The 72,089-nt window shown below is 42.9% G+C and overlaps 4 protein-coding genes across 5 annotated transcripts; all 4 read left to right on the forward strand.

Moving 5' to 3' along the window:
* Window positions 1-10,133: 10,133 nt before the first annotated feature.
* Window positions 10,134-16,321, forward strand: LOC136518003 (RAN GTPase-activating protein 2-like). Of its 2 annotated transcripts, none has more exons than XM_066511657.1 (2): window positions 10,134-10,395; window positions 14,562-16,321. In XM_066511657.1, exon 2 carries the CDS (start codon window positions 15,430-15,432, stop codon window positions 16,225-16,227), a length of 798 nt encoding a protein of 265 aa, XP_066367754.1. In that variant the 5' UTR covers window positions 10,134-10,395; window positions 14,562-15,429; the 3' UTR covers window positions 16,228-16,321. The 2 variants fall into 2 exon arrangements, with proteins under 2 accessions (XP_066367754.1, XP_066367755.1); XM_066511658.1 differs by having other exon boundaries at window positions 14,618-16,321.
* On the forward strand, window positions 14,869-15,393 carry LOC136515829 (RAN GTPase-activating protein 2-like). The gene has a single exon (XM_066509314.1). The coding sequence runs from the start codon at window positions 14,869-14,871 to the stop codon at window positions 15,391-15,393; it is 525 nt and encodes a 174-aa protein (XP_066365411.1).
* A 3,371-nt stretch (window positions 16,322-19,692) lies between the features above and the next one.
* On the forward strand, window positions 19,693-25,474 carry LOC136516620 (uncharacterized). Its single transcript, XM_066510067.1, has 8 exons — window positions 19,693-19,894; window positions 20,271-20,484; window positions 21,235-21,956; window positions 23,047-23,220; window positions 23,324-23,440; window positions 23,982-24,161; window positions 24,477-24,523; window positions 24,899-25,474. Exons 1-8 carry the CDS (start codon window positions 19,844-19,846, stop codon window positions 25,230-25,232), a joined length of 1,839 nt encoding a protein of 612 aa, XP_066366164.1. The 5' UTR covers window positions 19,693-19,843; the 3' UTR covers window positions 25,233-25,474.
* A 2,288-nt stretch (window positions 25,475-27,762) lies between these two features.
* On the forward strand, window positions 27,763-30,411 carry LOC136517117 (cysteine proteinase inhibitor 3-like). Its single transcript, XM_066510634.1, has 4 exons — window positions 27,763-28,071; window positions 28,579-28,810; window positions 28,905-29,008; window positions 30,063-30,411. Exons 1-3 carry the CDS (start codon window positions 27,874-27,876, stop codon window positions 29,006-29,008), a joined length of 534 nt encoding a protein of 177 aa, XP_066366731.1. The 5' UTR covers window positions 27,763-27,873; the 3' UTR covers window positions 30,063-30,411.
* The last annotated feature ends 41,678 nt before the right edge of the window (window positions 30,412-72,089 follow it).

The raw sequence follows: 72,089 nt of genomic DNA on the forward strand, positions 1-72,089 counted from the left end.
GTACAATCTTGTGACGATGAAAGTGATGAAGAACATGATGATGAAAATGAACATGAAAATGAAAATGATAGTGATAGTGATAGTGATAATGATGAACCTACTAAAGATGAATTATTTGACATGCTAGAAGATGCTAAAGAACATTTTGACATCAAAAGAAGGGAATGCAAAAGCTTGTGTAAGGAACTAATAGCCCTTAAGCAAGCCTTTGATGAGCTCAATGCATCTCATGAGAGGCTAGAGGAAGCCAATGAGAAGCTTGGCAAAGCTCACAAAAAGCTTAAAAAGGCTCATTCCTCTTTGCTTGATGAGCAAAATAAAAAGAAGCATGTTGAAACTTGCAATGTAGGTTTAACTTGTGATATAATTGATGAATCACTATCTATGCCTATCATTGTTGCTCCTACTAACCCTTCTTGTAGCACTTCCACTTCTACCTCATCTAGTAGTGATGGTCTCACTTGTGACACCTCACTAGTGGTTGAGAATGAGAACCTCAAGAAGGAGGTCAACAAGCTCACTCACACCTTAGCTAAAGCTTATGGTGGTGAGGACCGCTTGCTTATGTGCTTGGGTATGCCATACTACTAAGGGTACAAATGGTGTAAAGGCTAAGTTCATTGGTAAACCATGGATGGGCTCAAAGAAGAAAGCCATTTGGGCACCAAAGAGCTTAGTGACTAACCTTCAAGGACCCAAGCAAATTTGGGTACCTAAAAAGAATTGATATTCTTTTGTAGGTCAATTATAAAGCCAGAGGAATGTATTGAGTTCTTGATAGTGGGTGCACTCAACACATGACCGATGATGCAAGAATGTTCAACTCAATCAACACCAATGGCAATGATGGTTATGATAGTATCACATTTGGTAACAATGGCAAAGGCAAGGTCAAAGGACTTGGTAAGATTGCAATATCCAATTACTTGAGCATATCTAATGTGTTGCTAGTAGAGAGCTTGAACTTCAATTTGCTATCCGTGGCTCAATTGTGTGATCTTGGATTCAAATGTATATTTGGGGTAGATGATGTAGAGATCATAAGTGTAGATGGCTCTAATTTGATCTTCAAAGGCTTTAGATATGAGAATCTATACTTGGTTGATTTCAATGATAGTGAAGCTAGATTATCTATATGCTTGTTCACTAAGTCTAGCATGGGTTGGTTATGGCATAGAAGGCTTGGTCATGTTGAAATGAAACAATTGAATAGATTGGTTAAGCATGACTTGGTTAGAGGCTTTAAAGATGTTGTGTTTGAAAAGGATAAGCTTTGTAGCTCTTGTCAAGCCAGCAAACAAGTTGAAAACACCCATCCTAAGAAAAGCATGATGAGCACTAGCAAAGCATTTGAGTTATTGCACATGGATTTGTTTGGGCCAGCACAATACACTAGTATCGGTGGAAACAAATATAGCTTTGTGATAGTGGATGACTATACTAGATACACATGGGTATTCTTTCTAGTAGACAAAAGTGATGTGTTTGCAACATTCAAATCATTTGTCAAGGACATTCACAATGAGTTTGAAACAACCATCAAGAGAGTTAAAAGTGACAATGGTAATGAGTTCAAGAACACTAGAATTGATGAGTTGTGTGATGAATTTGGAATTAGACATCAATTCTCGGCCAAGTACACTCTACAATCAAATGGCCTTGTTGAGAGGAAAAATAGAACACTCATTGATATGACAAGGTCTATGCTTAGTGAGTATAATGTGAGTCAATCTTTTTGGGTCGAAGCTATCAACACAGCTTGCTATTGTAGCAACCGCCTCTATTGTCACCGATTGAAAGAGAAGACACCATATGAGCTCTTGAATGGTAGAAAGTCCAACATCACATATTTTTGAGTCTTTGGTTGCAAATGCTATATCTTGAAGAAAGGCACAAGATTGGGCAAGTTTGACAAGAAATGTGATGAAGGATTCCTACTTGGATATTCCACTACAAGCAAAGCATATAGAGTTTGGAATTGGATAGTGGTACTCTTGAGGAAGTTTATAATGTTGAATTTAATGAAACCAAGGGTTCACAAGTAGAGAATGAGAACTTAGAAGATGTTAGAGGCATTCAACTTTCAAATGCCATAAAGAACATGGATGTTGGTGAATTGAGGCCTAGGCAAGTGAATGATGATGAAGATAATCAAGTGCAAGTTCTCTCTAACTCAAATGTGCAAGATGATATAAATCAAGGTAGTGCAAGTGGATCTCATGATAATGAATAAGATCAAATGGCTAGTACATCATCTCAATCCAATGATCAAGCAAGTGCAAGCAATCAAGTTCCAATACTCCAACCAACCAATATTGCAAGGGATCATCCATTGGATATTATCATTGGTGATATTTCTAGAGGTGTACAAACTAGATCAAGATTGGCTTTATTTTGTGAGCACTTCTCATTTATGTCATCCATTGAACCAAAAAAGATAGATGAAGCATTGAAGGGTGTTGATTGGGTGAATGCTATGCATGAAGAATTGAATAACTTCACAAGAAATCAAGTATGGGAATTAGTGAAAAGACCAAAAGGACACAATGTAATTGGAACCAAATGGGTCTTTAGAAATAAGCAAGATCAATATGGGATAGTAGTAAGGAACAAAGCAAGATTGGTAGCACAAGGCTATACACAAGTTGAAAGTCTTGACTTTGGAGAAACATATGCCCCGATTGCTAGATTGGAAGTAATAAGAATCTTGCTAGCCTATGCTTATGCCCACAACATCAAGCTCTATCAAATGAATGTCAAGAGTGCATTTCTCAATGGTTACATCAATGAAGAAGTATATGTTGAGCAACCTCCCGATTTTGAAGATGATAAGAAGCCCGACCATGTGTACAAGTTGAAGAAGGCATTGTACGGATTGAAGCAAGCACTTAGAGCATGGTATGAAAGATTGAGGGACTTCCTACTCTCTAAAGGGTTCACAATGGGCAAGGTTGACACCACTCTTTTCATCAAGAAGATTGGAAATGATCTATTTGTCTTGCAAATCTATGTTGATGATATCATATTTGGATCAACTAATCAAGATTTTTGTGATGAGTTTAGAAAGATGATGGCTAATGAGTTTGAGATGTCCATGATTAGAGAGTTGAGTTACTTCCTTGGTCTTCAAATCAAGCAATTGAAGAATGGTACATTTGTGAGTCAAGGCAAGTATATCAAGGACATGATCAAGAAGTTTGGAATGATTGATAGTAAAGCCATTAGCACACCAATGGGAACCAAAGGCAACTTGGATAGTGATGCAAGTGGAAACATGGTGGATCAAAAGTTGTATCAGTCTATGATTGGAAGCCTACTCTATGTGACCATATTAAGGCCGGATGTCATGTTTAGTGTATGCATGTGTGCAAGATTTCAAGCCTCACCAAGAGAAAGTCATTTGAAGGCTACAAAGAGAATATTGAGGTACTTGAAGCATACACCAAATGTTGGTTTGTGGTATCTCAAAGGAGCAAAGTTTGAGCTAGTTGGTTACTCTAACTCAGATTATGCGGGATGCAAGGTTAAAAGGAAGAGCACCTTGGGCACATATCAATTGTTGGGAAGATCACTTGTTTCATGGTCATCAAAGAAGCAAAATAGTATTGCATTATCAACCGCCGAAGCCGAATATATATCTGTCGGTAGTTGTTGTGCACAAGTACTTTGGATAAAGGCCACTTTGAGTGACTTTGGAATCAAGTTCAAGAAAGTGTCATTGCTATGTGACAATGAGAGTGCAATCAAGTTGACCAACAATCCAGTTCAACATGCAAGAACAAAGCACATTGATGTCCGCCACCATTTCATAAGAGATCACCAACAAAAAGGGAACATTTGTATTGAGAGTGTAGGCACTGAAGATCAACTTACCAACATATTCACCAAGCCATTGGATGAGAAAAGGTTTTGCAAGCTAAGGAATGAGTTGAACATATTGGATTTCTTAAATATGTGTTGATGCAACCCCCCACTTATATGACATGCCTCTCCTTCGAGCAATCTATGGTAAAAGCTGAGTGGCATGACATACATCCTTGCTAAGGACATGTTTAGTGCATCTAGTCACATTTTCAATTTCATTAGGACCTTCCAAGTGGTTCAATTTTATTAGGCTCATTCATGAAAACCAAATGAATTTGATGATTGTATGGTACCACTATTGCTTCTATGCTTGACTTGATCTAGTGGTAGCATATGACATGTTTATGGGCTTGTAAACCTAGTGTTTGATCTAGAAAATGAGCTCTAAGTGTTTAACTCAACATGGTAAAAGATACCTTATTTGGAGGTACGAAGAAGCTTGTCCTTGGATCAAACCGAGTTAAATATCTTTGGAGAATGATCTAGATTGAACCAAATTTGGGAAAATGATTCTCACCCTATTGATTGACATTGATAATCTCTACCTATCTATAATTTAAGCCTTTGTGGTCATTGATGACAAAGGGGGAGAGAAACAAAGATATAAGTGATAGGGGGAGAAATAACAAAGATGTTAGTACATGTGGAGAAAGACAAAAGATATATTAGTGTACTAAGATGGTGAAAAGACAACAAAAAGGGAGAATTTGACATAGGGGGAGAGATATGACAAAGGAAAGGAATCAATTAAAATCTTGAGCACACAAGTAGGGTGAGTAAGCTCATGAACTTGTATGGTGCATTTGAATGTGCATTTCATATGTTTGCTTGCATAGCATAAGTTTTAAATTCGATATCCGTGCTTGTGTGATGTATGCTAGTTGTAGGTTTGAATGATAAAATCAAAAACTAGCATGCATAGGATATCTAATGATTTCATTTCCAAGTATTTCTAAGTGGTATCTTTTCAAAGTATGTTTTCAAGTAGTATAAAGCTAACCATGGTGCTAAGGATGGTATAATGGTATACTCCAATTGGTATCACGCTTTAAAGGTCCATCTTTTATACCTTAGCATCATTCGGTAGACATTGTCTCCTATATTTTCTATCTAAGCATATATGCAAGCTACAATTCCAAACTCTTAGCACATATGTAGGGGGAGCAATTGCTACCATTTAGGGTTCATGAAACTTGTCCATATTCTTTTACACATGGTAAATATGCTTGGGCAAGCAACATGGATTCAATTGAATTTCAATTCATATCTTTGTGAAAGGGTTGTCATTAATTACCAAAAAGGGGGAGATTGAAAGCTCTAGTTTGGTTTTGGTGAATTGATGAAACCCTAAGTGTTAACCTAATTTATTAAGTGATCATGAGATAGGTAGCACACTCCAAGTCATGAAGCAAATGAAGATCATAGCATGATGAAGGTGATGCCATGGTGATGATCAAGTGCTTGGACTTGGAAAGAAGAAAGAGAAAAACAAAAAGCTCAAGGCAAAGGTATAAACCATAGGAGCTATTTTGTTTTGGTGATCAAGACACTTAGAGAGTGTGATCACATTTAGGTTTGATAGCCGTACTATGAAGAGGGGTAAAACTCGTATCGGAATGCATTTATCAAAGTGCCACTAGATGCTCTAACTCATTGCATATGCATTTAGGATCTAGTGGAATGCTAACACCCTTGAAAATGTTTGTGAAAATATGCTAACACATGTGCATAAGGTGATATACTTGGTGGTTGGCATATTTGAGTAAGGGTGAAGAAGTTAGAGGTGAAAAAGAGTTAGTCTCATTGGTTACAAGGTGACCGGACGCTGGTCCCAGAGGAACCGGCGCGTCCGGTTAGTTGTAACAGCGGAGATGCTGGCGTCTATCAAACGACCAGATGCCAGGTCGTTTAGCGACCAAACATTGGAGGCAGGGTCCGGTCCTATTGTCGGGCAGCGCATAGAGGCTAGGGTCTCTGACCGGACGATGGCAGGGTCCGGTCGTGCATGACCGGACATGTCCGGTGGGCAAAATGCATTTCTGGAACCTTACTGGAAATGACTAGACGCTGATGGCTCAGCGTCTGGTTAGTTATAGCGCAGCGTCTGGTTAACTTTGTGAGCTTAGCCAAAGTCCTCCCACTCATCTCCATCATTGATTTATTATCTTTGTGAGATTGGGAGTGAATTCAAGTACATTGCTTGAGTGATTGCATCTATAGGCACTTGGTGTTCGTGTTTCACTATGGATTTCGCTTGTTACTCTTGATGGTTGCCGCCACCTAGATGACTTAGAGCAGCGATGATCGTTGACCGGAGGGTGGTGATTGTCTCCGGCTCCGATCGTGGTGATTGTGAGGGGTTCTTGACCTTTCCTCGGCGGAGAGCCAAAAGGTACTCTAGAGGATTGCTCATGGCTTATGTGATCCTTATCTTGTGTTGGTTGTGTGGCACCCTATTAAGGGTTTGGCGTGTGAAGCCAATTAGCGCGTGAACCTCCAAGTGAGTGAATCGCCACAACGAGGACTAGCTTGCCGGCAAGCAAGTGAACCTTGGTAAAAATCATTGTGTTTAACATTGATTCCGAGGTGATTGGTCTTCATTGTTATTCATTCCTTATGATTGATTGGTTCCTTCATCTACACGGCGGTATAACCTTCTTGATCACTCTCTTTATATTATCACAAACTAGTTGTCAAGCTCTTTAGTGTAGCTAGTTGTGAGAGCTTGCTTGCTTGGTTGGTATGGCTCTTTAGTTAGTCTTTGAGAGCACACTAACATATGGTAGTGTCATAGCTATTGTGTGAATAGATACTATCTAAATTAGAATTGTGGTAGATGGCTTGTGTTTTGAGTAGGACTAGCGCAACACTTGCTTCGCCTCATAATTGTCTAACCATTTTGTTAAGTGTTGTTGTAGAAATTTTTATTAGGCTATTTACCCCCTCTCTAGCCATTAGGACCTTTCAGTATATGAGAATGTGCTTGCACGGATTTGCTCCTAGGAGGTGATAGATTCAATGTGCCTCGATTCATGTGGCATGAACTGAGGATTGCCATGGAAGATGGGAGAAAGGGGTTGCTGCCCTATGCTCCTTATCTCATGTTTATGATTGAGAGGGCCATCGGTCACCGATTTGATAAAGATGGTCTTCACACCATCTACAAGATTGAGAAGACCCAATTCTTAGGAGCTAGTAAGGCAATGAGACGCTCACCTTCAGTTGAGGATGTACCCGAGTCCTCCTGCTCTAGGACTAGCAAGGACAAGAAGATGAAGAAGTTTGGAAAATGGCTCAAGGCCATTTTTACTACTTGCACATATGCAGCAAGGATCGCTTATGAGGACCAGTTGGAGAACCAAGAGGCCAACCGGGAGGCTAGATAGCGTGCAGGGCTACCACCTCTTCCTCTAGCTTGGTCACCGCCAAGGTTCGATGACCTCCCAAGCCTGTCTAACACCGATATAGAGGAAGATGAGGAGGAGGAGCAGCAGGACGATGATGAGAACTTGGACGTGTGGGGTGACACGATGATTGTGGAGGTTCAGCGCCGCACCGCTAGACGCTCCACACACTCTACCCATTTCACTTCCACTACTCACCGCTAAGGACGAGCGAGGATCGACTCCGACGACGATGATGGAAATGGTGGTAAGGCTACTCATGGGGGTGATGGCATCGATAGGGAGAACATTGAGCATGATGAGGAGTGAGTCGGTTGATTTCTCTTCTTTTCTTCTCTTTTTGGTGCTTTATGCCAAAGGAGGAGAAAATTAGAGGGGTCAATTTCTTTTCGACGCCATGGTGGTCACTGCAGCTAGGAGCCTCATGCCATATTCGATGAGAGTTAGTTTGTTAGGTGTGAATTTGAGAGCCGCTCAAAACTCTATTTGTGTAATATTGTTACCTATGTACTTTATATGTATTGGATATGGACATGTATCATTTTTGTGCTATAGCTTGTCATATATTTATGCTAGATTGCTCTTTTATATACATATAAACTGTTGTGTGGTGCTTGATCTGATCTATGTTGTTGCAATAAGTGCGGTGATGCCACACCTCTGGCCCGACAATGCCGCACTACGGTAGTGCCACATGCTAGGAGCGGCAAGTGTTGCACCTAGCTGTCACAGCAAACTCACTTTCATGCATAAACTGTCATTTGCATCACAATTATATACTTGACACAATGTGCAGCACCCCATATGAGCATGGATGTAGGGGGAGCCCCATCACTTTCACTAAAAATATGAATCTTGACCTCTTATGCCATATTGAGAATTTAATTCTCTATTCACACATTTAGGGGAGACACTACACCCATGGCTCGAAAAATCTCAGTTACATTTCATATCTTTTGTAAGCTCTAATTGGGTTGTCATCAATCAACAAAAAGGGAAGATTGAAAGAACAATCAAGCCCTAATTATGGGTTTTAGTGATAATGACCATGCAATTAGAGGACTAATGAGATTTATCGAGATGACAAGCAGAAAATTTAGAGTTGAGGATGTTATACGAAATGGAGGAGCCCCCAATTACAAATGTTACGACTTCAAACTCAAAGGAGGTTTAAATTCTTTTATATTTCAAATTTGAGTATAGAAATGCCGTACTATAAAGGGGGACATAATAAACTTATTAAAGTGTGCAACTAAGTGCTCAATCTTATACACATACATCCTCAGTTGCTCATCCAAGACAACCTAACTTTCACTGTTTTCATCCTTGTTGTCTTGCCTGGTGAGTGTCGCACCTAAAGAGAGGCATTGCTGCAGTGCGGCACCGCCGCATTTGAGCCACGGCACTACCGTGACTTAACTGACCGTTGGGGGTTGGGGGTATTTATATCTCTCACACTTCCCTCCAACGGCTCTTCTCCTTTCTCTGGCTATTCAGACCGACCAGAATAGAAACTGCTCACACTCTCTCTCCTCCATTGGTGACCTTGAACTCCTAAGCATTCCTTTGTGATTTTCCATCAATCCTTAAGAAAAAAGGCTCCAAAACTCGATTAGAAAGCAGATCCATTGATCCCCAAAGCCTAAGAGCACTTGGTTCGCGTTTTAGCCTGTTGATTGTGTTTGTTACTCTTGGAGCTTGCTCTTAGCTGGCTAGAGCATCGCCCGTGGAGCTTGCCAACTTGTGTGGCAGCCCCACGAGGTTTGTAACTATCTATTGAAACTAGTAAACTCACCCATCATCTCAAGAGTTAACTCTCTTGACTTGAGATCGAGAAAGGGTTGCAAAGCCTTAAGCCTTAGTGGCTAATTTCAACAACGTGGACTTAGGCAAGCCTTGGTGATGAGCTGAACCACAGGATAAATACTTATGTCATCCTTATGCTTGATTTACTTCACTTGCATTTCATATTGTTGTTGAGGTGATTTCTAGGGTCTGAGGTCGATCTACTTGTATACACTTGTGCTACTACTTCTAGCTGTCGATCTATGAACTACATACCTACAGGAAGCTTAGTAATTTCTTCGATCTAAGTTTACATTCATAGATTTTGAACTGTGCCACGAAGTTATTTGCAGGTGCGACAATGCCGCTGTTCTGGCCCAGCAGTGCCGCGGGTTGAATTTGACGTTTGCTTGAGTTCTATTTTAGCAGACCTATTCACCTTCCTCTAGGCTAACCAGAGATCCTACAACTCTATTCATCTACTTAGTAACTAGTAGTGATATTTCTAAAAATATAACAAAAAAATATTATAATGAGGCCTCGTTTGGCATGACTTTTCTAGTAGCTTCAGGAAATTGTTTTTTAGGCCAAATAGGATAAAATAAAATATCTCCTCAAGTGAATCACTTCAAAACCTGCTATCATAAAGGTTAAATGTTGGATGCAATTGAAAATATTAGTTTCTCCTAGTTTGATCTCTCTCGGCTCTCAAATCTATTCTGAAAAATTATTTTTATCAAACGTTTTTTTAAAACAGTTCTAGCTCTACCACTGGAATCGCTAGTAGAGCCGAAACAAATGAAAAAGATGATCCATCACATAGCGGTCCTTAGTCAGCACTTCGATTTTCCTGTAGTATTTTACAACAATACTTTTTGGATGATATTTTGTAATTTTCACGATTATTCGGTGCCATAGAACTAGCTTTATTACTGTACCGAGTCTAGCAATAACTACGTATATCTAAGTGCAAATAGCAAAAACTATTTATTGAAAGAAAATTAAACCGGGTAACAGAGGTACTCCAAATAAAACGGAAAAAAAACTGACATCTGTCAACTCGACTCTTTCTTTTGAAAACAAATCTGTCAACTCGACTACCCCCGGACGCAAACCCAGGAATCGCCGCCGCCCCACGCCGCCACCCGACCCCTGTAGTCCGCCGCCCTCCCCCAACCGCACTCCTGAGTCCTCGGCAACCCCGCTGCTTGCACTGACTGTACTGCCATACAGGACCTAAGCGTGTGCGCTCCCTCTCTCGTGACGACGGCTGGGAGCCTGCTGCCGCCGCCCAGGTGCCTAGGTCTCCACCGGTCCCTTCGCCGGCTACAATCTCCGCCAGGTACGCCCAGCCCTTCTCTTCCGTTCCTCCTGTGCGAAGCTGAGCACCCAAACCCTAACTTAAGCTATTTGTATTCGGATATGATCTACTCCGTAATTACAAGTGTATACATGTATTATTTTCTATTAATTTCGAATTTTTTTTTCCAAAAGTTATCGGGTGTACACCCATGTCCTTTAATGCGTTCACCCTTGCTTGCTTGTTTGGTTCAGCTGAACAGTGACGTCGCGAGTTTATATGCTAGTGTAGAGCAATGTATATTGAACTAGCCAGAACCCCCGCGCTTCGCGCGGGTAGATACAATGAGAGTGATAGGAGTGTATGAACTCATTGTGTTCGGATGCAGTCACATAGAAACAAAAAAGTTTGGTATATGACCATTCATGGTTCTGTAAACGTGTAGGACGATGAACTGTATGTGTGTATATTTGCAGGAAGGTATGTCTTTTACATATAGGGGCAGCATCGCAATAGCAGCCACCCACAGCAATCTCCCTCGTCCACGGCTCCACGCTCCCAATCCATGCAACCACCACACCAGCGCCCCCCGCAGCCGCCGCCCTATGCATCACTCACTCTGCCGGCACCACCCTCACCTGCACATCGCCCGCATCTGCACTTAGTTGACCATAAGGCGCATGAATCTGTCTTGTGTTTTGGACCCAGGGCAATTACTTCTTATGTGGATACCCTGAAAGCACCTATGAAAACACATGGCAAAAACGATTTGAGTTAAAAAAAAATAGCCCTGTACAGACAAAATAGCTATGGATCATGTCATGAGCAATTGTGGTGGGAAAATTCTTTACCTGATAAGACGTAAGGTGTGACATGAAGACTCATTTCATCATCGCCCAAAGCAGTACCAATGTTTTGCAAAACTGCACATTTGGCAAGGCAAGGCTGTCATGGAAATGTGTTCCACCAGAATGAGCATGATCATGAAAGATGATTAGTTTAGGAAGAAGAAAGCATCCAGCACATGGTAACCATCTATACATGAACCTCGTAGGCATGGCATATTTTCCATAATTGGAACAATATAAATGAGCGTATCATAAAAGGAAATCAGAGAGTATAGGAATTTATTGCTTCTTTAGTTTTGCCTTTGCGACAATGTTACTAATCGATATCCTCGCTGACCAAAGGAGGAAATCAGCACATGGCAGTGTAAGATCCACAGTTCAGTGTTACATTTGGAATTATTTTGACTGTAATAACAAGACAGATGATATTCTGTGATAAAACACTACCCTCCATGTTTGAGTAAATGATATTTAATGAGAATGTGGCAGTATGGGGAATACCTGAATGTACAACATTAGGATCGTGTCAAAAAGCAGTTGGAAAACAATCAGGCTATGAAAGTTTCAATGATATACACCTGGCAACTGAAGAACTGCATGAGAAAAATTGGGAAACTAAATTAGCAAATATGGTCTGATGCTTAGTAAGGAGTATTAAGCTTTCCAATTTCCACTTCATCTTTTCAGTGGAAGGAATAAACTGTAAGGTAAAAGCATCCCAGTGGGGATAACTTATAGAAGTAAGGGTAAACTACACAGGATCTTGTATAAGGCAATACAAAATATCCTGTAGCATAATACTGTATCTAGTAATAAAAGAAATCGACCAGAGGAATGCAATCATATAATTATAGGATGGTAACACTATATGTTGTATGATTCAACACCAACAATACCTTGGCTCTTTCGGAGATCAGTTAACTCCTTGTTTAGCTCTTGGACGCTATGAGCATGGGACAACTTTACTGATCACAAAATCGAAACAACAGGCAGAGAGTTCCAGAACCTCTCGCTTGACGTTTTTTTTTTCAACCAGGCAATCGATATTAATAGGTAGAGCTGCATGTAAGACATCACATAATTTGGTAAATTCCTGAAACCTCAATGTAATTTAGGAGTTGTAAGGTTATATGTTCTCGAAAAGGGTAAAGAAACAACAGATCATGTAATATTCTATATGAAATATCGAAATATAATCCTCTTGTACAGAATTATGAAGTACGGAGCTGAGCTGTTACTATGCTATGGTTATGGTTGTTGGATATTTTTTTATTCCAATATGACTGGAGAAAAGAAAAATCGGTGTCCATATATCTAGGAGGAAATGATTGCAGATGTTGACACTGTACATGGCAAGAGCAGAGTAACCTAGCAAAGCAAAACATGGAGAGCAGTCTTAATTATTTGTAAACTAAGATTCATTAATTCCCTTGCACAAACCATATATGAGGAAACCTAGCGGGCAGCATCCATGAAGATGGATGGTTCTAAGGTTAAAACAGTCCTGCAATTCTTACATGAAGATAGCAGACACTATAGAGTAAACTTGAAACAGGAAGACGTGCATTAGAGAATAAACAATAAGAGGTGATTGATGATAAAGAAAACTGAGGGTAGTGAGAATACCTGGCCAATTTGGGTACATCGATTGTGTGTCTCCTAAAAAATTTCAGGCAGTGGGTTTACATCTAGGGTGGTATTTTCAAAACCAATAAATGTCTATTTGCAGCATACTGATGTAATTATGAGGATGTGGAAAGAGTGAAGCATAGGCATTCTTAGACAAAGGAGTGCATGACCAAAAATGAAAACCAAATTAACAAACCTGGTCTCCTCTTTACCATCAGGAATTCAAAAATTCCTGCATTGAGGAAAATATCAACATGGTTTCAGTAAACAGAACAACATAGTATTTGTATTTGTACTGTATGATACTGCCGTGCGAGGGAGAAGGCGGAGGCAAGGGCGTTGCTGCTGTGGGGGTGCGTGAGGGAGATGGCCGCAGGCAGGGCGGCGCTGCTGGGAGGCTGTGCCGTGCTCGTGGTTGTGCCGAGGTGCGGAAAGGTGGCGCCGGTGCGGCGGAGCCCACAGGGCGACGCGAGCTGAATCGAAGCCCACGCAGCGAGGAAGCAAGAAATGGAGACGACGGTGAGGAAGAAGGTCGAGAGCTCTGGTCGTCTGGGGCATGGATGGGGATTTTTTTGTCCATTGCTGTTGACGGGGGATGGGATAACGATTGGGCCTGCGGGGGTAAGCAGGAAGGGGCGGACGCTTGGACGAAGGTGGCAGGCATCTGGGTGAGGATGACGGGTGGGATACTGTTGATCTACAGCGGAGATGTGCTCACGTTTAAAGAGGTTTATAGATATCTAGATTAGCAAATTAAGAACTTATTTGTTAGTGTAGTTTATTGATGTTTCAGGAAATGTATGCCAAATATCTAGATTAGCAAATTAAGCGCCATAAATCCGTGATGCATAATAGCACAAGAGGTTCTTTTTTCTATTTGAACTTGCCAAATCCTATGCATGCTAGTCAGAGTAAATGATTTAGTTGGTTTCCTACATACAGAAGGTTATAATCAAATCACTTGTGAAATGCCTCTCAGCCTATATGGCTATATCTTTGTTCAGTGAATCAACATTGGCGGAGCGTGAGGGAAAACTTAGCAGGGGCCAACTTCCCAAATGTGAAACTATGCAGTTGCAAATTATATGTGTTAACAATTAGGTGATTAGCAAAGCATCTCAAAATACAATAATAAAAAGTGCCACAACTTATCTCAGTTACCACTCAAATAGCCCAATCTAGCATATGTGCTATTCGGGTCATGGATTAAAGAGTATGCAAGCAAAAATAAATGGAACAAGGAAAGATAAATGAACCTACACAGTGGAGGCGCAGAGCGGGCGGCCAAAGAGCGCTGATTCAACTGAACTGTGGGCTATTGATGCTTGCAAGCCGCTGAAGGCTCCAGGAAAACTAGGTGGACTATATATTGGTTGGATTAGATGGACATCTAATTGAACTGGAGTCATCTGAAAACACTTACATGTTAGGACAAAGTAAAAAACAGCACACCAGGTCTTCAGTTTTTTCATAGGTGACAAGGAGGGGCCGGAGCCCAGTACGACCTATACATGGCTCTGATAGTGTGAATCAATGTTGGTATGTTAGTGGTAAAAACTTTAGTCGTCGGTAATACTTTTTTTTTGTTACTACTGTACTAATGTTTGGTTCCTTGAAGAGACCCGGAAATACAATCTAATTGGTTCATATTGTTGGTTTATTGTGTTTTTTGCTACTACAATATCTTATGTTATCAAAGCAAGGCTAATACATCGTGTTCTACTATTATAGGTTGCTGTGTTAAGTTCAAGCTTGTCATGGATCCTAACGCAATATTTTCAACCCAGGACATTCTCCATAAAGTTGTGGCCACCAAGTGAAAGCACACGTATCATGCTTGTTGAGAGGATAACAAAGAACGTGTCCACAGAGTCTATTTTCTCTCGCAAATATAGGTCTTTTGGGCAAGTAAGAGGCTCATGAGAATGCAAAAAGGATTGAAGAACTTTGCTTTGCCTCGGCTGATGAGCATTTCAAAAGGGAGCCTGATGGTGATGGGAGTTCTGCTGTCCAGTTATATGCAAGGGAAACGAGTAAGATGATGTTGGTAGTCCTGAAAAAAGGTCCAAGGACTTCTGCAGAACTGGAGGCACCTGTAGCTGATACACCTCTTGCGCCTGCTGATACTGTACTAGATATATCTGGTGGCAAACGTGCTTTTATTGAGGCAGATGAAGCAAATGAACTGCTGAGTCCACTTACCACACCAGGAAATTCGTATAAAAGAATTTGCTTTAGCAATAGGAGCTTTGGTATTGATGCTGCCAATGTTGCTGGGCCAATTCTCGAATCAGTCAAAAATCAGCTCACAGAGGCAGATATCTCAGATTTTGTCGCGGGAAGGCCTGAGGATGAAGCTCTTGACGTGGTGCGCATATTCTCCAAAGCATTAGAGGGTTCTGTACTGAGATATCTGAATATCTCTGACAATGCTTTAGGTGAGAAGGGTGTCAGGGCATTCAGTGAGCTCCTGAAATCACAGGAATCCCTGGAAGAACTCTATGTGATGAATGATGGCATATCAGAGGAAGCTGCAAAAGCTCTATCTGAGCTTATTCCTTAAACTGAGAACCTTAAGATTCTTCACTTCCACAACAATATGACTGGAGATGAAGGTGCTATGTATATTGCTGAGATGGTTAAGCGTTCTCCAAATGTGGAGAGTTTCAGGTGCTCAGCAACAAGGATAGGATCTGATGGTGGAGTGGCATTGTCTGAGGCACTAGGTATATGCACTCGTCTGAAGAAACTTGATCTTAGGGACAACTTATTTGGTGTTGATGCAGGGTTAGCTCTCAGCAAAACCCTTCTGAAGCTTCCTGATCTTGTTGAGCTTTATCTCAGTGATCTTAATCTTGAGAACAAGGGTACGAAAGCAATTGCCGTTGCCCTCAAACAGTCTGCACCACAGCTAGAGGTCCTTGAAATTGCTGGAAATGAAATAAATGCCAAAGCAGCCCCAGCTTTGGCAGAATGCCTAGCAGCGATGCAGTCACTCAAGAAGCTGACCTTGGCTGAAAATGAACTGAAGGATGATGGTGCTGTGATTATTGCAAAATCATTGGAAGATGGCCACACAGATCTCAAGGAACTTGACGTGAGCACAAACATGCTGCAGAGGGTTGGAGCTCGGTGCTTTGCGCGGGCAGTCACAAATAAACCAGCTTTTGTGCAACTGAACATCAATGGAAATTTCATCTCCGATGAAGGGATTGATGAGGTGAAGGAAATTCTAAAGGCTGGTAATAAATCCCTGGATGTGCTGGGCTCACTAGATGAGAACAATCCTGACGGAGAGCCTGATGATGGTGACGATGAGGAAGAGGATGAGGATGCCGAGGACAGTGAGGACGAGCTTGATTCGAAGCTGCAGAGTGTTAAGGTTGAGCAGGAATGATTGACCATCCTTAGGTTAAATAGCTTTAGCTACTCCAACTCCAATAATCATCTGGATGTCCACCATCTATGCTAAACTTTTAATTATAAAGAATGCACCGGTGGCTTCCATTATTTTGAACTGAGCCAAGTGGCCTGGTGATCTAGACTCGCGGTTCATTAGTGTAGCTTCCGTGGGAACTTTGGTATCAGTGTTGGAAGGGTCAGGTGAAGCTGTCCCTTGAAAGTGGGCTGAACTTATTTCATGGATCCTATTTATTACTTAGTTGCTCCAACTTGTTTGCTATTATGTTTTTGGGTGCTTTGTTGGTTTATTTGGGATCTGTGGTATTGTGGCATGTATGGCTGGTGCATATGTTGGTGTCGCCACAAGTAACGGATGAATTATGTGGTTTTAATTACCGACGCAAATTGATAGGCCCACCGACTTGATGTACTAGTCGTTGGTTATTGCAACCAGGATGCCGAAGTGCTATTGCAGCATGGTGTTTCTAGGTATGGAATATGGTACTTTCACCTTTGATGGATATTTTCGCTAGAGGTCTAGAGCAATTAGTATCTCTAGCGCCTCCTAGTGGCTTTCCAGTTCATTTTCATCAATCTTTGGTTGTTGATATCGATCTTGCAGGATGTTGTGTTATTGTGAAGTAAATGAATGCCCTCAATAGCATGGCTGTTCATATTGAATTCTGATAGTTAAACAAGCAAGGGTGAATTTTTGTTGTACTTTAGGGAGCTAGTGATGCTGGATGATAAGTTGGCAGCAGCAAGCTAGGTAGCAGCTTGTGCTGTTGTGTTGTGGCACAATGCATTTGCTTTTATCAAAGGGTTTGTCTGGTAATCACCAAGTGAAGTATGGAACTATGTCACTACTTGGCTTCTCCAGCTAGTCTGGTGCTCTGATATCTGCATTTGGTGTCACCATAGGATATGTTGGGTTTTTTCTTCCCAAGAATGCATCTATTGTTTGATATGGGGTCCTCTTGCACAACTTAATATTGGTGAGAAATGCAAGATACTACAGCTGTCATGTCTGGAGTCTGGACTATCTGTATTGAGATGATTTGTAGTATAGTATATCTGATAGTCAATCTTTGACCATGTTGGAATTAGTTATATTTCGGTTTATTGCAAGGTTCATGCATTACCAAGGAATGGAAAACTGGTTGGTACATTTTTACCGATTTAGGAAACCACTTTGCACAGACCCATCTATAGTTTCTTTTATAATTTTTCTGAGGTAATGCTGACGGTTGAAAAATACTCTATACAGAAAATGTGCAAGAATCAGTGTTACTATCTAACCCTTTTTGTGGGGAGTTTCAGTTGAAACCGCTAAAAAAATCACAATTTGATCCTTTTTTGTGGGTTTGAGTTGAAATCATGAAAAATGTGCCAACTCCCGGATGTGTTTTTGTTAATGGGGCATTAGGGTTGCATGAGGTTTGTCCCGTGCAGTTTGGCATAGGAGTTCAAGACTGCCTATCGAGCCTTAGTTCAGCTGTGAGAACTACGTGAGGAACCTGTGGATTGCCTTGCATCTTTTAAAAAAAAAACTCGGCCTACGGTGGGCAGACAGCCCCTGCAACTTTGTGCTTAAGGAAGAAGACCTTCTCACGTAGGCCGAGAAAACCCCCGAACACCGTGTCCCGTCCTTACACAGGGCCCCGTTACCCTGTGAGTGGGCCGGTCCATTGCCTGTGCTTTGGGAAAGTCGAGACAGACGAGGGGATTTTTTTGGTGGGTACCGGAAATTCTGCCCACAGCGGGCCTTGAACTCCGGTCGGCAGGCAGAGGCCTTAAGCCTCACCTCCTGGCCAGTCGAGCCGGAGCTCGTCTCCCTGCCTTGCATCTTTAGAGAGCCAGAAGTCATTATTTTACTCCTAATTACAAATCTTTGGTTTTATTATTCACCCTTGTAATAAGATAGTAAAAGGATTGCAGATTCCTCTGGCACAGGAGTTCCAAGGCTTCTTATGGGACCTTAGTTCAACTGTGAGGACTAAAATGAAGTTTGCGACGTTGTTTATGTATAGGTAAAGCCTTTGGTTTTTAGTATTCACCCTTGTAAGACAGTAAAAGTATCTGTAGATTCGACAATCAGATGCATAAAATGGAGTGTGCTAGCTGAAAGATACTAAGAAAAGCATAAAGCAAGCGTGAATCAAGCATGATAGATACTAAACCTAGAAACAGTTTTGCAGCCATGCGAGCTGCGGTGTTTACCTCAGCATCGGACAGGCTACAGCGATGTGAGACCATCCCCATTAATAAATGTTCAAATGGCTAGCCGTCATCTTGGTGGTATGCTACTTCCTTTTTGGGCTAAGAAATACGGCAGTACGTGGTATGCTACTTCCTTTGTGGCTAAGAAATACGGCAGTACGGGCCTGTTTGGAGGGTAGCAAACCGAACCATGCTGTTGAATTTTTATTCAGACGCCTTGTCACCTTTTCATTTCTGTTAAATTATTATTCAACTACAAACGAACTTAAAAAGAAGAAAAATAGAAATAACACCACAAACAAATAAAAAACAACAAAAAAGCTTCGCTTTATTGTAAATTGTGTCAGATTGATTTTTTTTTTTTTTGCTTCGATGAGAGATGTGTTATTTTGGCAATTAGAAACGGTCATGGCTCCGTATAATAACCCACACCTACTAGCAGAATGTTCAAAAGAGTCAATCACATGAGATGGACATATTTGGATACCATTGACTGTAAAATTTGTGCAATGTAATCTCCATAAAAACTCTCAAATTGTAATAAGGCATATTTTGCACAACAATAATAATAGAAAACAAGTGCAACTAAACAAGAAAGCAAAGTGTCCTCAAAAGAAAGTGCAACAGTACGTCAGTACCATCAAATATCTATTTTTTGTTTTGTTACTTGACATTTAACAAAAGAAAGGAATCATTTCAAATTTAGCCTAGATGAAGTCCTCAAACTTGGCGCTTTCTTTCTTCACATCTTTTAACTGTATAAAAGTTAGATCATTTCAGTTAAGCTGTGGTCAGGGCTGAAATTATTGACAATTATAGAGTTTTATATAAAATAAATTTAATGTAGTAGAAGTATTTTTACTATTTTGTACTATTTCTGTTCCAAAAAAGGTAAATCTCATTTTTTCGAGAATTCAAGAGATATTTATAAAAATAATATTTGTAATACGTTATAAACATCATCATTAAATTAATCTTGAGGTACATTTTCATAATAAAATTTTTAGAGATACAAATGTTAATAAATCTAGTTAAATTTAGAATTAATTGACTCCTCAAGATTTATATTATTTTTTGAACGAGTGAGTAAGTATTTTTAGATTTACATACACTGCTTGCGCATAAAAAAAGATTTACATACACTGAAATTCTCGAATTCGAGGTACCGGAGGACCTAAACGGAAAAAAGGAAGGGACGGACTGGAGCTGGTAAAAGCCCGTCCTCCCCCGCGGTTTCGGTCACCTCCTCGCTTTCCTTCTTCACTTGGTACCTCACGCAATCAGCGGGGAACCCCAAACCCTAATCCTCTCCATCAGCGCCGCCGGAGACAGCCGTGTGGGAGCTCGGTTCTCGGGGTTCTGCATCGATCTCTGTTATCTAGGTTTCTCAGATGGGCGATCTCAAGGAGGTTTTCCGCTCCCTCCAAGAACTCTTCCCTCAGGTGCGTACGATCGGTTCTCTTCCGTGTCTCGCACTCTCGCGTACTGCCTTTGAGATGTCATGTGTGGTGCTGCAAAAGAAGTTTTTTTCTTTCGTGAATGTATTTTTTTTTGGTAGCTGAGGGTACTAGGGTAGGGTGACTAGCCCTAGGAGGCTAGGACACACATGGACTGGGTAAATACCAGTGGGATTGGGAGCTGCTTATCGCGGTGAGATTCGATTCGATGGTTCTGGAGAGATCGGACACGATTATTTGATGATTAGATCAAATTTAGGGGCGTTATCTGTTGGGTTTATGGGCAGCCTGAAATTGCAATGTTTGTGCCGTTCCTGGCTGTTTCCTGAGGTCAAATTTGTCTGATAACTCTTTTCTGCAGGTTGATCATCGTATACTGAAGGCTATCGCAATTGAGCACCGTAAAGATGTTGATTCCGCGGTGGTTACTGTCCTTGATGAAGTCATGCCGTCCATGACTGGTTCGGCTGGAGCTTTGTCTACCCATCAAGAAGTGTTGCCATCTATGGATGATTCTGTTGGGAATTTGTTTGCTAATCGCAGCACACGTGAAGTGGGTAGTTCATCATCTGCTGGTGAGTATGAAAACCAAACTTTTAGCCTTTTGCACCATTTTTTTTCTTCCGAAACGACGTTTGGCCCCATTTCTACTCTAGTGTTAAAGCCTTAAAGGTGTTCTGTAAGGACCCCTTAGGATTTTTTTACATATATATAGTGTATTTGTACTGTAAGAGTAAAATAAGATATATTGATGATAGCTTGCATATTCTTGTGCACTGGTAGTATTTCCCTTATATTTTTTTAGTTATTATTACGAGGTTTACAATATGGTTGAAAGGTCCCCAAAAACACATGCTTGAAATTGTGTCATTTGGCTCACTTACTACTATACCAGTGGTGTTTAAACTTATTCAGTGCTCCTGTTACGTTATAGTAATTATTTAAGGCTGTGAGGTTGTACTTTCTTATGTGTGGGTAAATTTTATCTCTGAACCAGTCCGCACTCAAAAGCTTGGTTCAGTTTAGAGATGTTCTGTGCTTAGCCCTTTTTGTTCTTCATTGAACCAAGAATATTTTGTTTTAGATATTGTTGCCATATATCACCATTAACATTTCTTGAATTTGCGAACGGGCCTCTAGCTGAGTTGGTTAGGTGATTCTAGTAGCACTTCTCAGATCTTGGGTTCGACTCCCCGTGGGAGCGAATTTCAGGCTTGGGTTGAATATACTGGGGAGCTCTGTTCCAGTCTTTCTTCCCCACCCCACCCCAAAAAAAAAACATTCTTGAATTTACACTAACTGAGTTGGTTGTTGCCACAAATTAGGACATGATATACGTATCGATGAGGTTGATGTAAGTGTTCAATCTGCGCAACACACTTCTTCTGGGGAGGTCAAAATTGGCAAGCAAGGAAACATAAACAATGAATATGTGGGAAGACTTGCATCAATCGAAGGGGCCAGTGAGCAACTAAATCTACAGTCTGATCCTATCCCAAATGGCAGTCAGCATGATTTGATTCCCAACCTTGATGTGCTATCTTCAAATACCAATCCAGAGAAAAAGTTGGCTAACACAGACAATGAAGTTGGATACGGTGGATTGTCAAGTGAATGTTTTTCTCAACCACCGACAGGGGAAGATGGTGGTGATATCCCACAATCCCATGATCAAGATCCTAATAAGATGATTCCAGTTGGGGATTACTTTCCCCAGAACACTTCAATGGAGTTCTTCAGTGGCTATGAGGACATAAATTTTGATGATGACCTTTTGCCTCTTGGTTCTAATGATCAAATATCTTCTGGAATTTTGGGTACTGAAAAAGATTCTTTTGCGCCTGTGCTGGATGTTCCTGGTCGAGATAAAGAAGAATCCTCTGCTGAGACTTCTGGATTTGTAGAACAGAAGGACACCAGCAATGTTGCGGATATGCTTCCTGATCTTAATTTGAATCATTTTGCTTCTACGGCTTCAACTCACTCAAGCCATTCTGTTAGTATTGAGTCTCTTGAGGATTCTGTTGCTGATGCCAGAAGCAATAAGGTAATGTATTATGCTTGCTGTGCACTGGTCTTTTTTATGCATTATGTAGATATTAATTTTCAATTGTACATTCTCTACCATGTACCTGTCATGTGTGTGTGCCCACTAGCACTGGATATTAGTAGAACATTCATTTGGATTGTAGTTAATCCATTAGGTGTACTGACCGTCTAGGATGAAAAGGGCACAAGATCACCACCCCTTAGATTGAGACGAGCTACTTGAAGCCATCCTGGACATTAATCAGTATTCTGAGCCCTACCTAGTTACATACTCCCTCCATTCCAAATTATAAGACGCTTTGGCTTTTCTAGATAAAACTTATGCGAGCTGTATTTCTTCTTTCACTTTCTGATGCTTTCTCAAGTTTTAAACATCACTTGTTATGTACAATGTGTATTCGAATGATTAACTATCATCAAAGTTCAAAAAGGCGACGCCTTAGGCGCGACTAGTCGCTAGTCGATGGGTTCCCGCCTGGCCTATGGGGGTAGGCGGACATCCAGACGCAAGGCGGTAGGTCGCCTGTGGGGGAGGTCGCAGCGGGAGGCCCCCGGTGGGGGAGGAGGAGCTGCGAGTGGCCGCGGGCGTGGGCGTGCGCCGGCGGCAGCAGGCGCGCACTAGAGCAGAGAGAGATGCCGGAGAGAAGAGGAAGAGGAATCGGTGGCGGCGGCGGCTGATGCGGGAGGAAGCGGATGCGGCGTCGAGAGGATGCGGGAGACCGAGATGCGGCGTCGTGCAGGAGACGAGTACTCGATGGATAAGGTTGGAGATCTGGAGTGGGATAAGGATGGAATAGTGGGCTGGACTGTTGCCTCTTGGGCCTTTCTATCTCTCTAAGCCAGCCTTTCTATCTATCTAAGCCCACTATTCAGCTGTTTATTTTTTCTTTTAGAATATAAATATATGTATATTAGTATATATACAAAACGCCTAGAAAAATGCCTTGGAACGCCTAGGCTAGCCTAGGCTGGCCTAGGCGCTAGGCTAAGGGTCAGCGCCTTGAAAGCGCCTAGCGCCTTCTTGAACTTTGACTATCATATTGTTGTTGAGGTTGGTGGCTCATTCTTGTGCTTTTGATATAATGCAGAATGATCTGTTACCTTCTCTAGAGTTGATTACAAAAATGGTAGAGGATGTTGAGCTTCTTGAAGAAAAGGCTAAAGTAGCCAAGCATGAAGCATCTGTTGCTGGGACAGGCATTCTGACCAAAGTTGAGGAGCTCAGAGAAATGTTAACTCATGCAAAGGAAGCAAATGATATGGTATTTCCCTCTGACCTAATATCTCATCAATCATCATTTTATAAAACCTCTCGATCTGCCTAGGGTCATGGCGCAGGATATCTGACAATTTTTCTATCTACAGCATGCTGGCGAGGTTTTTGGTGAGAAAGCTATTTTAACCACAGAGGCACGTGAGCTTCAATCACGACTTCAGAGGCTTTCAGATGAGAGGAATAAATATCTGGTGATAATTGAAGAGGTATATTGTTTCTTTGGTGCTGGTATCACATTGGAGTTCTCACAATAACTATCATCCTGCATAAACTAAAAGTTAGTACTCTCTTTGTTCCAAATAATAAGTCACTTTGACTTTTTTGGTACATCCAATTTGCTATGTATCTAGATCTACATTATGTCTAGATACATAGCAAATTTGATGTACCAAAAAAGTCAAAGCAACTTATAATTTGGAACAGAGGGAGTAATCTTTGAAGTTTGTAAAGTGTGATATTGAAGAACTGACACCTTTTAGTTTATATAGTTGGCATGTTTATTCGTCAATTTGGAAAACCTATATTTTTCTACTCTGGTTTGAGTTTCATACCAAAACATGGAACTGTTGGTCTGTTCAGTTACACTTTCCTTATTTTTCGTATGCAGAATTGATTCATTTTATCATTTTTATTTGATCTGACTTGATTTATACTTCTTTTGACAATCATCAACCATGGTAATTGATTGCATTACATTATAAAAGCTGAATTGATGCTAAATTTGATATTTAAATTTAATTTGTATAGATATGCCAAACTCTTGATGAAAGATTGGCTGCTGCACAACAAGAAATTGCAGCAGCCGAGAAAGAAAAGATTGAAAAGGAGGCTGCTGCTCAGGCACTACTTGATGAACAGGAAAAGACGATGAATTCTATTGTTGAAGAATCAAGAAAGCTGCAGAAAGAAGCTGAGGAGAACCTGAAGGTATTATCTGCTTCCTTTATCCAGTAATATGGGTTTTGAATTTTGACAATTTTATTTTATGTGTTTTTCCTTGTTTTATAATCTATATAAAACATGCTTCCCCTTTGTATAATAGATATTGATTTGTTTTATATCTAATAATATACTCCTGTGTATAATGGATGATATACTCCTGAGGTGAGGAGTACAGGCACGTATTATTGTCCACACATTTGTCTCGCAGGCAACATATAATAGGATATATAAATTTGCAGAACAATTTTTTTTACAACAAACAATTGTTTACTGATGTTTATAATCAAATTGTTTGTACAGTTGAAGGAATTCTTGGTTGAGCGGGGCCAAATTGTTGATATGCTGCAGTAAGTTGTCATTTCATCTCAGCTACTTCAGTACTGTTAAACTGTTCAATACTAGTCCTGTTCAAACTTTGAATTGTTTTATTTTTTATCTTTCAAAGATTCTCATGAGCATGCCACTCCACACATTAAGATGAATACCTGTTATAATAGTCATTCAGATAAATAGGAATTGAAGCAAACATTAAAATAATTCTCATATTACATTACTTATTTATTTAGTGTAATGTCTAACTGTTCAAGCCATGTCTTGTCTGCACTGTACAATAATGTACCACCCTGCCTGCTCAAATGATTTAGAGCTATGATAGCAGTAGACTATCTTTGAAGTGTTTATGAGCTCTAAATCCGTGATTCATGTCCTTGACCTCATTGCAGAGGTGAGATGGCTGTGGTCTTTGAGGACGTTTCGTTGCTGAAGCGAGTGGTGGATGAGCGCCTATCATTGAGCAAGTTGCAGCGCTCAGCTATGTCGAGCCTCTCTTCTTCACTGCATTCTTCTCATCACAAGAGCTGGAGTTCCTCGGATAGGACTACCGAAGCCATCGAGTCTCTGGATAAGTGCAGCCTTGTTGAACCTGCAAGCCCAGTGTGCAAAGATCTGGATGGCAACGAGTGCGCTGTGGAAGTGTCAGATGGCAACGACGCTGGTAAAGGCATTTTGAAGCACGTGAATTCCAAGGAGGATGGGGATGGATGGGAGCTGTGCTGAAAGATGTTCAGGAATAGTGGCATTGCCAGAGGATGCTGAAGTGGTAGAGAATATGAACTAGCAATAATGGTGTATAAACGTTTACTAGTACGGTGCTAATCTAGTCGATTTCATATGAATCGGGGAATTGTCGTGGACTCACTTCACTGGCTCATCGCAGCAGTATGTGAGATGAGTCCAACTGCAGCTTGATGTGGTATATATAAAAGTGAAGATTTCTCCGATACAAATTATATGTTGTTTTTTGTTTTGTTCTAAGTTAAATTTCTCCTGACTTTTACTGCGTTTTCTAAAAAAAATATCGACATCTATAATACTAAACAAATGCACTATCGATACATAAATGGTGGATTTGAAGAATTTAATTTGATTATGTAGATGTTGTATTTCTTTTTATGTGAGTAGTTTGGCGACGCTAATTCGAATCTGCAAAATAAGAACAGATATAGGATAAAGTTAAAGTGTCTTGTAATTCGAATAAAGTCTTGTCCGTGAGTGTCCATGTTTATTTCCTCTCTTGGAACTAGTACTCTTAGGTCAGTTTGCATGATGAGCTATGAACAAGCATTACGAAAAGATAATGATCAGGTGAGGGCGTCCGTCGATCCGGACGCGCCTCCGCCTCCTTGGGCCTGCGGACCAGCCTTGCCCGCTCCCCCTCGCGGTCGATCTAAAACTCTTAAGGGATCCTGGAGCCGTGGCCAGAAGGCGCGTTTGACGGCAGCCCCATGAAGAAGCTCACGGCGCACAGCATGACGTCGCCCTTCCCCGATATCGGTCTCGCCCGTGGCGTCTTCTTCTCCGGCTACGACTGTCTCTCGTTCAGCAGCGCCTGCAATGTCGGCACGAACAGCGTGTTCTCCTCCCACCATGCCTCCTTTCGCCCCCGTGCGGCGGGCCCTGAGCACTCTCTGTTCCCATCTTTGTCCCAAGCCCCACTTCCTCCCCGGCATCACGGCTCCACCCTCCTTCTCCACCTCGACCTAGCGTCGGATCCTGCTATGCATTGCTTCGCTTGCCCACCCGCCTACTAGGGTTTGCTGAAAGCGTATATTGTAAGTGTATGTTTCAAGTATTTTAGATGTTTCATAGGTATGTTGCAAGTGTTTCATATGGATGCTGCAAAAGTAGATTTGGATGTTGCATATGTTGCAATGGCTATACACATATGTTGCAAGCGTCTGTTTCAAATGTTTCATCTGTTTTTTCAGATGTATGTTATAAGTGTGTTTATTTGGATGTTGTATATGTTTCACACATATGTTGCGTATGTTTTTTAATGGCTTTTCAAGTATTTTTAGTTTTTTTGCAAGTGTTTCAGACGCATGTTTTAAGTGTTTCATCTGTAAGATGTATGTTGCAAATATTCTATCTGGATGTTTCAAAAGTAGATCAGATGTTGCACATGTTGCAATGGCACCAGTGGCTAGTGGACAGCGGCTTGCCGCAGGGCTTCGACTCCTTTCTTGTGTGGCGCGCCTTGCCGTCTCCTCTCCTCTCCCTCCCCTCCCTTCCCTTCCATTCCCTTCCCTCCATCTCGACGCGGCAGTTCGAGCTCGGCGAGCGCGATGCCCGCGGATGTGGTGGCCGGATGAGCGCGCAATCCGCTTGCTACGCACGGGAACAGAGCAGCCGCGGGCGTATGGACGCAGGCATCCATCGGGACGTCTCCTGCCGATTACGATTTTACAAAACAGAGGATCTACTTATTTTGATTTGTCATATAGTCCATATTGAATGGTGTGAGCAGATGCATCCACATTATAATAACTTTATAGTACTACTGACTGCTGTAGTAAATTGAAATGGTGGATGATCTCTGGTTGTACTGTTGCATTGATAAGTCATGACTTGAGCTCACAAGAAGCTTCGGATGTCCTTGAAGGGGACCAAGGGGTTGAACTGCGGTGGACGCAGACGCAGACGCAGCCTTGTGACGCGGTGGCGCCGCCCTAGACGAAGGCAACAGCCCGGTCGCGTGTGGCCTTGCGGGTCGCGACTCCAGAAAGAGCAGACGCGCAACGCAGATACGCTTGCGTTGCGTGTGTTTTTGATAAGATAAGGACGCCTTGCGTTGTGCTAGGGTAGTATTAGTTCCTAAAATTTTTCAAGATTTCCCGTTACATCGAAATTTTAGACGCATATATGAAACATTAAATATAAATAAAAAATAAATCTAATTACACAGTTTAGACGAAATTCACGAGACAAATCTTTTAAGTCTAATTAGGCTATGACTAGACATTAATTATAAAATAACAACAAAAATACTATAATATCATTTTGCTAAAAATTTCGCCAACTAAACAAGCCAGGCCAAGGCCATAGTAGTACGGAGTAGTCTGGAAGGCGGAAGGGGAGAAACGACAAACCGATCGATCTCCGCGTCGGGAAGGGCTCCTTGTCATCACCCACCGCCCGATCCCAAAGCGCTGACGGCTCCGATCGGATCACGCGTCGCTGTCCCCTCCACGGCAACCTGCCCCCACCACCCGGTTCCCCTTCGCTTTCCCCAGTCCCCACCCGCCCACCGTGACACCAAAGCGAGCACGAGGCAGCAGAAGCGCAGAGCAGCAGCCAAGCGCCACACGCCGACGCCGAACCAACCAGCTGGTAGCCTGGTAGTAGTAGTTTCGCCGCGATGACGATGATGATGCCTCGCGGCGCCGCCGTCCTCTTCGCCGCGGCGCTCCTCGCGGCCTCCGCCGCCGCGGTCTCCGGGTTCCACCTCGGCGGGGACGAGAGCGGCCTCGTCAGGGGCGTGCTCGCCGCGCTCCGCGAGCGGGCCGAGGCCGAGGACGCCGCGCGCTTCGCCGTCGCCCACCACAACAAGAACCAGGTCTGTGCCGCTGCCTCCCTCCTCGTCTCTCCACCCTGTCGACACCAATTCCTGAATTCCATCAGTGTGTGGACTCTTGTGTACCATGGGAAGTGGATTGCATTGACTTACAAGTGACGTCACCCAATTTGGTCAATGAACCTCCACTCTCGAGTGGTGGGGGAAAAAGGTTAGGTCCATGAATTCGCTACCGGGATTCAGTTGCATCAACTTGTAGGGGTCCCTAAACTTAGGTGCAATCTTAAGGGAGTGATTTGCTAGAATCAAGTTTCGGTTTCTAGATCTAATGGTTGAACTGTATGCGAAAACATATGATGAACCAGAGCTATTAGAAAGGTGGAAACACATGCAGTGTCTAGCAATTTGGTCCTTGTCTCATGTTATTCCAAGACTCAAACGTTGGCAGTGTCTAGTAGGATGATCTCTCGTCTCTCCAGTGATGTACACCACGGCCACGCTGGGTTTCTTCTAAGTTGTGCATAACGTCTGGAGAATTTCCTTGTACAGGGTGCTGCTTTGGAGTTTACAAGGGTGCTCAAATCTAAGCGGCAGGTGGTGACCGGGACCCTGCATGACCTGATACTGGAGGCAGCTGATGCTGGAAAAAAGAGTCTGTACAGAGCAAAGGTTTGGGTGAAGCCGTGGGAGGATTTCAAGTCTGTTGTCGAGTTTCGCCTTATTGGAGACTCTGAATCTGAATCCGAGTCTTCTGTTGCTTCTGATGTTAGCTCTGGGCAAGGTACTGTTGGCCTTGCGTGTTTGGATAGTATATTTGTTTATAGTTATCCAATGTAATCTACCAGGATAAATAAACGTGGTTTTACATTTTTCAGCTATTGCCAAGCTCTCTCTTGAAGCAGACATCATACAAGAAGAGGCTCGCCTGCACACCATTGAGAATGATGGACTTTCAGGCGATTTCACATCATCATCTTAGGTATGATGTCATCTCCTTCATCTTCTTGTGCAACGGATGTCATTTCTGGTCTCTTGCTATTTGGTTAACCGACCTATAACCACACGAGTCAAGGACAGGCTGCCAGCGACGCTAATTGCTGTAACCATGATATTGTTTTGATCTTGCATGGGTATCTTGTATAGTAGTGCTTCAGAACATGATCAAACTAAACTATGTTTGTATAGTTTCTTTTATCTTTGCCATGGCTACTGTGGGAACTAGGAAGTATCTAGTGCTGATGTGGGGCCTTATATGTTGCCATCTGGATGATGTTTTTTACTGGATGGTTACTGTTAGTTGAATCTGTTGGGATTTAGTTATTTCGTTTTTTATGGAAATCCAAAAGTGAGGCCTTGATTAAAATGACACTCTTCATGTAGTCATGCGAAGCTTTGGGTCCATATCAAGCTGTGTGCTATACTGCTATCAGTAGAAAACCTGCTGTTTAGTTTCGTAACAAAACTTTCTATGCATGCATACAATGTTTTGTTACGAAACTAAATAGCAGGAAGCACACACCAATGCCAGTCGCCAGACACTTCCCCAAGACAACATTTGCATCATGCAGTGCTTTTAGCTTTTGCCTGCAACTATATCCATGTCTTATTCTTCTATTTATATAATTCGCAGTGTTTGTGTATCTTGTAATACTATGTGAAAAACCAGTGGCATAGCTCAGGAATCTAGGTCATAATCAAATCCTTTTCAGGAACCAGATAATATCCAATGCTCCGATGAACAATATCTGTATCCTTATATGTGCTGTGCTGTGATTGCATCAGTCTGTTTATTTGCTTTCTGATGCATACATCAAAATTGGTATTTACAACTTGCAATCCAAGTTACTTGATATTAGATAACTGTCTTGTTTGATGTATTCAGACGAGTACTCTAGCAAAGAAAAACACATCTTTAGTTTTCTCGTGTCCATACTATTCTATTATCAGTTCCTTCATTTTGCTTTTTTGGTTCTATAATGCAGCATTCTGCAAACACAATGTGATTTAAGTTTTGACTCGTCCCTCATTTTCAGACATACTTGGTGTGACTAGGATTCGAGGCAAGGATGGAAAGCGTGAAGGTTTAAAATGAAGTTTTAGGTATTTAGAATTCTATATAGTAGGTTGCTGTCAAGCTGAAATGCTTTGCCTCGTTTACCGGAATATGTATTCGTTTCGAACGTGGGAGCATAGAACTGTTGTATATTTCAGTATTTCACACTGTCCATTTCCATGTCTGTATATAAGGAGGCTCTGTCTGTGTATGGCAGAGTACTTCAACTGCATATATATGTAATGCCAAATTGTCGTCTGGTTTGAAGTAAATTTCAAACCAACAAGACAAAATTGCTGTTTCAAAATTCGGCCACTAGATGGCTGCCAGCTGTCCAGCACGTCCAATTGGGAAATACGGCCGAGTGCCGCTCGCCTTTCTGGAATCTCCCACTAAAGGGCGTTTGATTCGGTGACTAAAATTTAGGAGGTATGTTAGAAAGATGTTATATGGGTTATTTGAATATTAATAAAAAAAATAAACTATATAATCTGTTAGTACTTCATGCGACGAATTTTTTAAGCCTAATTAATCCATTATTAGTGTATGTTTACTGTAGCAAAACATTGCTAAATCATAGACTAATTAGGATTAAAAGATTCGTTTCGTAAATTAGTCGTAATCTATATCATTAGTTTTGTAATTAGTCTATATTTAATACTCTATATATTTGTCCAAACATTCGATGGACAGCGACTAAAATTTAGCGAGGACAACCAAACACCTCCAAATCTTTGCACCGTATGTTCTTACAGAAACCCGGGTTTTCCAGCCTTTGTACATCTTAGGGCCTCTTCGGCTCTACTGAGGCCTTGTTTGGGGGAAAAATGAAGGAATCAGAAACGGAGGAAAGGAAACTGGTTCAAGCGTTTGGAACGGAGGATTCGCTCAAACCCTTTCCTTCGGAATACTGTAGCCGGCAAGCAACTTCACAGGAAACAAAAAAAATCCAATCCGATCCATGGTTTTGTTTTCCTTTGCGGAAGCCCGAGGCAGCGCGTGTGAGAAGAGGAGGAAAAAAACGAGTTGCTAAGGCGAGAAGACCTTCGACCATCGCTGCCGCCATGGCTCTCTCGTCGATCTCCCGCCATGGCTCCTCGGTGCTTCTTCTCTGCGACGGACGGAAGAACGCGCCGCCATCCCCTGTGCTCGCCGCGTGCCCGCTCACCTGTGCTCGATGTTCAGAACTTCCACTTGCGAGGATACGATAGAGATGAGGACGAGCAGAAAGGAGCGAGACTGGATAAGAACGAGAGAGAAGGATTGCGTTTAAGAAGAAAACCCGATAACAGTTGAGAATTGAGATATTGCAATAATTATGGGACCCACAGCTTGTGTGCCATGTTATTAGTACTAAAATATATTAGTTAATACACGCATGCGAGATGGAAGAGAGGGGCCACCTTTAATTGTTGGCCATCTTAATTTGACATTACTTAAATACTCATATTTGTCTAAATCTCATGATTCCTATATTTTAGATTCTTGTGTTCCAAAGAGCCTAAAATTTCTAATCCTGTGTTTTAAAATCTCATAGTTTTTTGTTTTTCATCGTACCTCGTTGAAAGCTCTAGTTTGGTTTTGATGAATTAATGAAACCGTAAGTGCTAACCTATTTGCTCTAGCGATCATGAGATAGGTGGCACTATTTCCAATGGTGGAGCAAATGAAGATCACGATGATGGTGTGGTGACCATGGTGATCATGTGCTCGGTTTGAAAAAGAAGAAAGAGAAAAATAAAAAATTCAAGGCAAAGGTGAAACTTAATAGGAGCTTTTGGTTTGGTGATCAAGACACTTAGCGAATATGATCATATTTATGATCGATAGCCGTACTATTAAGAGAGTGAAACTCGTATCGAAATGCGGTTATCAAAATGCCACTATGTCGATAAAATCTAGTCGACAGTCTACCGAGGGGTATACCACGGTAGTAGATGATCGGTGGAGGTGCACGTAATAGGAATCGGATGGTGACACGGGCGCAGAGACAACGGTTTAGACATGTTCCTATGTCTTTGGTTGATTGTATTGAATATGAGATAAATTCGAAGGGGTCCCTACCCACCTTATATAGTCTGAGGGTAGGGTTACAAGTCGGTTTAGGCCTAGATCTATTCTGTTATATGGTAAGTATTTACAAGGAATACAATATCTATCATATTCGAAAAGATCTTCCTTCACCACCAAGATATCTTTTGATTGCCTTGCGGTACACGTCGACCAGAACTAGGCAGCGTAGGCCTTGATCTTATGAGCTGGACCTCCCTTGTTGGTGCAACCCATATCCATTGCCGTGGGTACCTAGGGTTATACCCCTCCAATGCTGGTCCCCGAGCGCCTTGTATCTGCTGAGCAACGCCGTCTTGAGCAAGTCCGAGCAGTTTAACTTGGAGTCAACCAGCAAATCTGGCAATCTGGCCAGTTTAACTGGTAATCCAATTAACAAAACGAAGTGCCGACCAGTTTAACTTGTAATCCGATCAGTGGAAATTGAAGCCAGCCAATTTATCAGGTGACCTGATCTCGAACTTAGCCAAGTAAGGCTTGCCAGACGGATGTAAGGAGATCAAGTTTAAAATTTAAAAATTCTCCACCTTAGGTGAAGTGTACACACTTAGACTTCGTTGGCGAAGTCAGATGATCATCATCCATTACTTATGCAAAGAGGATATTAGTACTGATATATGCGCCGCAAGGTGCAATATATACATTGTAGTCCCCGAATCTGACAGTAGGTGAAGAATGCCCCTGGTGTCAGGATCAAAGAATATCAGCGACCAAAAAAGAAAAATGAGAGCTTAGCCAACCATTAAATTTGATACAAGCACCGCTAGGTGCAATGTATACATTGTAGTCCCCGAGCCTGATAGTAGGTGAAGAAGACACCTGGTGTTAGGATTAAAGAATTTCAACGATCACTTAGTCAAAACAACCAATTCTCAGCTTAGCCGAGCACACAGCTAGTCCCCAGCTTAGCTGAAAACCCAGTAAGAAGAAAAATAGTATATTCACCGCAAGGTGAAGTGTACGCACTTAGTCCCTGAGCCTACTATAAAGAAAAACAACTTAGCAGTATCAAAGAATTAAGTGTAAAAGACAAAATCCCTGCACTTAGCACTGGACATCTGGAGTAAAACTTGATAATATCGAGCGGTAAAACGTGGAGAAAACAAAAAATGCTTAGAATTGAATTGCCACGATAGATATACTTATCAAAGCCCCTGATGTGCCGCCCAAGATCATCACCCTGATCTAGATAGCATGGAAAACCTTGATATCACACATGACATGCAGCGTCGGCAAAATGTAGTAAGCCAATAAGCGAATCGGCAGACGTAGTCCTCAGCTTAGCTGGCAAGCCCCCAGCATAACTGACGATGAAACGATAGACAACCCAACCAGTTGGTTGGCGAAGAATCAAGTACCGAGTAGCCCAACCAACTGGTCGGCAGCAAAGTGAGCGCCGAGTAGAAGTGAATGCCAAAAGGTTCGACCAATTGGTCAGTGATGAAGTCATGAACCTAGTGGTCTGACCAGTTGATCGGCGGAGAAATCCGAAGGCAAGATGGTGCGACCACCCAGACGATGATCCTGCAATACAAATATGTAGGACGGGTAGTACATGATTTAAAAACAAAATATATGAACTCGGTGATGAAGAAAACAGAGCGGAGTTTATCAGGAGCAATGTATCGGTGAATTTTATATCCTACAGAGCAGTTTATGTTTATTTGGAGTTTATTCATATTTGTATAAATGACTAAATCTTTGTGCTTAGCACTAGACATAGGAGTAAAATTTGGAGAGTGCTGAGCACTTAAAAATGGTGAGAGTACTTAGCAATTAAGCATGGCAAAATTTGGATAGTGCTTAGCACTATACCATGGCGAAATTAGAGAACATGGAGAGATTTGGAGAACATGGAGAAATTTGGAGAACATGGAGAGATTTGGAGAACATGGAGAGTGCTTAGCACTATACCATGGCGAACATTAGCGAACATGGTGAAATTTGGAGAACATGGAGAAATTTAGAGAACATGGAGAGTGCTTAGCACTATACTGTGGCGAACATGGCGAAATTTGGAGAACATGGAGAAATTTGGAGAGGTAAACCGACGAAGCAGGCTCAGCCGTTTAGTATGCCCGTAGGCCCATTATACCGGCCCAATAACAATTGGCAGAGAAGTTGGAGGGGCGTGAAGGAGGTGACACAAATATTGCGGAGGGGGCGAACAATGTGGTGGGGTCAGCGTGATTTCCCAAAACCCCTTAAGATAAAGGGTCGGGGTCGAACTATTTCAATCCACCCACGGTGGCGCACTCTCCTCATTCCGCATTAGCACACCTTCTTCCTCGCAACCGCAGAGTACTCGGTGCTTCACCTTCTCGCACACTGCTATAGCTGCAACCGCAACATCTTCGCAATTGAAATCGCAGCCAAATCAAATCAAATCCGATCCATGGCGAAGGGCAGGAAGAAACATTGCTGCTCGAGCCCGAAGAAGCCAGGGAGGGAGGTGGCGGAGAGTACCAGCGAGGTCCACCACGACCAGGAGTCAGTCAAATCTACGACCACCCAAAAGATCTTGGAAGGAATGGTGTTTGAAGGTGTCTTGCACGATCAAGCAACCACCGGATGGCGCCCCGCTGCAGGTGAACCGTTCCTGACCCCCAATACCAATGAACTCGTTGTATTCGTGGCTTATTTTGTTTGCGGATTTAGGATTCCTGCGCATCCTTTCCAGTGGAAACTTCTTGGTTACTACAACATTAGTCTGTGCCATCCCCATCCCAACAGCATCCTTCATATCTCCCTCTTCATTAATCTGTGCGAAGCGTTCATCGGAATTGCTCCGCACTTCAATCTTTTTCGCTATTTCTTCTACCTCAAACCCTTTTCTAGATCTAGGTCCCTCAAAGTGGTTAGTGGTGTTTATCTATAGCTGAGGGATGGAATGGTTAGAGAATACATACAAGTGCCTCTCAACACGTCGTTGAAAGGATGGAATGCTAAGTGGTTTTATATTAGAAATGTTGAACCGAGCCTGTCTGCCGGCATAGACCACTTTGCAGTGCCAAGCGCAAACTAGTTGGCAAGACCGAACGGTGAGGAGATGACCTAGGTCGCTGAGCTTCTATAGATTATGCGTCAGATGCAAAACAATCTTAATGGAGTTGTTGTAGCGATCAACTTCATCTGTCGTCGGATTTAGCCAAGCAAGGAGAGAGTCCACCCTACGTATGAAAATGCAGGTGTTGAAGATACCCTGCGGGAAGCCCCTATTTACACCAAAATTTGGAGAAGAACATGGGAACTCAAAGCTTCCAGAATTGTGTCAATCAAGGACTCAATTGCATGAAGGATCGATATCAGCTGATTTAGAGGAGGCACTAGAATTGGCTCTCTTTGAATGACATCAGTAGATAACAATGATAGGCTATGGTTGGCGTCAGGAAATACATATCGGACTCTACAAAAAGAGAAAGATTAGGGTCCAAGTTATCTTAAGTTAGGAATGTTCTCTTTTATACCAAAGATTATAATGAAGTCATACCTGAGTAGGATTCATATTTAAGCTCCGGGTATAAATATTGGACCCTGGCTATTGTGAAGCACACAATCAATCAAATACAAGTTACTTACTTTTTTTGCTCCGGCCACCCCTTAGGAGTAGGAGCAGAGTAGATCTCAGTGAGTTCTTCAGCGAGCAGAGCTACATCGGTTTGGCCAACCTCTGGCTTGTCTATAAGTCCTGTCATGGCTTATACTTCTATTCATACGGCTGCATCGATCCGGTCGACCTCCACTGTGACTCTGGTATAAGCTAGTTATTGACTCTTGTCTAGTTCAAGTACGGCTACATCGATCCGGTTGACCTCCACTGCTCAAACTAGATTAAGGTCAAGTTATTGGCTCTATCTAAGGGTGGCATCCTTCAGGTAGATTTATTAAGTTACCGATCTTGCTGATGTTTTCATTGTCATTAGTTTACAGCAACATCAATTTGCCCAGTCGAGATCAAATTAGATTAGCCTCATATCCTTTAGATCCGTTGTTTGTTTTGTTACAACACGATATTATCTACCTTGAACGACGGTTTATGTTTCATTGGCTATTTTACTTCGATCTTGATCTGCATAGTACGCGGTTAAGGCATGCATAATCTTGAAGAGGTCTGCTGGCTAGTTGAATCTAGTTTATGGTTCACCATTATGGCTGTAACGATCCGGTCGATCCCCACTGATGGCACTGTAGATTGGAGGATGCTAGTTAGTAGATTTGTTCCTAGTTAGGCATGACCTTAGCTATTTGCTATGCCCGCATTGGCTAAATAGCCGATCGCCTGTGCGTTAACGCCTACATCATGCTCACATGATTCCGTTAAGCGTGAGTAGATCTGTGTACTTTAAGGGATTGATTCGTTGTCTTTTTCACGGCTACATCGATTCGGTCAAACCCCACTATTAGAGATAACAGGTTGAGTCTAAGGAGTCCATAGGTTTATTCATGTGAAATAGTCGATTGTTCATACGCTGTAGTTCTCTTCACCTAAACCTGAATCGACTATCATCTGAGCCTTCATGTATAGCATGTCTTTCGAAAAGCCAATCGAGATACGGATGTCTTTGCGGATTCTTCGGTTTTAGTTTGTTACTATCATCATAGTTGCCATCGATCCGGTCGAACCTCACTGTTGGTGGTAATAGATTAGATTCAGAGCGTCTGTAGATCTGTTCGTATTAGATAGTCGATTTATTCACATGTTATATCTTTTCTCATTAGATTCATCGGCTCAATGATTCATACTAATAATATCCACCTAGCTGATGATCTTATTTACATATACGTGCACTATACCTATCAACATAAAATCAATCGCTACCAACGAGCTTCACAGTCCATAACAGCCGATTTCTGTGTGGATCGGCTATTCAATCGCTATTCTCGTATGTCTGCTCTCGAAGCGGCACACTTGGAACTGATTGGGCACAGACCGGCATGTTCCACCTTAAATTACTGATAAACTTTCTCTCCTTGTCAATTATAGGGTCAAATTGACTAGCACGTCTTGGGAGGAGTACGTAGGACCGATCATCCATGCATTGAAGCCAGGCAAATCTCCAGCTCCATCGAGCAGACCCTTTTGGCTTGCTCGTGTGCCCATCATGATTGACACATTTTCATGCCGACACATGTTCTGGCATGCTCAGTGGGACCCCACAATCGTCATGGCGGCTTAGTACCTTATGAAGACCTACCTGATAGAGATAAAGATGTCATCAGCAAAGCTAAAGAAGAATTTCAGAACAAGTGTTTGTTGTCCTACACCAAGACACATGACAATACAATTATTCAAAAATTTCCACTACTAAGAGTTCTATTGCATGGGTAGACAGATGCAGATGAAGCTGAAGACAGGCGTTTCTTCATGGAAGCTGTGAATAAATCTGTTCATGATGCCATATCAAACCATAATGAAGTTTTCTTAAACACATTTCACAACACCATGAAAGAGGTGTTTCATGGGTTTCCAGTTGATCAGGTTGGACTAGGTTATTACAACATTCCACATCTATGGACTCAAGGGACTAATCAAACTGGTATCAGCCATCAAGAAGCAGCACCAGCCAGTAATGATGATGTCCAGGTAGTTAAGAGTTTGTTTGAGCAAGTTCAAGGGGCTACTACAAATCAGATACAGTGTAATCTTGAATCTTTAGTGTAGCATATACAATAGCCGGCGGGGCAAGGTCAGAACTAGATGATTAATTTTGGCACATCAGGCCACATACCGTCGTCGGCTCAAAAATAGCGCCATTAGTTCAAAGGATCCATTGAGATATAGATCCTACCATCTATTACTAGAGACTTCAAGCAGCAAACCATCAGAGGACCTAGCAGATAGAGATTCCATAGGGATATCATTATGGTACAAACTACAACACCCTTCACATGATTCTGAATCTAGGGTATCAAGGTACACGGGATTTCAATCCATAGATGGGTTAGTAGGTGCGGAGTAATCCTAATTCAAATGCTGATGAGTTGTTGCTGAGAGTGACCGAGATGATGAAGAATCAGTTTGGTTTGAAGCCGAAAGGGCAGACCTTCTCGTACAAACTCCCAGAGTTTGCTAAGTTCACTGGCCAAGATAGCACAAGTATAATAGAACAAGTCAGTCGGTATCTTACATAATTGGGTGAAGCATCCATTGAAGAGGCCCATCGAGTCTGTTTCTTCTCCTTGTCACTATCAGGGCCAGCCTTCACTTGGTTTTTATCGCTCCCAGCTAATTCCATTGCCAATTGGGCTGACCTAGAGAAGAAGTTTCATACATATTTTTATACTAGGACAGGAGAAAAGAAGATTACTAATTTGACAACTATAAGATAGAGAACTAATGAATCGGGCGCTGAGTTTCTTTAGAGGTTCTGAGAGACTAGAAATATGTGCTTCTCACTGAACTTGACTGATGATCAACTAGCTGCTTTGGCCGTTTAAGGAATGTTGCCAACATAGAGAGAGAGAAGCTGCTGAGACAAGAGTTTGATAACTTGGGTCAATTGGCTCAATGAGTGGTAGCACTCAATAGCCAATTCCAGAGTGTGCACAGAGATATCCGATTCTAGAAAAGTACCACAATGGATGAAGCCTATAATCCATATTCAGTCGATAACAACTATGAAGATGATGAAGAAGAAGAGGTTGCCACGACTGAATGGAATTGGGGTAAAAAGATAGTAATGGTGCTGAATCCTTGGGGAAGAGGAGTCGAAGAGAACTACGACTTTGACGTCACAAAATCGGACAAGCTCTTCGATTTCTTGCTTGAGAAGGGACAAATCAAGTTGCCCGATAATTATGTTATGTTGCCCCCTAATTAGTTGAAGAATAAGAAGTTCTGCATGTTTCATAACGCTACATCTCATTCTACTAATGAATGTAGAGTCTTCTAGCAGCATATATAGAGGGTGATTCAGCAAGGAAGGCTCAAATTTGATATGCCTCAAAAGATGAAAGTTGATGATAATCCTTTCCTAGGAGATTAGAACATGGTCGATGCTAGGCTTCTCAAAGGGAAGGCTAAAGTCCTAACATCAGTTAGATCAAGAGAAACTGGGATAGTTGATCCCGAGATGCAAATATTGGCTGATGAATATAGAGGGATCAGAAGACATCATGACGAGCACAAGAGTTGATATGAGCAGAGAGAAACGTCAAAAGATGGGGCGACCAAGCCACGTGTTACATCTCAAATTTTGTTGAATAAATGGCAGCGACAGAAGGAAAAGGATTATCGGTGTTGGTTAGAAGAGCAAGAGTACTAGCGTCAATAGGAAGAGGAGAGGTATGAAAGAAAACAATCCGAATCACATTGGAATTGTCCTTTCTTCAGACATTGCTGGAACGAAGGATTGAAGTTGCCTACCAGAAATAACTGTCCAGAGTGCAGCGAATAATATTGAGAGTTTAGGCAATCTCAAGCCAACCACCAGTCTATCCATGCTCAAGCTGTATATCATCATAATAACATGGATCGGCACTTAAAAAATAGAAGTGTTCATGATCGGCTTGGAAAACGAGTGGTTGATCAAAACTGAGCTGATTATAAAGAAGAAAGTAATGAAGAAGAATACGTTTGGCAGGAAGGCTAATGGTGTCCTGGAGGTTTGACAAGAAGTCAGAAAAGAAGAGTGCAACGCCTAAGAAACAGAGAACTAGAATAGGCTCAAGCATTTGGTAGACCCCAAGTGTGGCGTGCTAAGCAAACAGCCTATAAAATGCAACCATACAAATGACTTTTCTATTGCCATTAGAATTTAGGGCTCTAGTGGATCAACAAGTTTACTCAGATTTTGATGAAATAGAGTATGAGGTGATAGTTGCCAAGTTGACAGTTATACAACAGGCTATATTTGATAAACTGGTCGAGCATCGACACTTAAAGGCTTTATATGTAAAAGGTTTTATTGATGGGAAGCCGATGAACAAGATGTTGGTTGATCAAAACTGGGCTGATTATAAAGAAGAAAGTAATGAAGAAGAATGCGTTTGGTAGGAAGGCTAATGGTGTCTAGGAGGTTTGACAAGAAGCCAAAAAAGAAGAGTGCAACGCCTAAGGAACAGAGAACTGGAACAGATGTCTTTGCGGATTCTTTGGTTTTAGTTTGTTACTATCATCATAGCTGCCATCGATCCGGTCAAATCTCACTGTTGGTGGTAATAAATTAGATTTAGAGCGTCTGTAGATCTATTCATATTAGATAGTCGATTTGTTCGCATGTTATATCTTTTCTCGTTAGATTCATCGGCTCAATGATTCATACTAATAATATCCACTTAGCCGATGATCTCATTTACATATACGTGCACTATACCTATCAACATAAAATCAATCACTACCAACAAGCTTTACAGTCCGTAACAGCCAATTTCTGTGCGGATCGGCTATTTAGTCACTATTCCTGTATGGCTGCTCCTGAAGCAGCACACTTGGAACTGTTTGGGCACAGACCAGCATGTTCCACCTTAAATTACTGATAAACTTTCTCTCCTTGTCAATTGTAGGGTCAAATTGACTGGCATGTCTCAGGAGGAGTACGCAGGACCGATCATCCTTGCATTGAAGCCAGGTGGATCTCTAGCTCCATCGAGCAGACCCTTCCGGCTTGCTCATGTGCCCGACACGATTGACTCGCCTATGCTCGGCTCCTGGAGCTTTTTTCAACCAACACCCAACTGAACAATGTGGGGCAGCAGAGGGCATACAACATCATGAATCCACCACCATGGGTAAGAATGTACCATTTGAAGTCCTTATAATGTTAAATCTTGATGATGTTAAAATGTCTTCTTGAAAACTTGTGGGCAGGATCGTGCTGTGTATGTCTCAGACATGCCGGTTGGCACCTAGCCGAAGGGCATAGATGCCCGTTCAACTTAGGCTCCTACTATTCCACCATCGAAGAGCGGTTCTTTGTCCTCATCCAAGGACATTGTGGAGAGACCTCCTAGGCATCGGTAGCCGCTGTGCTGGAAAGAGCCGGCCCTAGAAGAGCTAGCAAAGAAGAAGAAGAAACCAAACAATCTGCCAGCACCCATGGGTGGAATCTCAATGAGAGAGCCTCTAGCCAACCGACAAGTCATCGTGGACTGGTCAGACGATGATGAAGATGCAGGTGAGACATTGCAGTGGTGAGCTATGTGGATGGCCGCTCCGACACCAACCGCCAAAGCCTTCGACCAGCTAGCCCAAGGCGCTGCCGGCTAGAGATCTGCTCGAGGCAAAGTCCCTGAGCCTAGATGAGAGGCTTCGGCCAAGAGGGCCACCATGGCAAGGACAGAAGCATCGGAGGCAAACCGGCCACCTCCGGTGTTCTCAAGATTTGTACCGGCAAATGGAGGGTAGGGGAGCTCCAAAAAGCCCCGACCATTCATAGCTGCACATAGGCAGTCCAATGAGTAAGTGTTTCTGCTCTAGACTTAGTCTAAGCAAAACCAGTGTGGAAGTATCGATTATAAGACATCATGTTGCTAGAAACATCGACCGAGGAGCTTCACTTAGTCGACATCAGCGCTGCTCGGCAGGCGGCCAAGCCAAGTGCCACAACAGCCGCTGCTCAGGGTGTTGAGGCAGGACAACCAAAAGAAACACAAGAGGCACCTATAGACTAGGCTGGTCCCTAAGACGAAGTCCCAGAGCACCCAAAGTGAATGAATGAAGATGTTGCTACCGAGCCGAGCAGTCACCCAGAGCCAAGGACCAGTCCCTAGGCTCAGATGCTAGGGATGGAACTTATCCCCTATGTCCGACCATGAGCCGGCCGAGCGCCGAGGTAGGTGAGAGAGTCCCCCAAGGTGATTGAAGAAATTGAACGTGAAGCGCCAAATACCTGGGATCCTCCTCCTCAGCCTTTACGGACCTTTGTATGCCATGGAGATACGATGGAGGTGGCGGAGGACGAGGAGGCAAGTGAGCTGGTGAAGAAGCTTAGGGCTGGACTAGCATCAGTGTCTAGCCAAATTGAAGTAAGTCAGTCTACGTAACCAATTGAGATTGCAGATTATGCCTATGAACTGCTAGTCACCATAGGAGGTAATGAAGATATCCAAGAGCCACATACGCTAGCTAGAACGGGTGGCTCCATCGGTTGCCAAAAACCAGAGGTTACACGAGTCTATGAAGACTCTAGAGAAGATGCTAGCTGGAGCACACGGCGACCAAGATAAGCTACGAGCAGAAAAGACACAACTTGAAGCGAAGAACTAGGAGCTGAAGAATTAGTTAGACAATGGCGTAAGTCGAGAAAAAGTAAGGCCTTAGGCCCTTCGGTGTATTGCTTTCATATCTTTAGTTTGCCCAAGCTAACCGAAATCTTTTATTGGTGTAGAGCTTGTTGAAGCTCTGAGGCAGGTGGAGGCCAAAGCAGGTTTGGCGCGTGACGCCAAGGCAAAGGCAGAGACCCAAGCTCTGCTAGCATGGGCAGCCACAACCCTAGTGGAGAAACAAAGGGATGAAGCTCAGATGATGGAAAAATGACTCGTCGATGAACTACAACGTGAGTTGTTCTTCATGTTAATACTCATCTTGCTATGAGAAGCTTTTTAAGATGATTGCCCTCCTTGTCTGCAGTGATCTGAACCAATAGTCAGGCGTAGTTTTGTAACTTCATGCTTCGGCTAGAGGCTAGTTAAGAGACGATGAAGGCCATGACCGATGGGATAAGCCCATGCTGGACTTCATCGACCCACAGTTGCTAGAGCCTAACAGGCGACCGTAGTCAAATGTCATCATGGAGAGGTGTAGGTCAGTGCTAGAGAACTTCAAACATTACGCTCGTGGCATCGCTTGTTCTACCATGGGCCACACACTAGCAGTTGTTTGATCATTCTACCCCTCAGTGAAGCTCGAACGAATCAATTGTGGCTTTGCCCCAAATCTAAGCGAAGAGCCAATCACCGCGCTAGAGGAGGAGGTGTCTGATTCAGCAATCAAGCTGGCGGATGACTTGGATCTGTTCGGTGATGCTGATCCTCAACCATGATGACATGTAACAAATTTATCTGTGTTATGCCGAACAACTTTGTATGAAACATTATGTTTAAGATGTATGAAATGTTAATATTTAATATTAACAATGCATTGTTAGTCCTTTATCTTGTTATCTACCCCAGCTATTCCACACCCCATGGCATTAAGAGCTTAGCTCCTATGCACGCTTAGGAATATAGGTATCACCGAGGAGCCACTGCCGAGTGCCCATGACGTAGAGCACTATTGCCCTTGCACGTTTAGGTGCTAGACCGAGAACATGACTTCTTCTGGATAACACGAAGGAGAACGTGGCTCGTCGGCAAATCGAAGGGTGATAGTATATGTCATCTTAAAGATGTTTAGTATGGAGAAATAAGTAACTTGAGAAAAATTATAGAAAACAAATGGAGAAAATGTCACATATATAATTATTATTGAAATACATAAAAAGGTACATATCTTTAATAGAACGTCTCAAGGGTAGAAATGCCTAAGGTGTTCAATGCGCCATGAATTAGGGGTGTCGACGCCGTCTTGATCGTAGAGCCTATATGACACTGGTCGGGTCATAGCTTTTATATGTATGGACCTTCTTAGAATCGGCGATGCAAGCCTCGATTCTGGCCGAGAAGTCCATCGCTTCGGCGATGGCGAGTCCTTCTCTTTCGCATTCGTAGGTGGTGGAGACATTGGCGCGCAGGGAGAGGATGCCCTACTTTGTTGGAATCTTCAACACTAGATATACATAATGGGGCACGACCATGAACTTGATGAGAGTTGGTCGACCAAGGATGGCGTGGTAGGCGGTGTTGAAGTCTGCCACAAAGAAATTCTCGTACTCAGTACGAAAGTAGTTGGCACTGCCAAACTAGACTAGCAAGGTGATCTACCCCAAAGGTTGGGATGCTCTGCCAGGTACAATACCCAAAATGGAGAATCAATAGGGACAAGATCATCCTTTGTGAGGCCTAACTCAGTTGAGGATATTGAGGGCACTCCCACCGTCGATGAGGACCATCTTGAACCACACATTGCGAATGGTTGGATCCAGCATGAGTGGGAAATACCTAGGGTATGGGATATCTGCCCACTGGTTGGCCCTACGGAATGTGATAGGATGCTCCGACCAGTCTAGATATTTGGGATCGGTGACCATGTCATACTTGGTGATTGACATGACCTGCCGAGTAGTGAGCTTCCATTGGCGTTTGCTCTCAGAAGTGGCACATCCTCCGAAGATTGTGGCGCCCATCTAGTTGGCATCTTAGAAAGCAAGTCATGCATCCTTAGGACGCTCCTCCTCCTTGCCATCATCGGAGTCATCATCCTTGTGTGTCTGGCATTTCTGCTGTTCATCACGGAAAGCTTTGGCCATGCCATAGCATTGCCGCATGGTGTGCTTGCTGTTCTTGTGAATTGGGCATGGACCGTCAAGGAGCTTTCTGTAGGCAACATTAAAATTGCGCCTAGCGTGTGGCTGCTCTATGTTGTTGATGAAGTTTTTCGATCGGCGGCGATGTGGCTGTGTAGTCCTTGATCCCTTTGGCCGATCATTATGCCGGCGTTCACGATCATCGTAACACATGTTGTGGTCTTCATAACGCCATTCTTCACGGCGATCATCATCATGACATGGGTGGTGATGCAAGCAGGAAGCACGAGCAACATCGTCCTTGAACTACCGATCAACTTCTTTGGAATCTGCATATGAGTTTGCAACTTTGAGGAGTTCGCCGATGGTCTAGGGCCTCTTGCGGTAAAGTTTAGAGCACAACTCTTGATGGTGATGGAGTCCTCTGGTGAAAGCAGAGATGACCTCGCTATCCCCGATGTTGGGGATGGTGTTCCTTGTGTCGAAGAAGTGCCTGATGTAGCTTCGCAGAGGTTTCCCAAAGGTCTGATGGAGTTTCTCTAGATCATATTTTGTGCTAGACTACTAGCACGTTGCCATGTAATTCTCGACAAAGACTTTCTTGAGATCATCCCAAGATTTGATGGAATCCTCCCTTAGGCCCATAAGCTAATTGTTGGCTATCTAGGAGAGCATGATAGGCAAATAATTTGCCATTACGTCATTGTTTCCCCCAGTGTCACGTACGGTGATCTCGTAGAGCTGCATCCACTGCTTGGGATTAGCCTTGCCATCGTAGGGATCAACCCCGAAGATCTTGAAGCCTATGGGACACTATACAGCCCATAGCCTTGCTATGAAGGGGCAGGGTCCCATCGGCTTGATAGCGGGGAGTGGTCGAAGGCCGATGAGGTCGCCGTGTTGATCGTCGTACTCCTATCGGCGTTGGAGTTCTGCCTGATGTTGTTGGGCATGACTGTTCTCGATGCGATTGTGGACATCGAGATTGGTGTTGATGCGGTCATAGACATCACCGTGCAGGGGTTGATTAAGCTTCTAGTTGGCGTTATGAGCTAGTTGGCCATGCTGATTTCACAGTCCTTGTGATCCAGGATTGATGGCGACATTGCCCCTCGACCCCCCTTGGATGATCTGACCTCTATGGTAACAACTCCCCCCATCATGGCAAAAACTACGGGGGTCATGACTACATGCGGTCGTTGTCGAATAAGACAGAGCTAGGTTCTAGATGTCATTGACTTGGACCTGAGCTGCTTTAAGCAGCGCTTGAATCTTGAGTACCTTCGGTGTTGGTGGGAGTCTAGCCAACTCATGGGTGGCCATAGCTAGATTAGCGCTCGGCATCTACTCCACTTGCTGGTTGTCCACCATGAGGAACTCTTGTTGAAGATTACGGGCGAGAGGTGGTGGGCCACCTCCAGCAGCTTGGATGGCGTTTTCTGGTTCTTTATTACGACATCACTGGCGATCAAGGTTCCTGGTTTCACACTCATGGTGCTAGACACTGGTTTCTCCATCGATAGCGATGCTATCATGGCTAACCATGAAGAGCCCTCTGCCAAAGCCTAGAGGGAAAGGTGGGTAGGTGCTGGTAGAGCCTTTGGAGTATGGCTTAGGGCTTTCCTCCAGGATTGTTTGGAGCATGTCATTCAAAAGGTTTGTTTGGATTTGCAGCATGTTTACCATTAGTGTAGGCTGGTCAGCCTCAAGAAAGTTGATCTGATGGAGGTCATCGACGTGGCTGTGCTCGGCGTGGTTAGTGAAAAGATGGTGCACGGTGTCCTAACAGATCAGACCCGCACCCACTAGCCTAAAAGAATAGGGGTTCGGCATGCTCTCTATTGAGGTGGGGTGTAACACCCTAGGTGTTTGTCTTCCACATTTGCACTTGCATTTCATGAACATGAGCATCATTCATCCATTCATAAGCTTGTGTTGCCTAAAATATGTTTTTGAAACATTGCAACATATCATTATATTTCATGTTGACACCTAAAATGCCATTTGGAACATTGTTCATATTGATCATGTTGCCTAAATAGGATTTCAAAAAGTGGTTTGACTTGTTTGGACCCCTAAACCCTTTTGTTTGACTGTTTAAAAAGTGTAGCTTAGGATGTTTGCATGTCTGAGCAACCTAAAGTAAAGTTGTAGCAAATTTTATAAGGAACAAACTTTGTTTAGGAGCCAAGTCATGAAAATGTGCACAACATGTTCAAAAAGGACCCACAAGTCAGAATTGAAAGCTGATCCAACACTTAGAAAAAATTCTAAGTCTTGTATTGAAATTTAGTTTTCATGTACCCCAGTTTAGAGCTCTGTAGTTTGCAAACAAAGCCAAACTAGCTCGAGATCCAATTGTAAAAGTTGTAGTTCACATGTAGATGTTCAACTTTGTCAATTACACCTTGAGCTATATCATGACGGATTAGGAGTGAATCAGTGTCAAACTTCGCCTGTCAGTCGGCACTTTGGGCTCTGAATCATGAAGTTCAGGCCGGCACAGTGGCCGACCAGCCACAGGCCGTTGCCGCCGTGTGGCCGCCACACGCTCTGCTGGCCCTAACCGCGCTGCGCGCTGGCCGGCATGAAGAAGAGGGCACCTGTTGCCTCTCCGCTCACTCCCAGCCATTTCTTTCCTCTCACGCACGACCGGAGCACAGAAAGGTACAAGCCGCCGCTGTCGCCATTGGCTCCGCCGTGCTCGCGCCTGCTCGCCGTGGCACCACCACTAGCCAACTCCCACCCAAAGCTCTGCCATGTCCTCCTCTACGTCCTCCACCTCTTAGCCGAGCCATTTAAGTCTTGGTAAGGGCGCATTGGCCACTTCCGCCGTCACCGCCATGAGCGTGACCTCGCTGGAGTTGAGGCTGCCGTGGTCGAGGTAGCTAGGAGCCATCTCGTCCTCCCTTCTTCCTTCCAGTAGTTTCCCCGCATGCCCTAGGAGCTCATACCGAGCTTAGCCGTGCCCTATAGGGCCGGACCTCGCTGGAGCACCATCGGACCACGCCGCCGTCCGCCATGCACGCTGTCGTCCTTGCTAGGGTTCGGTAGAGGTTGAAGTGAGGGCATGGATGGGTGTGCATCGTTGTGGGGAGCACGCCGGTGCCGTCGGTTTCACCGGAGAAGTCACCGTCGGCGAGCTTCACTGCTGCCGCGCCATCACGAGCATCTCCCCTGTTTTCGTCTCACTGACAAGCGGGTCCGGCTAACAACCGGGTCCCACACGTCAGTGACTGCTTGTTCTAAAGGATAGTTCAAATTTCTAGTTTTGAATGCTGTTTTGTAAATTTTGTAACTCCAAATGTGTAGATCCAAATGGTGTGATTCAAATTTTGTTAGACTCACAGTGAGGTCTAGTATTTAAGAAAAATATGTCTTGAGCACATGATGTAGAAATTTTGGATGAATTAAATAGGAACTTGAAATGTGTTTTTGAATGCATGCAAACTTGTTTAAATCATATCTTGAGTTTTTGTGATCCAAAAATTAGGAATTTTTGTGGGTAAGCTACTATTGCTTAGTAGAAGCTCTAGTTAAAATTTGAGAGTCATTGCATGTATGGTTTTTGAGTTATAGATTTTCCTTTTATCATTGATTGATACTTGTGTGAATTTTTGTAAATTATCTAGGAATCCTATGACCATGAAACTTGGTGGGTAGTATCTTAGTACCTTAAGGATGCTAGGAAAAATATGAAACCTATTGCTTGCCACTTTTCATTAAGGTTTCCTAATTATGCCATTTTAAGCCATTATGCCTTATCATTTTTGTGTAGGCTGTTATACTTACTCAAATGGTGTGAAATTTTTATGGTAGTCTACTTAGAGCATGTAGTATCTACTGTAATTTTTGTAGATTTAATGGTGTAGTTTTCATATATGTTTACCATTTCCTCTAATTAATTAAATAAATTAAGAAATGTATTAAAAGAAATGTTTTGGTATTGAACACCCTACTTTCTGGTGTTCTTGTGATATGTGTAATAAGTGAGTAGAGTTAGTTTGTCCAATTATGTGTTTACATCATAAGTTATTAATTATTTCGTTTGCATTATGTCCCTCTGGACAGATCTGGGGACTTTAGAAAGTTCCCCATGATATTTTGGTTTTCTGTGAATGTGATAAATACAAAAGTTGTGAATAATTTATGTATCTAGCTCCTGTCAAAATTGGAGGGCATTTGGCCCAGTAGTTTAGGAACTACAGCTGTTTAAAGTTAGGTTCCAGTTTTGCTTACTCTCTATCTTGTGAGGACAGAGTTCTGTTGATTAAAGAGTTCGACCTGGTAAAAGTTGGAATCATGCTTAGAGGTCTGAAAATGAACTGTAGACAATATCATAAGCTTTCCAAATTGTCTTGTTGCATGTCATTTGAATTTCTAAATCTCTAGTTATGGCTAGTTTACTATACCGTTATATAGTCTCCATTTTTCTGAAGCACAAATGCTTGAGTGTATGCTTGTTGCAATGTTCTCGTTGATTGTTTAGGGGTTAGCCTAACTTGAGAATATGCTTAGGTGCAGGTGCTAGGTCATTAACTGAAGATGAGCAATTATACATTAGGTTGTATAAACTTGGTAAGTAAAGTGATTTGAATAGGGCTTAAGTTGGAATATGCAGACTACAACGAACATGTGCATTCCCCGAGCATCCCTAACATTCGTTCATGTGCATCCATGATATTTATCTTGCGCATTCATGCAATAGGTGTGCTGGAGGGAGTGACGTTGCTGGAGTTCAAGGGAGCCAACCAGGAGGAGGAGCCTGAGGTGCAGGAAGCCGACGAAGCAGTCGCCGCGGAGGAATTGCCCGAGTGCCCTAACCACCAGCCTTCCTCTTTCCTAAAAGGCAAGCCCCGGAGCATATTAAGCCTCCCATGTTTTTACAAATACATTAAGTATCTTTTATTCGTTGATGATGCATTAAGTATAGGAATTGGTTGGAACCAATTGCTGCATTATATATCCCTCCTTGTCCAGATATCGCACTGGAATCCTAATTAAGTTTATGAATGGGTTAAATGCTTAGCCATGCTTAGTGCGGTAGAAGTCATGTGATTTCCTATCACCTGCGAGCTTTAGGATGAGATGGATCATGGTTGTCTATATTTGCTATCATGGAAAAGAACCATGTGAATAATGAATTAAGACCGGGCAGGTCTTGTGTAGGTTTGAACATAGTGACTCCGTCTGAGTCATTTAAGGACCGATACGCTGTATGTCCTCATGTCATGTTGAACACAGCCTAACACTTAGCTGGCCGAATAAGTCGTTCCGACCGCGAAGCCTAGTAGCTCAACTCAAGCTGGGGACGCGAGCAGTGGCATGCATTCTGGAGGTAGTAAGGATGTGCGGAGAGCCATTGGCATAAGTCCAAGGCGGGTTAGAGTCCCGAACAACCTTGGCAGAGTGGTTCTCTAAGAATGTCGATCTATTTGGACTCGCGACTCCTGAATTGTACCAAAGGTGACTTGTTTGCGACCCTGACGGGGGAAGCAGGGTTTGTGTTTAGGAATACCCCTCCAGCTGGATAGGAATCAATTTGAATCGCCGTCTCTCCCGGAGAGTGAGAACTTGACTGAGCAGCGACAACGTAGATTCAATTAATTTAACAATATGGTTAAATGGATGATGATGATGAGGTTGCCACAATGTATACCTGATATGGTTATTAATGTTTGCACCCTAATAAAATGATTGCTTAGTACAGGTGCTAATATAGAGGGCAGGTTAATGGCTAAAAGTCACTGCTAGTTCAGGTTAAGAGTTGATCATTATTACTTATGCTTTTCTGCAAAAAGAAAGTGTCAGCTAGATCCACTACATTAAGCTATGCATAATCCTTGGTGTCATTTGTTTGGTTTTCGACGGGTAAGTCTAGCTGAGTACATTCCTGTACTCAGGGTTTATTCCCTCTTGTTGCAGATGACCTTCTATATCAGGGATTCTATAAGTATTGTCTCCACCCAGCGGGTGATGAAGACTAGATCATGGGCATGATCTCTGTTCTCTTATCTGAATGCTTTTGCGGGCTATGATCAGCGAACTAGTATTTGTATTTGAACTCGGGTGTGTAAGTCAAACTATTTGCTTTCGCATGTTTTACAAGACTTGTTTTGTAATAATGATGACTCTGTGATGATGTAATCTATTTGCGAACATCTGTGAAATATTGTAACGTACGATATGTTATGTTGAATTACTATGATCTTGGTTGTATGCAGTTGGTTTGAAATCCTTCGAGATTTCAGTTGACTACCGGGTTTATATGGGCTCAAGTTCAAGAATTTGATCGTTTCGGTGATTGTTTTTTTGTACTTGTGCTCTTATAAATTGGTCGGTTCTGTGACAGCTGGCATCAGAGCTAGATTCAACATTAAACATGTCTTACGACTATTTAAAACAAAAGTTTTTGTTGTTAAAACAGTTTTCAAACTTATAGTTATATATAAGTGTTCAAAAATCAAAATTTTTATGGTATACTGGTGATCACATCCCTTATAGCCCACTTAAGGACTTCTAGGTGGCTTATATATAATTACTAACTTGGGGGAATTGATTGTTTCTATTTTGTCGTCCATGCAGCATGATATTGCATGGATGCCATTCGCTTGAATGGTAATGTATGGATCAATTGCCTCTACGCTAAGGTAAGTGTGAGTTGCGAGAGCATGACCGTCCAACCGTCGGTCTAGGGGAGAGCTAGTTGTGGTTACTGGAGTATTTACATGTTGCATACATGTATATATGAAGGTACTTAATTGTGGGTACATTTGTCGGGTATTTTGGATACCAAAGTATATATATCTAGGGATGTATATATGGAGAGTATCTTAGTTACTACTTGTGTAATTAGCATTATATCTTGTTAGATTGGGCTACAATGAAGTTTTCTGTAGGTACGCTAACAACGCACCGTGTAGATTGACTAGTTGTCGCTATTTGAGAGAACGTATGTATGCCACCGTATATTCCGCTAAAGCTTAAATTTTCATAGGTTTGTGAGGATGTACGGAACGCGCATGCATCATATTCACTCATGTCATTCATATTGCATTACTCCCTCCCTTATAATTGCTTATCCCAAGTGTAAAGTGCAATCTCTCAGCAAAATAATCCTCTCACATGAATTGCATCCCTTTTTGATATAGATGGCCGCGCCCGTGTTTCCTACTGGTAGCAGCACCTTTTTGGACCAGTTCGGTACTCCCACCTTGCTCTGGAGGGTGCTCAGTTCAGTTGGGTACCCGGAGGCACCCAGCTACACGTGGAGGTAGGCGGTACCATTGGGAGATGTACCATGGTACGTCGTGACCTTTGTAGTGCCACAAAACCCCACAAGGCTGTTGTGGCATGGGTGGAGCATTGAGACTGATGGACGAAACCCATGGGAAGCCGCTCAAGTTGCTGCCCTTGATGTGCTGATGGGTATAGCACAGAGCTTTGGGGATGAGTTAGTGGGTGGACCTGCTTCATCCATTCCCCGAGTGTCTCCTACTGAGGCTGAGTGGACTCAGGACGTTGGTTAGGCCTTGGTTCGAGGCCATGGCGAACATGTGCAGAGCGACAACGCTGGAATGAGTGCTATGATGGCAGTCTTGAAGCTTTGTCGAGTCAGGCAAAACACCCTTTCAAGTGCGCTAGATGAAGCTGGCAAGGCAATGGAAGCCCAGCACAAGTTCAGGTTGTGTACCCGCAAGTATCGCCGTAGGGCGGATGCATGTGGGAGAGCTCAGCAAGAAGTTGAGGAGATTCGCGGTATTACAAATTATCGTCTACAACAGTGGGGTCAAACAGCACGCGAGAGAGACGAGCTTCATAACCAGCTGATGAACCTCACTATTGAGGGAGATGAGGCTGCACAAGAGTTGGATCGTGTGACCCATCATAGGGATGCAGCTTTAGAGTTAGCAGAAGAAAGACATCGGGGTTGGATTTTGGCTAACCACAACGCCTTTCAAAGGGAGCAAGCACTACAAGACCAGCTTGAAGAGCTTTAGGTTGAGCACCATCAGCTGCACAACCATCTGTTTCCTATTCCTCGCCCCATACCAAGGTATCCAAATGTGGGTGGACCTCAAGTGATTGAGGCCGATGAGGAAGAAGAGGACGTACAGATGGATGACAATGCAGTTGAGCCTGTAGATGAAGAAGAGGAAGACCCAGAATAAGTCCAAGGTGTCTTCGATGTGGACAGCGATCACTTCGACGAGTAGTTTGTTAGCAAGTCTCACTAGTTAAGCTTTTGCAGTCATTGATGTAATGAACTTAAGTACAAAGACTGATGTTGGATGTACCTTTTTAAATTCGAACTCGGCATGTAATGTACTTTAATTCACTCCCTTCGGGATGCATATCGTAATGATTAAGTTTAAAACTTGTCATGTTGGAATGCACTGCATATGGTGCTAGTAATCTACTTGATAATGTGGTGATTGGAGAATGAATTATTGCCTCTGTTTATTATATGAAGTTTTCATTCTTGTCAGTAAATTCAGTTTGGCACAATTACATTGTTCCTCTCCAATATGCTAACATCATCAATAATTACTGGTTGCGCATTGTGCAGATGCCTCATACTCATTCCACTGGTGCGGGTGATGATGATGATCTTCCACTGCCACCACCACCCACACCAACAGAATTAATAGCAATGCTTACAGAAGGACAGCGCACTATGGCCGAGGCTCTTCGTATGATTGCGAATCGGGATGGCCGTGGTCCATGCCAAGGACCGAAACCAAATCAATACAGTGATTTCAAGGATTTCCTTGATACGAAACCCCCGATCTTCAAGGAGGCTGAGGAACCTCTACAAGCTGATGAGTGGTTGAATACTCTCAAGCAGAAGTTCCGTCTGCTTCGCTTGACTGAGGTGCTGAAGACTGAATACGCATCTCACCAACTACATGGGCCAGCTAGCATTTGGTGGAGTCATCATCAGTCCACTATGCCCGCTAATGCCCAAATCACTTGGGATCAGTTCAAGTCTGCTTTTAGGGGAAATTACATTCCTCCTGGTCTCATGATGATTAAGCATACAGAGTTCATGAAGCTGACCTAGGGGAACAAGAGCTTGAATGAATACCTGTAGGCTTTCAATAACCTTGCAAGTTGTGCTACCGAGTTTGTGGACACCGATGCCAAAAAGATTGCTAGTTTCAAGTGGGGACTTAGCCCCAAATTGATGAAGACCATGGGAAATTGCAAGTGTGCTCTTTTTAATGAGTTTGTGAGTGATGCTTTATCGTAAGAGAACAACAATGCTGTGTATGCTGCTTCAAAAAGTCATAAGCGAGCCTATGAGGCAGGCGCCTCTCAATCTAAGGCTCCAGTCACACAGAGGGCTCCATTCCATCCTTCAGCGTCAGCTGCTAATTTCCACCCACCGCAGAAGAAGAATCCCGCCAAGACTGGGTTTCGCAAGGCATTTACAGTTGCTCTTCCCAAGGGCACTACTAGTCAGGGCAATTCCAAGGCTCCTCCAAGCAACATGCCGTGCTGGAACTGCAACAAGACAGGCCACTAGGCAAGGGAGTGACCTTACCCTAAGAAGAATAACCACCAAGGTGGCCGTCAGGGGCAAGTGAACCACACTAATATTACTGAGATTCCTTCAAGAGAGGTAGTGACTACTAGTAAGTTTCTGATTGATCAACACCCCGTAGTTGTACTATTTGATTCAGGTGCTTCGCATTCCTTTATTAGTCCAGCATTTGCATCCAAGTTTATGCAAAAAACATATACTGTTGAGGGTGAGGGTTATTGTATTAGGGCTGCCAGTGGTATTATTCCAAGCAAGCTGATAGTTGGGGACATACAATTTGAGATAGAGAGGCGAAGTTATCAGGTTGATCTGGTAGTTTTATCGGGGCTAGGTATCGATGTGATATTGGGAATGAATTGGATGAGCCGTCATGGAGTGCTTATTGATACATCGACTAGGGTAGTCATGCTCAGAGATCCTAGTAATCAGGAGGGTTTTCTAGTATAGTTACCCCATGAAATCAATCTTTCTTGCATGACCAATGCGGTGCAAGCAAAGTCTCTGGCAGATATCCCTATCGTGTGTGACTTTTCGGATGTTTTTCCCGATGATTTGCCTAGATTGTCCCCGGATTGGGAAGTGGAGTTCAAGATAGAGTTGCTTCCTGGCATAGCTCCCATCTCTAGAAGGCCATATAGAATGCCTCCCAATGAACTAGCTGAACTTAAGACCTAGTTGAATGAACTTCTAAAGAAAGGCCTTATCCATCCTAGTTCATCTCCATGGGGCTGCCTAGCTATCTTTGTGAAGAAGAAGGATCAATCCCTACGCATGTGTGTAGATTATAGACCCTTGAATGTAGTTACAATCAAGAATAAGTACCCTCTGCCATGCATAGATATCTTATTTGATCAGTTGTCTAAAGCAAAAGTCTTTTCCAAGATTGATTTGAGATCTAGGTATCATCAAATCAAAATTCGGCCTGAGGATGTCCCAAAAACTGCATTCTCTACAAGATATGGTCTGTATGAGTACCTTGTTATGTCTTTTGGATTGACCAACGCCCCCACACATTTTATGTATCTGATGAATTTGGTGTTTATGCCCGAGTTGGACAAATTTATGGTGGTATTTATAGATGATATCCTGGTCTATTCTGAGAATGAAGAAGATCATGTTGAACATTTGTAGGTGGTTCTCACTAGATTACAGGAACACCAGCTATATGCAAAGTTCAGCAAATGTGAATTTTGGCTTCGTGAGGTACCTTTTCTTGGACACGTGTTGTCCGATGGTGGAATTATGGTTGATCCCACCAAGGTGCAAGAAGTGTTGAACTAGAAGGCTCCAATCTTGGTGCACGAGGTTCGGAGTTTTCTAGGGTTGGCTGGCTATTATTGTCGCTTCATCCTAGATTTCTCAAAAATAGCCAAGCCTATGACTCGATTGCTGCAAAAAGACATGAAGTTTGTCTGGACTCCCGAGTGTGATGCGGCTTTCCACACCCTGCGAACTCTTCTAACGTCGGCTCCAGTTTTGGCACAACCGGATATTGAGAAACCTTTTGATGTGTTCTACGATGTATCAGGTATTGGGTTAGGAGGTGTTCTTATGCAAGAGGGTAGAGTCATTGCTTATACTTCTCGCCAACTTTGGAAGCATGAAGTGAATTATCCAACGCATGACTTGGGAATCGCTGCAGTTGTTCACACTTTGAAGGCCTGGAGACATTATTTACTTAGCAATGTGTGCAACATCTACACTGATAATAAAAGTATCAAGTACATCTTCACTCAACCGGAGTTGAATATGCATCAGAGAAGATGGCTCGAGTTGATCAAGGATTATAACCTCTAAGTGCACTATCACCCTGGCAAGGCAAATGTCGTAGCGGATGCCTTAAGCAGGAAATCTCATTGCCACTCTTTGATTGAAAGTGATGTCCATTTATCAAAGCTCCTCCATCCTGTAGTCCTTCACAACATCACCGTCAGTTGTACTCTATAGAGTCAAATTATCAAGCTCCAGAAGATAGATGCTGGTGTGTTTCACATCAAGCGCAAGATGAAAGAGCAAGAAACCAAACATTTTCGAGTAGATGAGGAAGGCATGTTATGGTTCAAGGATAGGTTGGTAGTTCCGAAGGATAGAGAACTTAGAAATCAAATCATATCTGAAGCCTATTCCTCTAAATTATCTATTCATCCTAGTAGTAGCAAAATGTATCACGATTTGAAGCCTCAATTTTGGTGGACCAAAATGAAGAAAGAGATAGCCGCTTATGTGGCTAGGTGTGACACTTGTCGGGTCAAGGCTATGCACATAAAAGCTGGATTACTTCAGCCACTGTCTATTCCAGGTTGGAAATGGGAGGAGATCAGTATGGATTTTATTGTTGGACTCCCTACTATGCAAAGGAATTTTAACTCCATTTGGGTGATTGTAGACAGTCTGACCAAGTCTACACACTTCATTCCTATCCGCATAGACTTTTGTCCAACCGACTATGCGGAGTTGTACTTCAATTAGATAGTCTGACTTCATGGGATCCCTCATACTATTATCTTGGATAGAGGACCACAGTTCACTACTCGCTTTTGGGAGCACCTACACGGATTATTAGGAACTAAGTTAGTAAGAAGTTCTGCCTATCATCCTCAAACCAATGGACAAACTAAACGAGTGAATCAAATCTTAGAAGATATGTTGAGAGCATGTGTCATCTTGGCGAAGGGCTCATGGGAAAAATGGTTGCCCCTAGCTAAATTCTCGTACAATAACAGTTATCAAGAGAGTATCAAGATAGCACCGTTTGAAGCTTTGTATGGCCAAAAGTGTAGAACCCCGTTAAATTGGGTAGAAGCTGGTGAAAGGAGATATTATGAATTGAATTTGTTCAAGAAGCCGAAGAACAAGTCCATACTATCCAAACCCACATGGCCGCAGCTCAAGCTAGGCAGAAAAGTTATGCTGATCGACATAGAAAACCTATTGAGTTCAAAGTTGGAGACTTCATTTATCTAAAAGTCTCACCTATGAAGAGTGTCCAGCGCTTTGGTGTGAAGCGAAAGCTTGCACCGAGATATGTTGGTCCGTTTGAAATCATTGGACAAAGTGGTAAGGTGGTGTACAAGATTCAATTACCTCCTAAGATGAGTGCTATCTTCAATGTCTTTCATGTATCCCAATTGAAGAAATGTCTTCACATCCCTGAAGAGAGAGTTCCATTAGGGGATATCGAGTTAAAATCAGATTTGACCTTTGAAGAAAAGCCGGTCTGAGTGATTGACACTCATGAGCGAGTGACTCGAAGTTGGGTGGTCAAGTTTTATAAAGTCATGTGGAGTAATCAGGGTAGTGAACACGGCACAACGTGGGAAAGAGAAGATTATTTGAGGGATGGTTATAAGGAATTCTATCAACAATGGTACGCTTTTCAAATCTCGGGACGAGATTTTTATAAGGGGGAAGGGCTGTAACACCCCAGGTGTTTGGCTTCAACATTTGTACTTGCATTTCATGAACATGAGCATCATTCATCCATTCATAAGCTTGTGTTGCCTGAAACATGTTTTTGAAACATTGCAACGTATCATTATATTTCATGTGTGTTGTTTCTATTATGAAATGAAAAGTGTGCAACACTTAAGTGCAACATGTGCAACTCACTTTAGTGAAACAAAGTTAGTTAATACTATGCAACAAGATCATGAAACATGTGAAACATGACTATGAAACATTTGTAACATTTCAGGTGTTTTTCATTGTTTTAGTACATACAATGCTTGATTCTTGTGTGACCAAGGTGTGGTGTGGCTAATAATTCTCTTAAACAACTTAGTGACACCTAAAATGCCATTTGGAACATTGTTCATATTGATCATGTTGCCTAAATAGGATTTCAAAAAGTGGTTTGACTTGTTTGGACCCCTAAACCCTTTTGTTTGACTGTTTAAAAAGTGTAGCTTAGGATGTTTGCATGTTGAGCAACCTAAAGCAAAGTTGTAGCAAATTTTATAAGGAACAAACTTTGTTTAGGAGCCAAGTCATGAAAATGTGCACAACATGTTCAAAAAGGACCCATAAGTCAGAATTGAAAGCTGATCCAACACTTAGAAAAAATTCTAAGTCTTGTATTGAAATTCAGTTTTCATGTACCCCAGTTTAGAGCTCTGTAGTTTGCAAAAAAAGCCAAACCAGCTCGAGATCCAATTGTAAAAGTTGTAGTTCACATGTAGATGTTCAACTTTGTCAATTACACCTTGAGCTATATCATCACGGATTAGGAGTGAATCAGTGTCAAACTTCGCCTGTCAGTCGGCACTTTGGGCTCTGAATCATGAAGTTCAGGCTGGCACAGTGGCCGACCGGCCATAGGCCGTTGCCACCGTGTGGCCACCACACGCTCGGCTAGCCCTGACCGCGCTGCGCGCTGGCCAGCGTGAAGAGGAGGGCGCCTGTTGCCTCTCCGCTCACTCCCAGCCATTTCTTTCCTCTCGCGCATGACCGGAGCACAGAAAAGGTACAAGCCACCGCTGTCGCCATTGGCTCCGCCATGCTCACGCCTACTCGCTGTGGCACCACCACTAGCCAACTCCCACCCAAAGCTCTACCGTGTCCTCCTCTATGTCCTCCACCTCTTAGCCGAGCCGTTTAAGTCTTGGTAAGGGCGCATTGGCCACTTCCGCCATCACCGCCATGAGCGTGACCTCGCTGGAGTTGAGGCCGCCGTGGTCGAGGTAGCTAGGAGCCATCTCGTCCTCCCTTCTTCCTTCCAGTAGTTTCCCCGCATGCCCTTGGAGCTCGTACCGAGCTTAGCCGTGCCCTACAGGGCTGGACCTCGCTGGAGCACCGTCGGACCATGCCTCCGTCCGCCATGCACGCCGTCGTCCTTGCTAGGGTTCGGTAGAGGTTGAAGTGAGGGCATGGATGGGTGCGCATCGTTGTGGGGAGCACGCCGGTGCCATCGGTTTCGCCGGAGAAGTCACCGTCAGCGAGCTTCACCGCTGCCGCGCCGTCGCGAGCGTCTCCCCTATTTTCGTCTCACTGACAAGCGGGTCCGGCTGGCAACCGGGTCCCACACGTCAGTGACCGCTTGTGCCAAAGGATAGTTCAAATTTCCAGTTTTGAATGTTGTTTTGTAAATTTTGTAACTCCAAATGTGTAGATCCAAATGGTGTGATTCAAATTTGTTAGACTCATGGTGAGGTCTAGTATTTAAGAAAAATATGTCTTGAGCACATGATGTAGAAATTTTGGATGAATTAAATAGGAACTTGAAATGTGTTTTTGAATGCATGCAAACTTGTTTAAATCATATCTTGAGTTTCTGTGATCCAAAAAATAGGAAATTTTGTGGGTAAGCTAGTCTTGTTTAGTAGAAGCTCTGGTTAAAATTTGAAATTCATTGCATGTATGGTTTTTGAGTTATAGATTTTTCTTTTATCATTGATTGATACTTGTGTGAATTTTTGTAAATTATCTAGGAATCCTATGACCATGAAACTTGGTGGGTAGTATCTTAGTACCTTAAGGATGCTAGGAAAAATATGAAATCTATTGCTTGACACTTTTCATTAAGGTTTCCTAATTATGCCATTTTAAGCCATTATGCCTTATCATTTTTGTGTAGGCTGTTATACTTACTCAAATGGTGTGAAATTTTTATGGTAGTCTACTTAGAGCATGTAGTATCTATTGTAATTTTTGTTGATTTAATGGTGTAGTTTTCATATATGTTTACCATTTCCTCTAATTAATTAAATAAATTAAGAAAGGTATTAAAAGAAATGTTTTGGTCACCCTACTTTCTGGTATTCTTGTGATATGTGTAATAAGTGAGTAGAGTTAGTTTTGTCCAATTATGTGTTTACATCATAAGTTATTAATTATTTCGTTTGCATTATGTCCCTCTGGATAGATCTGGGGACTTTAGAAAGTTCCCCATGATATTTTGGTTTTCTGTGAATGTGATGAATACAAAAGTTGTGTATAATTTATGTATCTAGCTCCTGTCAAAATTTGTGGGCATTTGGCCTAGTAGTTTAGGAACTACAGCTGTTTAAAGTTAGGTTCCAGTTTTGTTTACGCTCTGTCTTGTGAGGACAGAGTTCTGTTGATTAAAGAGTTTGACCTGGTAAATTTAGAATTATGCTTAGAGGTCTGAAAATGAACTGTAGACAATTTCATAAGCTTTCCAAATTGTCTTGTTGCATGTCATTTAAATTTCTAAATCTCCAGTTATGGCCAGTTTACTGTACCATTATATAGTCTCCATTTTTCTGAAGCACAAATGCTTGAGTGTATGCGTGTTGCAATGTTTTCGTTGATTGTTTAGGGGTTAGCCTAACTTGAGAATATGCTTAGGTGCAGGTGCTACTAAAGATGAGCAATTATACATTAGGTTGTATAAACTAGGAGGAGGAGCCCGAGGTGTAGGAAGCCAGCGAAGCAGTCGCCGCGGAGGAGTTGCCCGAGTGCCCTAACCACCAGCCTTCCTCTTTCTTGAAAGGCAAGCCCCGGAGCATATTAAGCCTCCCATGTTTTTACAAATACATTGAGTATCTTTTATTCATTGACGATGCATTAAGTATAGGAATTGGTTGGAACCAATTGCTGCATTATATATCCCTCCTTGTCCAGATATCGCACTGGAATCCTAATTAAGTTCATGAATGGGTTAAATGCTTAGCCATGCTTAGTGCAGTTGAAGTCAGGTGATTTCCTGTCACCTATGAGCTTTAGGATGAGGTGGATCATGGTTGTCTATATTTGCTATCGTGGAAAAGAACCATGTGAATAATGAATTAAGACCGGGCGGGGTCTTGTGTAGGTTTGAACATAGTGACTCCATCTGAGTCATTTAAGGACCGATACGCTATACGTCCTCATGTCATGTTGAACGTAGCCTAACACTCAGCTGGCCGGATAAGTCATTCCGACCATGAAGCCTAGTAGCTTGACTCAGGCCGGGGACACGAGCAGTGGCATGCATTCTGGAGGTAGTAAGGATGTGCGAAGAGCCATTGGCATAAGTCCAAGGCAGGTTAGAGTCCTGAACAACCTTGGCAGAGTGGTTCTCTGAGAATGTCGATCTGTTCGGACTCATGACTCCTAAATCATACCAAAGGTGACTTGTTTGCGACCCTGACGGGGGAAGTAGGGTTTGTGTTTAGGAATACCCCTCCAGCTGGATAGGAATCAATTTGAATCGCTGTCTCTCCTGGATAGTGAGAACTTGACTGAGCAGCGACAACGTAGATTTAATTAATTTAACGATATGGTTAAATGGATGATGATGATGAGGTTACCACAATGTATACCTGATATGGTTATTAATGTTTGCACCCTAATAAAATGATTGCTTAGTACAGGTGCTAATATAGAGGACAGGTTAATGGCTAAAAGTCACTGCTAGTTCAGGTTAAGAGTTGATCATTATTACTTATGCTTTTCTACAAAAAGAAAGTGTCAGCCAGATCCACTACATTAAGCTATGCATAATCCTTGGTGTCATTTGTTTGGTTTTTGATGGGTAAGTCTAGCTGAGTACATTCTTGTACTCAGGGTTTATTCCCTCTTGTTGTAGATGACCTTCTATATCAGGGATTCTATAAGTATTGTCTCCACCCGGTGGGTGATGAAGACTAGATCATGGGCATGATCTCTGTTCTCTTATCTGAATGCTTTTGCGGGTTGTGATCAGTGAACCAGTATTTGTATTTGAACTCGGGTGTGTAAGTCAAACTATTTGCTTCCGTATGTTTTACAAGACTTGTTTTGTAATAACGATGACTCTGTGATGATGTAATCTATTTGCGAACATCTATGAAATGTTGTAACGTACGATATGTTATGTTGAATTACTGTGATCTTGGTTGTATGCAAGTTGGTTTGAAATCCTTTGAGATTTCAGTTGACTATCGGGTTTATATGGGCTCAAGTTCGAGAATTTGATCGTTTCAACGATTGTTTTTTTGTACTTGTGCTCTTATAAATTGGTCAGTTCTGTGACATGGGGAGTGGTCGACGTTGAACGATATGCCCTTTCGGAGTTGCCGTGATCACTAGATCAGAATCTAGCCGCCTTGAACGAAGTGGCTGAGCAAGTCACTCGGTTGTAGCGGCTTGGTGATCTTGGAGTATGGGAAATTCCTCGCTCGCTCTAGATTGATCTAAGACCGAACCCACAAGGAGCTAACATTCTACTAAGTGGTCTATGACCTGATCGATGGATGTGATTAGGTTATCATTGCTGATGGGTCTCCTAACCCAATGGTGGCACGTCAGAATCAGAGATGTTGCAAGTGTTAGCATGATTGGCGCAGGGTGATCCTGCACCACTTCCACGATCTCCCCATTGCCATTAGGGCCGGTGATCCAAGTTATGGATCCAACCATGAAGATCTAGCCCTGCTCAGGAAAGGCCATGGAGCTCGAGAAAGTGACCCTCTGGTTGTCCATGGAATTAGCACGCACACCCCCTACCTAGTTCTCCACTATCGACAAAATCTAGTCGGCAGTCTACCAAGGAGTATACCCATGGTAGTAGATGATCGGTGGAGGTGCGTGTAATAGGAACCGGATGGTGACATGGGCATAGAGATAGCGGTTTAGACAGGTTCAGGCTGTCTGATCGACATAATACCCTACATCTTGTGTCTTTGGTTGATTGTATTGAATATGAGATGATTTTGAGAGGCATCCCTACCCGCCTTATATAGTCTGGAGGGTAGGGTTATAAGTCGGTTTAGGCCTAGATCTATTCAGTTATATGATATGTATTTACAAGGAATACGATATCTATCATATCCAAAAAGATCTTCCTTCATCGCTAAGATGTCTTCTGATTGCCTTACGGTGCACACCGACCAGAACTGGGTAGCGTAGGCCTTGATCTTATAGGCTAGACCTCCCTTGGCGGTGTGGCCCATGTCCATTGCCATGGGTACCTAGGGTTATACCCTCATACACTAGATGTTCTAACTCATTGCATATGCATTTACATTTTAGTGAGTGCTAACACCCTTGAAAATGTTTGTGAAAATATGCTAACACTTATGCACAAGGTGATACACTTAGTGGTTAGCATATTTGAGCAAGGGTGGAAAAGTTGTGCTTGAGGAGAAGTGAAACAGGGCCATCGAACCCTAATCCTCGAAGCATCGGGCAGACCCTATCGCGCATGCAGAGAGGTGGTGGCATCGAACCATAGCTCATGGGGGCATCGGACTGACTGTGCGCATTGTTCATTTAGTGCCACGCCTGAGAGTGAGCGAGGTTGTGACATGTGGCGGTGTCGGACTGAGGTCCAAGGGTTTTGACCCTCTCTGGTGCTTACTGGAGTGCGTCGAACTAGCACTATGCTTGGTCCAATGCTGGGGCGAGGCGTGAGTCCAATGGTGGTGTCAGTGACCGTTTGTGCGGCAACAGTCACTTTGGTTTAAACGAGACGTGTGGCAGCGCATGGTTGGCCATGGAAGGCGTCGGGCCCTAGCATTGGACGGTCTGATGGCCCGTGTCTGTGGGTCCGACAGTCACTTATGTGACCCAACAGCTCTATTTCGAGGGGGCCTCTATTTAATCCCCTTGGCCAACTCTAGCTCACTCTCCTGGCCATTTGCATTGACATAACAACCTTGTGAGCTTAGCCAAAGCCCTTCCACTCTTCTCCATCATTGATTCATCATCTTTGTGAGTTTGGGAGTGAATCCAAGTGCATTGCTTGAGTAATTGCATCTAGAGGCACTTGGTGTTCATGTTTTGCTATGGGATTTGCTGTTACTCTTGGTGGTTGCCACCACCTAGATGGCTTGGTGCAGTGAGGATTGTCGAGCGGAGGAAGGTGCTTGTCTCCGGCTCCGATCATGGTGATTGTGAGGGGTTCGTGACCTTTCCCTAGTGGAGAGCCAAAAGGTACTCTAGTGGATTGCTGGTGGCTTACGTGATCCTCATCTTATGTTGGTTGTATGGCACCTGGTTGTAGGTTTGGCGTGTGATGCCAATTAGCGCGTGAACCTCCAATGGAGTGAATCACCACAATGAGGACTAGCTTGCCAGCAAGCAAGTGAACCTTGGTAAAAAATCTTGTGTCATCATTGTCTAAGGATTTCATTGGTTATCTTGTGATTGATTGATTGGCTCCATCTTGTGATTGGCTAAATACCTCGACACGATGGTATAATCATCACCACTCTCTCTTGTGCACTTACATTTATAGTGTTGCTTCGCTCTTTAGTGTAATTAGTGTTGGGAGCAAGCTTGTGTTGAGTCTAGTGGTTAATGTGGCTCTTTAGTTAGCCTTTGAGAGCATACTAACTTAGTGTAGTGACTTAGCCTTTGTGTGCTTAGAGATCATAGTCACTAGAATTATGGTAGGTGGCTTGCATTATTAGTAGGCTAGCACAACACTCGCATCGTTGTTTAATTATCTAACCTCTTTGCTAAGTTTTGTAGAAATTTTTAATAGGCTATGTGGCAGAACCACCTGAAATAACACGCTTTTGGAGGCGCTCATCTTCCACTAGACACTAAGCACCCCGAAAGTTAGCTACATCGAACAGTTCCATTGAGCACACCCCAAGGGAGAACTCGAATCAATCCACGTTTTACCTCTAGAATCCAATAATGAGTACGAGCTTATAATACGTAGTCCATTTCATACAATAAGAGTTCTTGGAAATTATTTATTACAAGACTAGGGTTCAGAGTGTGATAATTAAATAGTGGAATGAAAATAAACATCTAGCGAAAACAATACAAGGATCCGTCTGTGCCCACCAGAAGAATCCTCCACATAAGGGCTACTCCTCAAGCTGTACCTGCAATAGGGTAAAATAAACCCTGAGTACACAATGTAGTCGCAAGACTTACCTGACTAGTGGGAATAGTTTTCTGACTCTAAGGGGTATGATTGACAATATGGGTTTGCTATTTTTTTGTTTGCAAAAAGCATTACTAGAAGTGCGTCCTTAAGATCAAGTTTAATTAGCAGTCATGATTACTTCATTAGCTAACCATTTTAGGTAAGCACCTGTTCTACTTTTAAGCAAGGGTTAAGCAATCAAAACCAATTTACCATCTTTGATATTCTAGTTTTTACTACGGTGCTAGACCATAGCCAAGTCATACCGTCTCATGAAAATAGCGATTCATGAACCAATGTATCCTAGCTAGGTACCCCAAAACACATGCCCCGTTTGTACCCCAGGCACAAACAAGACCAGCCCATTCCACTCCTATCACGGGGTCCAGGTCCTCATCCAAACTTGGAGTCCAAGCCCCCACACTTGAGACCGAGTCTCAATATGGTGCTTAGACCTCCACCTTTCCCCACCTCTAATCAGTTGGTCCAAAAAGAGCCAGAACCCACGACAAGAGCGTAATGAGCCTTCTCGCTCCCATAAGCAAGCATGTGCTCAGGATAAAGTCTGTGACCTGACTACCATCCACAACAATGGACAGTCCTCAATCGACATGGATAGAGAAAATAGTGTAACCAAGCGAAGCCCTATGGCTACGGGACACAACTCATTACACCCACCAATACCCATATCATATCCCTGCCTAATCTCCATTTTTCTTTCATCATTCTTATCATGAGAGTAATTATAATAATCACATATTGTGAGTAACGATAGGTTACTCATGCTACCAAAAACCTAAGCATAGTAGCTACTCGAACCTGCACTAGTAAGACTCATAGGGCAGATATATCTATGCATGTGGTTTCCATAAAATTCATGTAACCTTAATGCACATCACATATATACATATAGTGATTATAAAAAATAAGGGTTATACACCGGGGCTTGCCTTGGGTAGGTGCAGTGTCAGCCGAGTCAGTCGGTGGTGGCTCTAGGACCTCCTCCTACACAAGAATCTCCTCCTCGTACTCCTCGACGATCTCCTTGAACTCACGATCGTCTGTGGTCACTATCTCCACTAACTTGTTCTCTACATGCATGCGATGATGATGCAACACTTAGTATTTAGGCAACAACAACTCTTAAAATAAGAATACGCATACTAAGCTACTAAGCTAGTTCTAATGACTAAGATACTGAGCTAACTATCATTTTCATCAAGCAAGGTGTTGGGTTCAACTAACAAACCCTTAGCTTGGCAAATTAAGGATATATCTTTATTTCTACAAGTGATTTAATGTATATTGAAACAAAGATCATTTAACTACCCTAATACATAGTCTATTCTAAGGCTACAAAAATTATAGAGAGCACATAATATTATAATGAAACTACCATAAAAATTTTTAGGACTAAAGCTATCACCAATTCACCACAAAAATTCCTATAATAATCAACTTAATAATATTAAGCATTCTCATACTATTTAATAGCTCCTAGTGTCAACACATATAAACATGAACTAAATACACTAATAGATATAGCACAATTTTAGGAACCTAACAAAATTTGTTTCATAATTTTTGGACATCTACATGATTTTATACGATTTACCGAAGATCAGCCCAAAAATTAAATTAGAAAACTATTTCTAATTCCTTAGGAAAAGAAAAAACTAAATCTCCTGTGTGGCCCACACGTGTAGCCCACGTGACGTAGCGTGCGCGTGGTAGCCCACGGATGCGGCCCACGCGAGGCCGACCTGCAGCGCGAGATGACCCGCGGTGGGGGAATCCCACGCACGCTGACGTTTATGCAAAAGAGGTCTCGAACTTCTTTCAAATCACAACTAAATACTAACACTATTTTCCCCTCTCATAGGTGTTCTCACTTAACCCCCGACCTTTCCCTAATTCACCGCACACACCCCAGTGACTCAGCGCATGGTGGCGCGGCAGGCGGTGGCACAGGGCGGCTGCGCCAGCCACCTGGGGCTCGTGTTGGCCTGTCAGTCGAGCCAACCTTCAACTACGGTCCAACCACCTACACCGAGCAGCAACGTGGGCAGCGAGACGCATTGGAGCGAGCTATAGCGACACGCGACTGTCCATGGTGGTGGCGGCGCACCCATTCCGATGAGCTAGGGATGCTACGGACCTAACTAGATAGCGCATGAGCATCAGGAGGCTACCATGGGCTAGGAAAAGGTGATGATTGGACTGGAGGATGGCGGAGGAGGGGTGGCCATGTACGGACGAGCCGTGCGGTGATACCCTGTGGTGGCATGGTCGCATCAGCGGCGATGGAGAGGCGGTAGCGGTTTTGCTGACATGTGCAAGGTGAAGAGGGAGGCAAGGTGAAGCAAATAGTGCAGGTGAATTAGATCAGGGCGGACGGTAGGGGGGCTGCCCTTGTCCACTACCGGACGTGGCCTTACCGGCACGGCGGTAGGAAAAGCACCAAATTAGAGCTTGGTAGTGCCTTCTTCTAGGCTGGGTGGGGTTGGGCAGCTAGAGAACTCACTGGTAGGGCCATAGACGATCGGAATTGATTAAAGATGACCTCTCGCTGTCTAACGTGCCGGCGCGGCTCCGACAGCGGCAGCAGAGAGAGAGAGAGAGATGGGGCATGATAGGTGGGCTCAGCTCGGGCTCGCCTTGGCGGGACATGGTCGGTGTGATCATGGAGGCACGCGCACTGATGCTACGGACAAGCATGCGCATCCACAACCGGCATGGCCCATGCAGCCGCAGTGCCATAAATGGCATGGCGACGGCGAGCTCGACCACGTGCACGCAACATCTAACCGGGCCAGCAGTAGGATAAGGATATAGCGGACAGGCGCGGACATGACAACGATGCGACAACAGCGGCAGCGACTACGGCGTAGCACGAAGTGGGTCGACAGTGTGGCAGCGCGGCGATTCAGGCGGCCACGCCGCTCAGCCATGCAAGCAGCAGCAGTGGCTCGACACGGTAGGGCCAGTGGCGGCTAGGATAGGGCAATCACAGTTGGCCACGCGCAGTAGCGAGCCGGCGTGGCGACGTCACGCACCCGAGGCGTGGTGACCGCGCTCACCCGGTGAATCGACCCGTGAACGTGTTGTGCACGAAATTTAAAGCGCCTATAACAACTAAATGGTTGCTTCTGGACCTAAACCATCTTCACTATGCTCAAGATGGCATATGAGGCTACCAAACCGAGCTAAAACATGACACCTTTCCTTAACCTGATTTCACAAAATAAATTCCTAAACATTGCATTGTATTGCTGCCTATGAACTTAAAAATGTTATGTCTTTGAGCCAAACTTGATTCCAAGTTGCATTTCTAGGCCATTACAAGCATTAGCTAGCGAAGTTATTTTTCAACAGCAAGGATTTTATTGTCATCTACAAAGTACATACTCCCAACTTTATTTAAGTGTCACACACATGTTCTATAATGCTTTTGCTTAATAAAAATTAGTTTTCAACCCTACTTGATATACATGAGCTATTGAATCAACTTTCATTTAACATTTTTATTAGTCATTTTAGGTTACAAGAAATTGATCTACACATTTTATCACATGCTTTATCATATAAACATAATGCTCATGACATGATTTAGTGATTTGTTTAGGGTGTAACACTGGGGGTGTTATAGACTATTCACCCCCTCTAGCCATTAGGACCTTTCACTCATTCCGGTGTTTTTTTTCCATTTCTCTATTTTGGATTTTTGTTCCAAACAGGCCTGGTACCTGCTAAAAGTAGCTATGTCGTCCCAGCTAATAGTTCAAAATAAACTACTCCCTCCGTTTTAAATTGTAAATCATCTTATCTTTTCTAGATACATTGTTTTAATTATGCACCTAAATATTATACATATATATATAATATTAAAAATAATATATCTGGAGAAGCCAAAACGACGCACAATTTGAGATTGAGGGACTATTTGACTAGTAAAAAAATAATTAGCACTATTTAGCTAACAGTCTATTTGAATCCACTAAAAGGTGAGTGCACCGGTGGTTTTGTCTATGTATCCTTTATTTTTTGTTTGCTATTGGTAGGGCAATGTGGCTGTGGAGGGTAAAATTGTCTTCTTTTGCAATCTATTATCTGGGTTGGAATTGACACTGGATAGTTGTTAGATGGGTGCATAGTTAACAATTAGGTGGGTTCATTTGGAACCATCATGGCTAATTTTTAGCATCGAACAATTAGTTAGTGGATCAACCAGGTCTAAGTATATTAACTATTAGCTAGAGGATCAAACAAAGCTTAGCTAGTAAAAACCTGCTAGTTGGCTAACGATTACCTATGTTGATCAAAATAGGCCATTATGTGTTATTTACGAAGCGAGCTGACCGCATGGGACCCAAAAACATGGCGGATAGCCATTCTTCCAGTCTCTTTGTCTTCTTCATGCACGACATCCTTGCTCCCTTTCGCTCCCTCCACCTTGTAGGCACAACACTCCAAATGCATGCCTCCTAAAGCTACAAGAAACTTGTACTACTCCAATGTTTTGCCCTGTCGTTGACCTCCATCATTCCTCCTCAAGCTAGAACCATCACCTTAGTTATGGTTTGGCCTGTTATCACCGTCTCTCTTCTTAGCCTTCTAGGAGTAGTTTCGACGGTGCCAATGTGCCATTGCTTCTAACGTTAACGACTTGGTAGTTGGTGCCGACACCCTAATCGCCTCTATCACCCGCTAGTGTCTCCCACCATTATGGCAAGTGGAGACTTCCATGGCCATCACCTCTAGCTCCGGTAGCCATGCCACATCACCTACCAAACATAAAATCCTAAACCCCTAGCAATTCTAATAATGAAACTAGAGCCCTTCCACCAGAATAAGAGGTTACTTTATTCATCATTTATCAGTGTCTTCCATCTTTTATAGCCATCAGTTCCTTCTAATATGTGTTGCCAGATACCTTTCCAAATCAAGAGATCTCTCTTGTTTTACTTCCTCCAATTCTTAATATAAGTTTATTTAACTTTGTCCTAAGTTAACCTTTTGTTTTGACCATGAATGAAAAGTTGTGCAAATGATAATTTTACTGTATATCTAGATGTACTCCCTTCAGGTTGGTAAAAGAAGTCATTTTGGACAAGGTTTAGGTCAAACATTGGGAATATAAATCACGAATAACTTTTAAGTTGTTGAATTTCGAAATGTGAAAACCATATGAATAGATTTGTCTTGAAATATACTTTCATAAAAATATACATATATTACTTTCCAATAAATATTTTTATAAAAAATAAGAAGTCAAAGTTATGTTTTGGATACCATGTTGCTGTCCAAAACGACTTCTTTTACCAACCTGGAGGGAGTAGTGTATATCTACGTGCATAGTAAAAACTACGTATCCAGAAAAGTAAAACATCTTATAATTTGAAATAGATGGAGTATTTAAAAGGATATATTATTAGTTGAAGTGTAAGTTTGGAAGACATGTCAATGCCCCATTGGACTTATATACATTTATTAAAAGGGAAATTATTTCCTACTCCCAGGGAGTAGTTACTCCCATGTGTATATCTCTAGATTTATGACGTATATGGCTCGATGAAGTGTATGTAGACGTAGTATGTGATCATACTAAACCATCTAGGGTAGTATGTATGTCAAGTATGCAAGTCATAGAGTATATGGTAATACTTATTTTATATAGTATTGAAGTGGTATTTTAGTAATATATTAAAAAGTATGGGCTCATTTGAAAAAAAAAAATCACGGACTAAGATTTGAAGTATCTTAAATTGAGTATATAAACATACTTAAACTGATAAATTAGTATGCATACATACATAACGTGGTTTATTGAAGATGGGAGTAACTACTCCCGCGAGTAGCAAAAATGCACACTTTATTAAAATATATAGAAGAGAGTAGTTTTTAATGAAATTCTCATAAAATTGATTTTCTTTGACAACACATAAAATTGAATTGACCTATTCAAAAAAGAGGCCTAGCCCGCTAGCCGTGAGCCATAGCCAGTAGCCTCCTTTGAAACCTTGCCGCTCGCACCCACCGAACCGTTTCCAATCACGGGTGATGGCCCAGCAAAGCTGCCGAGAACAATGCGTCTGTTTTCAAACCTTTTCAAATTCCTCTCCTCACAAGTCACAATAATATCGTTCATTCCACAGTTCCATCCTCCTCCCTCCCTCTCTGGTGGCTTTGCTTCTTCCCCCCGCTCTCCCCCTTTTAAATCAAGGGTTATTTGGATTCATACCATTATAATTTTTGATGTTTGGAGAAACGCCATTACTATTCGCTTATTTTGAAACATGCCATTATAATTCGTCATTTCTCACGAGAATGCCATAGAATACGTATGGAGACGATTTAGGCCCAGCTATAGGCGTATACGAATATGTATATCTCATTGCAGTCCCTTTCCCTGTCACTGACACACTGGCCCCACATGTTATCTCCTTCCAGAGTGATGACGTGGCATGCTCCCATTAGCTCACGCGACATGGTCGGCCTAGCTTTGGATGCCATCGGTGCTGTGTTAGTCCGTCCCAATCCATTCCTTGTGGATAGAAAGAGAAAGAGAAAGGGGAGGCAGAGAGAGGAAAGGAGAGGAGAAGGGAGCAGAGCAGTGAGCATGGCGGGTGGTCGGACATCGGTGGCCTCAGCGCGACGGCGGCGCTGCGACCCATGTCCGTCGGAGAGGAGTAGATGGGCAAGGTAGCAAAGTGGGGGAGGAAAGAAGAGAGGGAGAGAGGAAGAGAGAGAGCAATGGGGAGGGCAAGAGAGACCCAGAGTAGGGCAAGGGGAGAGAGCGGAGGAGCAAAGCACCGGTGGGAGTGCACCGGCGACGGCAGGGCACCTTCGACTTCATGGCGGCCTCGAGCTTGATGGGAGCAGTTGGGGAGAGGCAAGCTCCTACCTCACCTTCGACTTCACATGCCTGAGCTTAATGGGACATCCCGCGGTGGCGGCCATGGTGAAAGGTCCTTGTTTGGTTTTGGTAATTGAGTGACAACCTAGGTGGACTAATTGTGTTTATGTGAGATACACAGGTGATTAGTCCACAGGTACATGTGTGTGAGCAACATATGCCATGAAGGTGAAAATGGCTTGGAGATGTTGCAAAGCTCACACATGTGATGATGAAGGAGCTCATTGCACATAAGACATGACATTGAGTCATGTGATCAAGGTGGAGAAGATCAAGACAAGACTTGGCTTGATGGACCAGTTGCAAGTGTGAAGGGCAAGTCAAAG

The sequence above is a fragment of the Miscanthus floridulus genome, chromosome 17 (assembly GCF_019320115.1).
Source record: "Miscanthus floridulus cultivar M001 chromosome 17, ASM1932011v1, whole genome shotgun sequence".
Classification (NCBI taxonomy): Eukaryota; Viridiplantae; Streptophyta; class Magnoliopsida; order Poales; family Poaceae; genus Miscanthus; species Miscanthus floridulus.

Coding starts and splice junctions, on each gene's coding strand:
- LOC136515829 (XM_066509314.1), top strand. CDS start 14,869: ATGATGTTGGTAGTCCTGAAAAAAGGTCCAAGGACTTCTGCAGAACTG.
- LOC136518003 (XM_066511657.1), top strand. CDS start 15,430: ATGACTGGAGATGAAGGTGCTATGTATATTGCTGAGATGGTTAAGCGT.
- LOC136516620 (XM_066510067.1), top strand. CDS start 19,844: ATGGGCGATCTCAAGGAGGTTTTCCGCTCCCTCCAAGAACTCTTCCCT. Junction 20,485..21,234: donor GGGTAGTTCATCATCTGCTG/GTGAGTATGAAA, acceptor GCCACAAATTAG/GACATGATATACGTATCGAT. Junction 23,441..23,981: donor ATCTGGTGATAATTGAAGAG/GTATATTGTTTC, acceptor TAATTTGTATAG/ATATGCCAAACTCTTGATGA.
- LOC136517117 (XM_066510634.1), top strand. CDS start 27,874: ATGACGATGATGATGCCTCGCGGCGCCGCCGTCCTCTTCGCCGCGGCG. Junction 28,072..28,578: donor CCCACCACAACAAGAACCAG/GTCTGTGCCGCT, acceptor TTCCTTGTACAG/GGTGCTGCTTTGGAGTTTAC. Junction 28,811..28,904: donor TGATGTTAGCTCTGGGCAAG/GTACTGTTGGCC, acceptor TACATTTTTCAG/CTATTGCCAAGCTCTCTCTT.